The sequence below is a fragment of the Lissotriton vulgaris genome, chromosome 11 (genome assembly GCF_964263255.1).
Source record: "Lissotriton vulgaris chromosome 11, aLisVul1.2, whole genome shotgun sequence".
In the NCBI taxonomy this organism is placed as follows: domain Eukaryota; kingdom Metazoa; phylum Chordata; class Amphibia; order Caudata; family Salamandridae; genus Lissotriton; species Lissotriton vulgaris.
This window is the reverse complement of record NC_141699.1, coordinates 817,940,716-818,012,804: the sequence shown is the minus strand read 5'-3', so window position 1 is coordinate 818,012,804 and position 72,089 is coordinate 817,940,716.

Sequence of the window (72,089 nt, the reverse complement as noted above, 5' to 3'; positions counted from 1 at the left end):
CCATGTCTGAACTGGGGTGGCAGAGTGGGCTAAAGAGCGGTGATGGATCAAACCCAGATCTTTTGACTGGGTGTGAGTGTTTGATTGGTTCAGATGCTCTGTCCATCACCACCCCCTTTTGTACCACTTTTGGCCGCCATAAGTGTGGAAGGATATGCTCAGAGGTGAGTCTCTTGCTCACTTTGCCACAGGATTCAAGCAAGCTGGGCTGAAGACGGCTGGAATGCCAGAAACCGGTCCTCGGAAGCTTGTTTCCGGTCCATGGAAGGCATGGCTTGGCAGTTCGGGCTGGACTGTTCCCATGAGGCACAGGGTCAGACTGATTTGCATATAGCCATGTCTGAACTGGGGTGGCAGAGAGGGCTAAAGAACGGTAATGGATCAAACCCAGATCTTTTGACTGGGTGTAAGTGTTTGATTGGTTCAGATGCTCCGTCCATCACCACCCCCTTTTGTACCGCTTTTGGCCGCCATAAGTGTGGCAGGGTATGCTCAAACTTGAGTCCCTTGCTCACTTTGCCACTGGATTCAAGCAAGCTGGGATGAAGACGGCTGAAATACCAGAAACCGGTCCTCGGAAGCTTGTTTCCGGTCCAGGGAAGGCATGGCTTGGCAGTTCGGGCTGGACTGTTCCCATGAGGCACAGGGTCAGACTGATTTGCATATAGCCATGTCTGAACTGGGGTGGCAGAGTGGGCTAAAGAACGGTGATGGATCAAACCCAGATCTTTTGACTGGGTGTGAGTGTTTGATTGGTTCAGATGCTCCGTCCATCACCAACCCCTTTTGTACCGCTTTTGGCCGCCATAAGTGTGGCAGGGTGTGTTCAGACGTGAGTCCCTTGCTCACTTTGCCACTGGATTCAAGCAAGCCGGGCTGAAGACGGCTGGAATGCCAGAAAGCGGTCCTCGGAAGCTTGTTTCCGGTCCAGGGAAGGCATGGCTTGGCAGTTTGGGCTGGACTGTTCCCATGAGGCACAGGGTCAGACTGATTTGCATATAGCCATGTCTGAACTGGGGTGGCAGAGTGCGCTAAAGAACGGTGATGGATCAAATCCAGATCTTTAGACTGGGTGTGAGTGTTTGATTGGTTCAGATGCAGTAGTATGGCTCACCGGTTAGAGGCAGCAGACCCGAGAGCAGAGGACGGCCCGGGACCAGGGTTCGATTCCCGGCGCGGCAGGTTTCTGGACCAGGGTCAGCGGACTCGATAATTCTCTCGCCTCGGTGCCCACTCTGATCAGCGATCACACTCGGCAACTCTGGGCATTAGCTTGCCTCATCTTCACTAACGGCCCCACCAGACCGCCGGGGATGCCTGGTCTCACCCTGGAGATACCCATTAAGGGACCATCTCTCAGGGAAGCCAGGAAGGGTTTCGCAGCGGTCGAAGCGCCTTGGGACCCTACGGGTATGTAGTGCGCTATATAAATGCCTATACATTTACATTTACATTTACATGCTCCGTCCATCACCACCCCCTTTTGTACCACTATTGTCGGATGGAGACAGCCACGACCGCTGTTAGACAACTCGAGAGGGCTCTTGCGACATTGTCAAGCAGAGCAGAAAAATAAGCACAAGGCCTCTGATTACCTCCAAGGGCTTGTGTTAAGACATAAAGCGCAAAACCAGCTGTCCTGTGTACATACAATGCGAACGGCCTCTGGTAGCCCGGCGTACCAAGCACAGGCGCAGAGCAAAACGCAACCTTTAATTGCTCAAAATCTTGTTGACATTCAGGTGTCGAGGGCAAGAGTTCATGCACATCTTTAGTGGTTAGCTGCAGCAGTGGTTTTGTTAGTAAAGAAAAGTTATGAATCCAGTGGCGACAATACGAAGTAATACCTATGAAAGCTCGCACATCCTGCTGAGTCTTAGGGATGGGAATTTTAACAATAGCACTAATGCGTTCAGGTGTTAGTCTCCTTCTCTCCTTCGACAGTAGGTGACCTAAATAGGTGACCTCCTGTCGACAACATTGAAACTTTAAAAGGGACACTTTATGCCTGTGCAGTACCAAATGCAGCAATAATTTGAACGTTGCATCTTTGAGACTCTCTTCAGTGTCAGAAGCCATCAAGAGATCATCCACATACTACAGTAACACATTACCTGGGGGAACTGTGAGGGAATCCAATTGACCTTTTAAAGCTTGACTATATATGCTAGGATTTTCAGTATAGCCCTGAAGAGCGCAACAGAATCTCAAACTTCTGCCAGGTCAGGCAAATCCAAACAGGTGCCTACTATCAGGATGAATGGGAATGCTAAAGAAAAAAATCTTTAAATCAATCACAGAAAAGAATTTGGCAGTGGTAGAAATCATCGTCAGAAGGACAGTGATGTCAGGGACCACTGGGAACTGAGGGGCTACTATCTTGTTAACCTCACGCAGTTCAAACACAAAACAATAAACATCAGGATGATCATCAGAGGAACCCAAAGGGGCCCTCTTAAGAATAGGACTATTGCACACGTTTGCTGTCATCTCTTGGACAACCCTGGACTTGATCAAGTCCTGTATAATCTGTAAGAGAGCTCCCTCCAAGCTACTGGTTCCCTCATGCTCACTCGCAGCACAGAAACCACTCTGGCTAGCTGCTTCCCGCACATCTATGGTGCTGTCTACTTCCCTGCCCGGTCTGATGCAGTAAACAAGAAGTAAAATAAATCACATGAGTTTTTCATATGAACTTACCACATAGGTTTCAACACAACTCTTCCAAGCTAACACAACTACATTAATCAAATTTGTGGGTCAACTACTTGATAGTGGTCTGTAAATACCACATGTTTGAATGCAAGTAAACCTGTGCACCCTCACACATGATTGTCAGCAACATTGTGTGCTGCAACTTCTACTTCCTCATGCACAATATCTAGAGTATAGGTATGTACCAGCTGATTTATTGTCTCTCACTACTGATGACCTTGGGTCATAACATATTGGTCTCATCTAATCCAAGGCAGTTTAGACCTCATAATGAGAACAGGAATCACACACTAGATTGTTGATATGGTATCCAGTTTGCTATCCAGATTCATCAACTTGGGAAACAGCAGGTCTACTCTCTCAGGTCACATTTCTTGATTATCATACATCAAGGTGGTGTAGTCATTGAATCGGCCATATCACACAGATTACATTGAAGTTGCTCAAATGTCCAGTGGCAGATACTGTTGTTTGCACTGCCACATGGGTTTCTCTTCTCATGGACACACATTGGAAATAGGCATAGCTAGGATAAAAGGTATTTGACCCCAAGTCTTGTGGCATTTAGGAACAGTGTCACAAAGGTGAATCAAATTGTTTTCCTGATTGTTAACATTATACCAATTTGGGCTATAAACACAGCAAAGCACACTGCAAAATCCAATGGCCGCATCTTCCTAATACTTAATGTGGATCACTATTCCACCAGGCCAGCTTGATGCATTGTTTGTACAAAATAGTAGTCCTGGACATAATACTCGAAAACATGTATTCAACACTTCTTACCATTGTGTCAGCTCTGAAGATGTCCACATTTAAGAAGGCCAAGTCAGCATGTCTCTCCCCCTTATTTCTTGCATCATGCACATAATGTATAGCTTAGATGTTGTAGCTTTTCATCTCAAAATATCATGTGCCTCACAATTATGTTCATGTGGCTTTTCTAAATCTACCAGTAAGGCAACTAACCCATGCTTTTCAAAGTATAATGTATCACAAATGAAGACCATTTGGACATCAAATAACCTTTGGGAATGTTTTTGTTTAATCATCCTTCTACTTAAAACCCTGTTTCCAACAAATACCTACTTTGATAGCCACTCAAGGACATGTGTCATCACTTTCACAGAGTTAGAAGCATGGGCTCAGCATTGGAATATATATGATGATATCTGATACTACATCCTGGAAATGATCAGTGTGAAATGTGACATGAGTAGACAAGCGTATTATTTGGCCATTAGATACATTTAAGTACACTTTGCACCAGTGCTGGGAACTAACATTGCCACAATGGATGATCACCAAGAGCTCAACATGGATATTACCAGCTACCTGGATGTGTGGCATGGCATTTCACAGTTAAATGAGCCAGCATTATTTGACTTTACAACGTTATTGTGACCAAGCATCTGCTGATGTGCTGAGCCATGTTGAGCAATAACAAATACTGAAGGTCATCTCCCTGCACATGGTATTCCCATTCGTTCATATTACAATAGAGTGGCACTACTGACTATCTTTGCCTCCCATGTCCCAGATGAAAGGGACATAACTATGCATCTTCAAAATTTGTTGTATATACATCTTTTAACACAATCTAAAAACACAACCTAAAAAAAGGGCAACCAGGCTGAAATACTTGCAAATGCATGGATTGATATGTGCTGAAATAACGCACATACTCACCCTCTCCTTTCTGCTGTCCTGCTCTCAACTGCCATCTAGGTCTGGGTAGGCCACCCCCAGGACACGTAGCATTAGGGGGGGTCAGGGTGTGGAGCGCTCCCCTTCCGGCCTGGCAGTGACAGGCCCAGCTGGACTCTTGCAATCTTCTTGGTCCAGCCTCTCAAGTCCTGACACTGTTTCCTTCAGTGGGCATTGCACCACGGAGCGCACCTTCCGGGCAATGGTCCTCACAGGTTGACTTTCTGATGGAAGTTGACTTGTAAGGATGACATAGTGACAGGCCCTTAGTTCACATACAACATTTACATATACAAATACTTTAACACATAGGTCATGAGCAGCTTACCCAAACAATCTAAAAGTTAGCATAGTGGTATTCTTTACACTTCACCTGTGTCCAATGAGGACTCTTTACCATTAGAACAGTGACATAATGTTAACACTAATACATACACATCTGCAGCAGTGTACTTGCCCAGAACAGTTACATACACACTTTGCAAGTTTAAGAATTGGGTTTAAATTGTTGTCTCCATGATTATTAATGCCAGGAGTGCATGGTTATTACACATGTAAACTAACAATGCTGCCTGATCATCACTCACCTGCTCCACTGTGCCTGTACTGGGGCAGGACCATGTCCACCAGCACCTTGAGTTCCTCAGCTGTGAAGGCTGGGGCCCTGCGCTCTGTACAGCAAAACATTGTAGCTCCCATAGGATATGAACAGCAGCAGAGAGATGGGGAGATCCTAAGATAATGCAATTAGTGCAGGCAAGTCAACTCTCTCGGAAAGTGCCAGACTTATATCTTGACTGCATAGACGGCCTTCAATCCAGGCAGTCAAAGTGATAGGTTCGGGTCGGTCGCATTTTCCAATCTTGTCCAATGCATTCCATTGCTTGCTGACACAAGACCTACCAGGCTGTTTAAAAAATATCTGCAGTCCCGAGTAACTTTGATACATGACTAATTGGAGTTTACCATGTCGGCGTACACATGAGGCAGACCCAATCCAAGATCCGCAACTGTCAACATAACAACTAACATCCTACGGCTGTGTCCAAATCAGTTATGAACCACCTACTGTGACCTTAGGGAAGAGGTGTGGCGCCGCGGCCAGGGCGACTGACGTTGGAATCTGGGGCTCACGGTTCGATCGCCGGCGGCAGGTTAACTCAGCACCATGTGACTCAGGGCAATATCTTACTTAATCTTCCCGACGGCCCCCGGCGCTGGGATGCCTTTGGGTAACTGTTCGCACTTTACAAATACTGGATTTTACCTTTAAAAGATTGGTCAGCTGTGCAAACACTTTTGTAAATGTGGTGGTTTTGTGGTATTCCATTCCTCAATGCAGAATATTTCTGTTGAAAGGGACATCTAACTGAAACGCTCACAATCCCCTGATGATCTAACCTTGAGGGACACATGACACACTGATTGGGAGGCTAATCCCAACAGGAAAATAAAACTATGCCATTTTGCTACTTAGGGGGCATAACAGTCAATATGCATCTCTGGTGCATTTCAAGTACAGTTTACACCTAGTTACTCCATTACAGGATAGTGTCGCCGAGTGTGTGATCTGTGTGAGGTGCATCTGGAAAGGGTGTGTGTGTTTGAAAATCTGGATACTACAATCCCAGAGGAATGACTACACTCTAATATAAGCAAGAACAACAATTGATGGACAGAATGCAGAACAATATCATACATTCACCCCAGTACAGAGATCTGGGCCTAAATCCATCGTTTTTTTGCTCACCATGCCATTCCAGTTTGAACTCAGCCATATGCAAATCAGTCTTGACCCTGTGCTCAATGGGAACAGTCCAGCCCGAACTGCCAGGTCAGGTCCTCCCTGGACTGGAAACAAGCATCCTAGGACCGGTTCCGGGGTTTAACCCCTCTTCAGCCATGATGGCTTGACTCCAGTGACATGGAGAGCACGGGACCCACGTCTGGGCATACCAGTCCCACTCAGGGTGACAAATGCAAAAACAACAATTGATGGACAGAATGCAGAACAATGTCATACATTCATCCCAGTACAGAGATCTGGGCCTAAATCCATCGTTTTTTTTTGCTCACCATGCCATTCCAGTTTGAACCCAGCCATATGAAAATGATGGATTTAACCCAGAACTCTTGACTGGGGGTGAATGTTTTGATTTTTTCTGCATTCCGTCCATCAATTGTGTGTCTTTTACACTCTAATATTAAGCAGCCTACATACTGTAGGAGAGTAGGATCTGCTTCTTATAGTTACCCCCAGTTTTTCCTAATGTTTCACTGTTTTTCGACTTTAGTCTGGCTGGGGCCTTGCTATCCAAGACCCCAGCCTAACTGCTTCCTCTCTAAAATGATTGCATGTCCTTTAGGTACACTCCATATTGGATTCTTGGGTACCCTTATAAGTCCCTAGTATATGATATACTATATACCCAGGGCATAGGTACCCCAGGGGCCTCCCAGGGTCTGCAGCATGCATTGTGCCACCCCTGAGAGGCCACTCAAATTGGCACCACAGGTCTGCTACTGCATCCTGTGTAAGGTGGTGCATGCACCACTTACTTAGATATAGGTTTATCATATCTACCTTATCACTGCACATATACACCTATCAGTCACGCCTATGGCAGGCCTGAAGGCAGGGTGCTGGGTTTTATGTGAGAGGGTGCCCCTGCATGAGAAGGGCCCCTCTGCAGCCTTCGGAATCTATCCTCCGGGGTTGTTCTGTGGTGCAGTCATACCATATATTCTTAAGTGAATTATAACCTAGATGTAAATGCTAAGTTTGAAATGGCTGCAAGAAAATATGTTGTGTTTGGTGTCAAGCACCTTGGAATCATACCTTCCTGCCAGGCCTGGTGGGGGAGGTATGATTCCACCCGTCTAGAGGGAGAAATATGGCTACACCGGTACACTGGCACGAAACTGGACAAAGGACATGGGTGTAACCACCCCTCTGTCTTGACCCTCCCATAGGTGGGTCCCCAGAGTTTGTCCCACCCCTTCCTTGGGTATAAAGTAGGAACCCCTGGTTACAGGACTTTAGATTTACCTGGACAAAACTCTGCTACAGAATCCCAGAACTTCAACTATCTACACTTCTTTGGATGTCCGAAGAATCTCCTTTGGAGTAAAGGAGTTACTCCCCTGCAAGGCAGGCACCAAACACGCATCTGTCCGTTTTGCAACTACACAGCTCCTGAAGGACTCCAGAGACTTTGCAACACAGGTGGTGGGTTTCCAAGCTTCCCCAAGGCCGATCCGTGCTCTCAGTAAACCTGAGATCCAAAGCCCTTGTGGGGACCATGCAACCCGAACACCTGGACACCATGCACATTTGCAGCAGCATATGCTTCTTGGCAATCCCTGAGGCAGTGATTTGGGCTACTTGTAGTCCAGACCCCAAGCAGTAATTCCACTGAAGATTACTGGCCTACACTACATGAGTGACCCGTGGGCTGATACTTGGTGATTCCTCTCAAGGTCCCTTGGCGATCCCTTGTCCATCGACTTGTGGGTCACTGAGAAGGGTACTGTAACTTTTAATGGGCTTACCTAGTTTCTCCAGATGTGCCCTGATTCTCCATCACTCGGGGAGTCACCAGGACCTTGCTGGCATACACCAAAGTCTTTTTACTTTCACCACGTGGGTTGCTGTTGTCAAGGCTTGTTGGTCTCCGATCCAGACATCGACCCCCCAGCACTCGACATCCTTTGTAGGACAGCTCGCCTGTGGACTCTGGTTGTCGTCGACATCTCCTGGTCCCCGTGGCAGCGGAGTCAAGCTTCACCTCATCACACCTGAAACACCCGACATTGGTGGGCATTGGTTAACTGTGCCCCTGGTCACCCTGACGTGACCCAGACTCTGTCCCCTCTAATATCAGGTTCTTCAGATCTCTGACCCTGGCTTGGATCACAACGGACACTATTCCTTTCCATGGTAGCAGCACTTTGTAGCAACTCCCCATTGAAAACAGCGACGTTTCCCCAACACCATTTGACTCCTATGCACCTGGCTTCCCTGGGTGAGGTAACATGAGTACTCCGGTGCTCACATGGGTGCTGGCCTTAGAACCTTCTTAGTCTAAAAGGGTTTGCTCCAAGTCATCTCTGAAGTGTCCCTAATCTTTGAAATTCCAACTGCAACTTTCCCATAGGATTGTACGGAGCACTCAGCTGTGTTCTCACACTGCACATGTCCCATGTGGGTCCCCTGTGTCACTAACTTGGGTGGTTCCTTGGGGTCCCAGCGATTATGTGTGCTCTAGTCACTGTGTCTAGTCAAGTCGTGGTCATTATACTACTTTCTTAATATATGGTTTGGTCTACCCCGGGGGCCCATTGTATATTGTACTATTTACTAACATTCTAGTGTGTTGATATGGTGTATCTTGCTCTCTAATCTCATAAAGAGCTTAGTTGAGCGTGTTTAGTAATAAATACATATATTTTATATATACCTTGTGTGGTTCCCCTTTCATTTGGTCATTCAAGAGGTTATGATCTGGTATACCAAGCTGCTTTACACTCCTTCAAGACTTAGCCTGAAGGCTGCTCTCCATAGCTACCTCTAGGATAGCTTTCAATAAAGGTTGTCTTAAACCTAATCATCAATAAGGGTTGTATGGACTGGTGCAAGGTGCCCACTATAACTAGTGGACAGCACATGTCAGCACATGTCAGGCGGTTTCTAAGTGGATGATCTACAATTCACTGAAGTTAAATGGGGAGAAGACCGAGATTATGGTTTTCGGAGGAAACTCGAACATCTGGTCGGCCGAATGGTGGCCCCCCTCACTGGGAGTCTGTCTTAAACCTACAGACTCTGCCAGGAATCTGGGAGTTATGATCGATCCTGCTCTCTCAATGGCACAGCAGGTCAACAGGACAGTTGCTACCTGCTGGGGCATCATTAAAATTCTGCGCAAAATTAAACACTATCTGTCCCCTCAGGCTCGTAAACAGGTTGTCATTGCATTGGTCGTTTCGCGACTCGATTACTGCAACGCTTTGTATGCTGGCATCAATAAAGGCCTGTTGCAGCGCCTTCAAACTGCCCAGAATGCGGCGGCGAAGTTTGTTCTTGATGCCCCCAGACTTTCCTCTGCCACGGCCGCTAGGAAAAGCCTGCACTGGCTTCCTATTGAGTCCAGGATAGCCTTCATGACTCTGTGTTTGACCTACGGGGCACTTTCTGGTAAGGGGGCAGGCGGTGTGATGAAGTTGCTGCTCCCCTATGTACCGGGCAGAGATCTGCGCTCCTCTACTAAGAGCTTACTGGTGGTGCCCCGTGTTCGTAGAACTAAATAGGGCGGGAAGGCGTTTTCAACGGTTGCCCTCAAGCTGTGGAATACCCTTCCCATAGAAATTAAATCTCAGGTGTCTGTCCTGAAGTTTCGGAAAGCTCTTAAAATGTGGCTATTTTCAAAGGCGTACCCATAGTGCTGGTTATCTGGTCTTTTTGATGGTTTTTGGTAGGCGCCTTGATGCCTTTGGGCTTAGTAGCATGTTATAAGACTCATTTCATTTAATTTATTTCATTTCAACTTCTCACGCATACACTTTACTCTGATATGTGAGTTTCGAGGACATCTTTGTGTGCTACACTTAAGCGTACAACAGCATTTTCTTACACTTCTACATTGTAAATGTTTGTGCATGTAACTGCTTGTGGATTGCAGACATGACAACCTGACTGTGTCTACCCTGTGACATTAGTGTGCATATATTGCATTGTGATATGCTAGATGTATGTTGTGTCCCAGATGTTTTGCATTACATGACCCTTTTGTGTGTACAGATGAAACATATAATTTATATCACAAACCTAAGTCTTGGCTTGGGAGTTTTGGAGTATGTCCTGCATGATTTGGAATGAACAATAACTGACACTAGTGAAGATTACACTACTGCACTCTAATTGCTGTGCCACCAAACCATTCACAGACATTTAGCAATGTATGCTGTTACATGTATCTGAGGATAACCTTGATCATTGAAATGTTTTTTCCACTGATATTAAGTGTTATGTGTGTTTAATTGCTCTTTTCTGTTGGTGTAAGTGCATGTTGCTTGTTACATTTTGAATTGACACCAACTGTGTGTACACTCTACACAGAGGTATCCTGGAGGAGCCAGAAGACAGCCTCCTCTGTACAGGCCACACCTCCAAACATTGGACGAGTGAGACATAATAAATAAATACTGTCTTGCAAGGGTATCAATTGATGATTTGTGCCAGCATTTGGCACCTTATTTGGGGCCTCAAGGCACCTATCTACCAGGACTAACCCCCAAGGTGAAGGTGATGGCAGCACTGCATTTCTTTACCACAGGGACATTCCAATAAACATTGTGTCAAGTGGTTCCATCCCAGGACACGGAAGAGGGCTGTGACAACCTATTTCCACCGTATGTCTCCCCTGTGCTTTATTTGCAGTCTCCCTTGGAAGAGGACGATAACAGTCACTTTAATTCACCGTATTTCTTGGAGCCGGGCCCATATCATGTGATCACATCACGTGCGCCATTGGACTTTGACGGAACGGAGGAATTGGACTTCATAACCAGAAGCGAGACGGTTGAGGAGCAGAGCGGGGTTCCTTGAGTCAGAACAAGACCGGATTAAGAGCGCTGTGAGTAAAGGAGTTGCGAATCCATCGCGCTGATTGAGGAGGACAGGGAAGAAGACACAGAGAAGGTGATGGCAGGAGAAATCGATGATCGGAGCCTGAAGAAGAGAAGAGGGAGCTGTACACTCTCCGCAACCATCAGCAAGCCAGCTGCGCTCCTGGAGGAGCGTGGCTACCAGAGGTACATAGACAAATCCAGGGGTTATTCAGGAGGGGGAAGCCTAGAGATAAGGGACCCCCAGGCAAGGCAGGGAGGGCTAAAAGGGACCTCAGGAGAATAGCAGGTCAGGGCTCTGCTCTCGCTCTGACTATAACTCACATTACTTGGTGGCGGTGTGGGGTGCTGGTGCTCCCCCCTCACGACCCTCCCTTATATCAGATAAACAGTCAAGCCCTTTTGCTAAATCCCCTATATATTTTCTTTTTTTCATGTTCTCCTGTGACAATACCTGAACGAGGACGAAGCCTAGTCCCTACCTTTCCTCTGAGAACAAGACGGAAGACCGTAGGAGAACGTTTGTGTGAAGCTGTAAAGAAACAGTCAATAAAAGCCTTTACTTTGAAGTCACTGCCTCTCAGACTTTGCTTAGCCATTCACACAGTGGCAACATTGGGTGGAATGTCCCAGCTTTGATAATGTTCTTTGGGATGTGTTGCAGGCATTGACCCGATATATGGACCACTATATCACGTTTCCGAGATCTGGAGAATTGGCCGCCATAAAGGGTGATTTCTATGCATTTGGATGAATACCCCATGTAATTGGATCAATTGATGGCACTCATGTTACTTTGATACCACCACAGGCCAATGAACAGGTGTATCACAATAGGAGTAATCAAAAGGGGGAGGAGGAATACATGTCCATTTATTTCCCCAAATAATGTCAAGGTTAATCAAGTGGAAAAATGGACACTAGTTACAATTCTAGACCATTGGTTAGAAAAACTATGGTATCCTCAAAAAACCCAATGTGAACAGGTGTTGCGGTATATGTCGATTCATCCGCCCCTACATTGTGGTTAGTTGGCAGTTATCATTGGATACCATAGATAGTGTGGGTGCCTGCCTCATCCAGAGGCTCCTCTGGTCTAGGTTGCAGTGTCCAGAGATGAAAAAATTCGTGCAAAGATAAGGTCCAAAAAAGCTGTTAAAAATAAGGTCTACACCAATAATGATTTTAATGGAATGGTGGGGAACTTATAGTAAAAACAAGTGGGTACTTGTCCTAGATCAAGTTATGGGATCTAGAAGTACAAATTTGCAGGAGTGTCGACATGTTTCAGCCCCCCTTGGCTCAACGGAGTCTATGGGGCTTTCGTCAGGACATAAAGACAAACAAACATAGAATGTACTCACACTCGTTATGTGGAGTTCAATAGAAGTAGTGAGGGTCAACTTTAAGCCTCTCAAATCTTAATCACCCCTATTGAAGAGTCTTCAGGAGTCATCGGGTAGGCCCCAGAGCCGCGTATGCGTGATCCTGCACCGCTTGTGCTGACTCTGCCCTCCGTTGAGCCAAGGGGGGCTGAAACATGTCGACACTCCTGCAAATTTGTACTTCTAGATCCCATAACTTGATCTAGGACAAGTACCCACTTGTTTTTACTATAAGTTCCCCACCATTCCATTAAAATCATTATTGGTGTAGACCTTATTTTTAACAGCTTTTTTGGACCTTATCTTTGCACGAATTTTTTCATCTCTGGACACTGCAACCTAGACCAGAGGAGCCTCTGGATGAGGCAGGCACCCACACTATCTATGGTATCCAATGATAACTGCCAACTAACCACAATGTAGGGGCGGATGAATCGACATATACCGCAACACCTGTTCACATTGGGTTTTTTGAGGATACCATAGTTTTTCTAACCAATGGTCTAGAATTGTAACTAGTGTCCATTTTTCCACTTGATTAACCGTATCACAATAGGAAACACTTAAACTAAATCAATGTTCAGGTGGTGTGTTTGCCTGACGTGTGCATTTTTTTTCACATCTGTGCTAGATTTTTGGGGTCTGTACATGACACATTTATCCTGCGTAACAGCATAGCCAGCATTTGTGTCAACTGCAATCAGAAATGGCCTGGCTTGTTGGTAGGTGATGTTGTATTTGTTTGTTGGTTGTATGTCAGATAGTGATATGTTGTTTGTCAACTGAACTATTTTCTGTGTTCAATGTAGGAGACTCTGGATACCCCAACCAGCCATGGTTACTGGATGGAGTGGATTTGAGACAACAGCTTATCCATACCTTTTTCACATGACTGTAAGTATACAATGCAAGGAGGTGACTAACCATCATTGCTTGTTGTTGTGCAACTGGTGGACAATGTGTATGTATGCTTAAGAGTGTAGGATAACTGCCCTTAAGTTTTTTGGAGACTTGTTTTTTGCAATGTTAAAATTTACATATACAGTGTTTTAGTGACGTCTACCTAGTGTTAACAATGACACTGTTGTGGCTGAGGTATCATATTTCTCTGACTTGTGAGGCATTATTTATGATTGCTAAACTCTGTTCTTTATGCTTTTTCCCAGTGTACTTTGCCTAGTCATCTACAGAGTGGACTTACATAGTTGTGACTTCACCAGACATATGATGCTGTGACAGACACCAACATGGAAATATTGCTGCACTCCATAGCATGCACTACCTTCTGACATAATAGTCTAGTGTTTTTGTTATTAGTGCCTTTCAGTACTTTGTGATATAATTGTAGTTTGTGTTCAGGCACCAGGTTGTATCTGGACAATAAAGAATGTGTTTCACATTGAGGTGTGCATTGTCTGATATCACACATCCAAACAAGTTCTAATCCACGTTTGAACTTGATGAACTAATTGGCTACCAATGATTGTTGATTGGGCTAGCAAAGAGTGATAGTTGTGTACACAATTGACTTCCTGTCAATATGTTCTGTGGACTACAGTTTGTCTGATACTCTGATTGTGTATATCTATCTTGCTGTGCTAAATTTAATTTACTTATTGGTACTTAGTTACTACTTACAAGTACTTGATTACCTAGGTTGGTGACACTTTCATCATTGTGATAAAAAGGCAATGGCAAGATTTTGAATTTGAAGTCAGTCACAACAGGAGCTAGTATTGCTGTGTACGGTGGTTTATTTTGACATACATAGTGTATAGGTGAAGCCACGCAATAGCGGTGTGACCATGCAACAAAAATGTGCTGATTGGAGTTGACCGTGTTTGATGATGAAATCCAAAAGAGCAAGCCACAGTTACTCAAGCCCAACTTCGTACCTCCATCAGAAGTTGAACAGTTTGTATGGACAGTCAACAAAGTGAACGCTTGGCACACAATGGATGATATCATGTGCACCTTTCTTTTACTTGCTGGAGGTGGTGCATTGCTATTTCACTCTCCCATATTGTTCCTTGGGTGACCCACCTCATTTTGGGAGGGGGAACCACAGCTGCAGGCTACCGGGCCACTGGGAAATCTCCGCCTAGCTCAGCGTCCCTCCCTGTGGCTTGTACAGATGTTGGCACAGATGGAGTAGGCACACAGGGAAGGGTACTTTGCTGATGATGATGATGCTAGTTGGTAGAGGCTGGTACCGATATCCCTCAGCACCCCTATGACCATGTCCATTTGTTGCTTAAAACTGTCCATTCTTTGGGCTTAAGAGGCCTGCAGCTGTTAAATGTTACTGAGGTGTTGTACACCCTGGCTCCTTTCTCCCTGGTACCCCTCGTAGGCATTGAGTACCCGGGAGAGGTTTGGGTGGGCATATGTAGCACCAGCTGAATTGCATGGATCCACACGACCCATCCCACCATCCCTACCCCCACGGGCATGCACAGTTTGCAGTGGCACAGTCCACCCTGAGCCTCCTTCTTCATTGACTGTGTTGTTGTCTGTCAAATCCAGTGTGCTCAGTGTTGCTGTGCTGGTTTTGTTTACCTTTACTGCTGTGTTTGTCAGGGATGGGGTCTGCTGAGGGTTGCTAGCTGAGTTGGGAGTTGTCTTAGTGGATCCTGCTGTAGATGCTGGTGGTATCTGCGACTCAAACCTGATGGGCCGGGTTGCTCCTCCTTGTCCGAGGATGCAGGAGTGTCCTTAACATCGGTGAGCTTGTTCCTGCTTGGAGTCTGTCATCATCATTAGCTACAGAGGTGTTCCAAGCCCACCCTCTGGGTACAGAAATAATGCAGTCAATTAGGTGAATATCCACTGCACTCAAATGGTACCCATTATGCCAATGACTGAACCAGAAAACAGTTTAGGATGATTGATTGGCCTCCTTTATCCATGAAGGTCGCCTATGTTTGGGATGAGCAATGCAACTTTAACAAGATGTGGATTGGTAATCACCTACACCTATGTTCAGAAATGGCCATGTTCTGTTTAGTTCTTATGACATGTCCACTGACATTGACTTGTACCTGACACTCTGTAGATGACACTGGTGAATTAGTGTGCTCCATATATGTAGAATGTCAAGGACATACGTACTGTTTAAATCCTAAAATCCTAATGTTTGAGTTTGTCTGACCTGTGTACTGGGCATAGTCCATGTATAAGTAGTAACCCTGGGTGTATTTCGCATAGTAGCACTACGCGTAGCTACTCGAAGTGCACTTCGCACTGCGCAAGCTACGCGAACTGCGTAGTGCGGTAGGGAAAATTATGTTCGCACTGATCGCACAGTGTCGGATGCTGTCCGCACTGTGCAATCATTGCAAACCGCATCTTGCACAGTGCAAGCATTCACTTTCTGCCACTCAAGTAGATTTGTACTCGAGCTGCAGCTTTCTCAATGCGGACTGGTAGTTTCTCATCGCAAGCGGTCGCGAGCATACGCGACCAATCGCAAGGAGGAACCTGACCTCCTTGCACTGAGAATCTCGCCGGGAGGTTTATTTTCCACGCTCACAATCGTCAACTTGGTGTTTCTGATCGCGAACGAGGGAAAAGTCTCGCCAGGATGTTTTTTTGCTCACTAGCGGTCACCAACTTGACGTTGAGGACCTTGAGCAAGCAAAAATTTCCCGCTACGCTACACGTTTTTGCACTGTGCTACGTGCAATTCGCTTAGCGGGTAGTTACGCGAACCACGCACGCTCCACAAGCGTAAAGTAGTACTACACCCAGGGTTAATCAGCAGTCACATAGGTGTGGCTGTCTATACACTCACAGTCAGTTTTTTTCCCAGTCCTTTTGTAATCATGGTGTGAGTGATAAGCTAATTGTTTTCAACTCTAGATCCTCGATTGAATGCCCCTAAGGAGGCAGGAGTGTGACTGCTTAGATTTGTAGATACACAGCTCATGGATTTTGAATTTTGCCTCTATAGTTAGATGTGATCTCGAAGGTTTGTTTTCTACTTCATAGATAACAAATTTTGTGAGCTGAGGTTTGAAGGGCTGCTGGGCTATTTAGGAAACTTAGCAAACTCTTACTCCCACCCAGCACCCCTGGAACTCTGCTTTCCGGACAGTGAGTGGAGTTGTACTAGCAATATAGCGGACACTGGTTATTAAACCTGCATCGCTTTTCCCTTGATAACATGGGGTGGAGCTTTGGGATCATTTACTCACATCAAGCAGCAATTTACCAAAAACTCAGCGATCCCCTTATCAATGATCTCTTCATTAACAACTACGAGTCCCAGAAACCCCAGGAGGTTACGTACCCTCATGTGCTACGCAAAGGCCCCGGTAATCTAATAAAAGAATGTTACCGGCTGGGTCCTGCCACCCTCGGAGACAAGGAGAAACATTCTCTGGTGCCTCATACAATGCGGATCAATATCACAAGGTACATGCATGACTTTGCATTGCCACAGGTCTCGGTTTTATGAAGGCGGATGGCTAATAAACTGTACTGACTTCGTGACTCTGTGTCTTTCCCCCTTCTAGCCAAAACATTGTCTGATAGTTAAAAGGTTGCACTCACGCTCTGGCATTTTCAAACTCAGGTACGCCATGACTGAATCGTTGTTTAGTGTTTGATTTGGTCAAAACATCCTTTCATTTGTTTGAATATTTCACTTTCTTTTTATTCACAAATACAAATACAAAGTGGACTCCAAAGTCTGCATAAGGATGCGCACTCGTTCTTCCAAACAAAGTGAGTGGTTCTTTATTATGTCTGTCACAAGTTTAAAAACCTGTTGTCTTCACATTAAAACCAATTTGCGCTTTCTTAAATACAGTAACAGCCTGATTCATCATAGACCCGTTTTGCGAGTCTATAATAGCGATTCATAAGGAATCGCTATTACAGACTCGCAAAACGGGATTCATGTAGGAATCTCAAAAAGATTTGCGATTCCTACACAATCCTTATTTGCGATTAGCAAATTGCTAATCGCAAATAAGGAATAACTCCCCATTGATTCCTATGGGCCAAAAGGCCCATAGGAATGAATGGGGAGTATTCCTTATTTGCGATTAGCAATTAGCTAATCGCAAATAAGATAGCGATTTAAAGGGTGCCAGGGGTGTCCAAAGGACACCCTGTAGCACCCCTTAAAAGAAAATTGAAACAGGTGTTGCGCACACACATGTCCAAAGGACATGTGTGTGTGTAACATGCAACTTAGAAAAATGCTTTTAAAAGCATTTTTCTAAGTTTTCGCTATTTACCACGAGATATGACCTCGCGGTAAATAGCGGGACGTAATTGCGAATTCGCAATTTTTTAATGGATGATGAATTGCATTTAAGGAATCTCAAATAGAGATTCTTAAATGTAATTCTTCGCAAAATTGCGACATCGCTATTACCGATTTTTGCATTTGGGATGATGAATCCCAAATGCAAAAATCGCACTCGCAAAGGGCCAGATTCTCAGAATCTGGCCCTTTGCGAGCGCAAATCAGCTTGATGAATCAGGCTGTAAATCTTGTATCCAGCAGCCTCGCGTTTGGGCTATTTCAGTAGTCAGGCTCGAGACACAGTCTAAGACTTGGTTTGCTTCTTCTTTCTTTTTAGTATTGGAATATTATTATCATGGCTGAACTAGGAGAAATCTAACAGAAGGAGATCAGTAGATCTAAAAAATAGGTCGTTTTAATGCTTGGATGGTGCTGACTGAATTGGATAGTGAAAGTGTCTGGACTGGGGTGGTAATACAAGTGTTTTTCTTTTCTTTTTTCAGCTCTCTAGGAGTTCTGAGAAGAACCCTGTCAATTCACATCATTGGATTCGAAACACGTCCAACTATTATTTAACCGCACAAGCGTGCTTAAAAAAAAAACTATGTTGGCTCATTTGTTTACAACTTTGTCAAAAAACTATTTAAAGTTATGAAACTCTCTCGTGAGGCATAATAGTTCACTGTCTCGTTGTTGTCTTGAATAAGGTTGTTATTGAGTATGAAAAACAAGTACCAACTTTCAACCTTCAAGGCTGTATTGAGCTTTCTTTTGTTTTCACAAATAGAAAAACTTGTTTAAGAAACATAGAACTCAAAGTTGAAGTTGTTGTCTATGTCATGTCCAACAATGTAGATTGTGGTGTGGAGTATTTTTGTAATTTGATCCTAATCAATGTTGTGGTCTTCTGTGAATTGTTGCATGTTGCTTTGAAAAAACCGATGGGTACTTGAGAAAGAATCTTTTGAAAACAGAATTTCACAAACAAAAAGAAAAAAGGGAATGAAAAAATAAACAAAATTATGGTTTACGATCACATTATGGGGTCGATTCCGATCTCGGTGGGTCAGCCCTCCGAGATGTGTCAGTAGCCTTACCTTACGGCCGAACCGTACCAGGAGCGTGACCGTCCGGTCGAGGAAGTACGATGCGGACATGTGCCAAATTGACGACCGACACGTACGCTCCGACTCCATCCACAATTTCCGTCCGAGCCTGACCCAGAAACACTCAATTCGCGTCGCACGGCACCATAAACACTGCTACTTCCGGTGGGTCAAGTACGATGCTCTGTTCCTATTTTCTGGATGGGTCGCCACGTACAGCACGTCTCAGCACCCGGAAGAGCTGCATATTAAGTCTAATTCGCGCCATTAATCCATTCCATGGATTCGAAACGGAGCACCTAGCAACGGATCGAGACAGAGCATGAATCCAATCTTGCAGGTCATACCAGTCCTGTACATATATGACCGGATCAGGAACAGACGCGGACGGCGCAGACGGTAAGTCTTACACCCACCCTACAAACAAACCCAGGGGATCCACACCCTGTCCACCAGTAGCACGGCTCCTCAGGTAACCCATGGCCACCACTAATACCACCCCACCCATAGGGGCATGTCACCTATCACTGATGGCACCCCACCCATAGGGGCATGTCACTTATCACTGATGCCACCCCACCCATAGGGGCATGTCACCTATCACTGATGACACCCCACCCATATGTGTCATGTGTCCTACCACTGATGCCACCTCACCCATAGGGGCATGTCACCTATCACTGATGCCACCCCACCCATATGTGTCATGTGTCCTATCACTGATGCCACCCCACCCATATGTGTCATGTGTCCTATCACTGATGCCACCCCACCCATAGGGGCATGTCACCGATCACTGATGCCACCCCACCCATAGGGTCATGTTACCTATCACTGATGCTACCCCACCCATAGGGGCATGTTGCCCATCGCTACTGCCTCACACACCCATAGGGGTCAGTGTGTCTGACTAAATTGACACCCCCACCCATAGGGTGGATGATGCGCCACACATCTATGAAACATCAACCACAGGTATGTCAGCCAAATACATTTCCCCACAACATCATGCCAACAGTGTGTAGTGCCACCAAATACCCCCAACTGTGATTTTGATTTACGACACACAATGCAACTACCATCACATGTGTGAAAAACACCTGAGTGTGGGCTACACAAGTCAAGCTTTGAAACAGCACTGGGCCAATGTTGTCATACGCCCCATCAGTGTGTACATCCAATGTCAAATGTGTGGACCCAAACTGCAGCTAAAGTTGAGCATTGTGGCAAAGGGTGTAAATCACCTCTCATCGCAGTGACCTCAAGGTAAGTGTCATCATGGAAATAGCAACACATGCCAAACAGTATGTATGATTCCTGGACATGTCAGCACAACACTTGTTCTGTCAACCATCATTTACCACCTAATGTAGGCACTGGTGACATACGCCTGGGTACTGTACAGCCCCTCAAGTTACCTGCACATAGGCAATACATATGTCTACCAAGTTGCACAGAGGACTCAGTTAACTTTACACCACTGATGCCCACACCTGCATGTACAATGGAGATGGGACAACAGTCAGGGAAAGTGTCAAATTGTACATTGTGAAGCACATCATATGTGCATGGGAGCAAGTCAAAGATGTGGCCATGCCAATGAAATGTTACCATCCCTGTGCTAAATTAGTCAATCATGACACACCCAGTCAGCTGCAAAGGATGTCATGGATACCAACCTGAACAGGAAACGTATCTCATGATCCACATGGAGTACACCACATCAACACCACAGAAACAGACATTTGTAAATCTTGCATCACCAAAGCAAGGTCAGGGAAAACAGCATCAACAATATGTACAGCTAAATCGAATGCACAAGGATAACAAAAAATGCTTTAGTCAGTAAGTTGACATCTGAAAGGGAAAATCCAAAGTAACATTTAGTCCAATGTCCTTCCAAAAATACAAAGTCCTTTGAAGATGTGAGTGACACCTGTCACCCGTTGCTTGCCTGCACTGCTAAGGACTGGGGAAATCCACTCTGAGGGGCATACATGGGGCAGGCCAGGCACCTCAAGGACAGGATCAGGGCTCATCAGAGGAGGTTGGGAAGGGGTGGTGGGTGCAGGAGAATCAGTGGCAACTGCAGTGGAGGTGTCTGACATGGTTTGTGCCATCACAACTGTGGGGCACAACTCTGATGGGGTGGGTGCTGGAACCACTGCAGTGGGCAGGTCAGGTGTAGTGGACATGGTACCCACTGCAGTGCCCATGTTCAGACTTAGTGGTCATGGACTCCACTGCAGTGCCTAACCCCATGGGAGAGGAAAGGGGTGCAGGTGAGGTTGGCAGGACAGCTGGGGGGTCCACGGTCCCCACAGTAGTTGCAGTAACAGACAGACTGGTGGTGTCAGTGGAAGAGCAAGTGGGAGTTGGGGAGGGCCTGAGCATTTTGGGGATGATGTATCTGTGGGTGGGGGAACCGGGGACAGGGAGTGGCGTGGGAACCTGCGGTGTGCTGATTTGGGGGATGGAGGAAGGAGACTGTGCAGTCGAGCTGGGGGGTGGGGTCTTGCTCTTCTGGGTACGGGGTGACTTGCGGGTGGAGGCCTCAGTCTGCCTGCGCCAGGGGGAGGGTGTCCAGATTTGAGGGGCACTCTGTTCTGTGTGTGGGGACTTCCTCTTCCCCCTGTAGTCTGGATCTGCTGGATTGGAGGGGAAGAGGCCTAGGTCACACAGGAAGAGCTTCTTAGGAGATGAGGTTGCAGGTGAGGCAAGGGAAGGGATCTTGGAGGGTGAGGGATCTGAGGACTGCGGAGTGCTTGTGAATGTATGTGTGTGTGTTTACGACCCATTCCCTGTGTGTGTGGTCTCAGGCCCCTGACCGCGCTTGCGTGCACCTCTTGACTTTTGTTTGGGTGATTGTGTGCTGTCTGTGTCTGTATGTTTGGGTGACCGTGCCGGTGTGTGTGTGTGCTGGGGACAGGTAGGGTGATAGGAGTTGTTGTGAGGGAAGAGGCTGAAGGGGTCAGGGACTGCTGGAGGAGGGATACTGCTGCCATCAGGGAGGAGGCCATGGACTGGCTGGTCCTCTGTAGGGCAGACATGCCCGATGAGATGCCCTCCATGAACGACACCAGTTGTGTCAACAGACTGGTGTGTGCATGGAGTACACTCAGCATAGATGTCAGCCCTACATTGATCTGTTTAAGCACGTCCACAGACTCCACACTCAGGGCAGCAGGGGACACAGGGGCAGGGGGTGCGGTGCCTGGCAGGAAGGAGACATGCTCCTGAACAAGGGAGCTGCCACGGTCCTCTGGGATGGGAGCCGAGGGGAGGGTGGTGGTGGTGGCGGGAACAGACCACTATCTATGGTCTGCTGGCTGCTGACACTCGCCCCCACAAGGGAGTCATTCTCTGAGCTGCTGTGGTCCTCAGATGAGGTGGATGGTGCTGAGGACTCCTCGGTGTGGCTCCCCTCATCCTCCGTGGCACTGGGTCCCTCCGACTCTTCAGTAGCTGGCCCAGGCTGGCTCCTCGGCTCCTCCTGCTCTGTGGCGCTGTCTCCTGTGCCCATGGATGTATCTGCTTATAAGTAGGTAAAGAAGGCCCACATTAGTTGCCTGCACTGACTGCGCACAACACTGTCAATAAACCACATTACAGGTCATGCACTAGCATCCTTAGCTGAAATTTGCTCAAAATGCACACACAGGTGTACATAGGGCAATAGCCAGTCTGAACATCAACCATGGCACCCATATCCCACCTGGATCTGTACCCATATGTCTGTTGCAAGCTGGCTGATGAAACCTAAAAGTGCACACATGCACCACATACACAGTTGTTGGACATGCAAATGTCCATGTAGAAGTACATTACTATTGACATACATGACATCACATGCCAATCACTCAGTACAGGTGTCTGGATGAATGTATGCCCACACTCACATTTCACAATCTTAGGATGCCTAGCAGCACAACACACAATGATGTCCTCACGCCCTGAAAGTCAATGACACAATGGGGTGCATTGAGCACCTCTGATTCCAATGCAGGATCCCTCTTCTCAAGTCAACGCCCTGGCACAGACCTGCATGGTAAGTCAGTCTTCACTGTCGTATGTAATAGGGCAATGCATCCAGACAACATCAGTCTGCACTGCGTCACATTCATAGGTCATGCTCATACCAAAATCTGCAGCAGACAAGTGCACCAGTCTGTCCACTGCCACACACTGTTCTTGGACTATGATGAACCTACATCACTCAAATCTGACATATGAGTGACTGCAAACACAACTACATGAAAATGAGCACCTCACAGTCTGCTGCTAATGACACACAGCTGCATGAAAGTCACTGTTGCATACACCAATGTGCACATTCAACTGACCATACCCCTATATGTTGCACAGGTATCGTCCCCATTGTCACAACTCAGATGTCATGCTGACACTAAAGTCCTCAACACACCAGTTGCCACAAAAAGGAAACACAATCATACAATAATCATACTCTAAATAGCTAGTATGTCTTTTGTCCAGCCGGACAAGAAATTATTTTTCAAATAAGGGTGAAAATAAGGAGGTGTTTCAAACACTAGATGACAAGTGGGCACAGCCGTGACCCACAGAACATTGAGACACAACAACGAACACAGAATGGCCAAAGGGCAAGGTAAGATATGTCTGTACACTTGTGTTTTTAGAATTTTACAGACTTAAATCATTACTTTATACACCATTGCACATTACAATATTGCTTAGTCATATGGCGTGTGGGTGTCGACGACGTTTCGATGCCAGCACTAGATACTAGGCATCATCCTCAGGACATTTAGATCAATCATTGTTGTCTTAATCAATACAATTACACAGTGCCTTTAACGCATTACTGTAGTGATATTGCAAGCATGCATGAGAGCGGGCCCCAAGATTTGCGGGTAATGCAATTACGGGCGCGGTTGTTCGCATTTAGTAAAGGGGTCAGCAATGGGACCGTAGAGGTTTGGAAATCCCGCTCATGTGGAGAAATAATCGGGTCCAAACAAGTGCGAGATCGCACGATTTTTGAGGCAGGAGCACAATGGCCTGTCCTGCTGCACACGCTGTGTGCAGCAGTATCCTTCCTACAGCGTGTGCAGAATATGATACTGCCCAAGGTCCCTATACTATACCTTTTGGGTTCCCTTGTTTCTTTGTAACAGCCACAAAATGGAAGGCACACTACAATGATATTGTGTCAGACACCTGATGGCACATTTCAGGAAGCACAATCAGTAGGTACATACACGTGAGTGTGAGTACAGAGTCTCCCAATGCTGTGGATTGCGTATGCCTGACCAGGTAAACTAAAACAGTGAATTGGCCTGGACAGTAGGCAGGTGTCTGGGCTAGTGTGACATACTTCCTATACATAGTCCTAAGGACACAACATGGACTCTCCTGCTGCATGGGTATATTTTTAAGAAACACACACACGTGTTGTGACCCAGAGCAGCAATTTGAACACATATGAAAGGCACACACAGAATACATGTCAGAGACCAGGCATAGTGCAAACAATAGACCCACCCACGATGCACACATCAGAGTCCCAGTAACATATGCTGTGCAGGAGCCTCAGCATAGCTGATTGAAGGGACACAGTGCCCAAGTGAAAAAAGTCACAGACTGTAGGGGCCACAACTGTGGATCATATGAGGAGTGTGACTAACACAATTGAGGGACATGATTCCTGGACACCAAGACCTACGAAATGTGGGAGTTTGACCAGGCCAAAAGAATGCAAATAGCATGTCAGACATAGTTCACAGATTTAGCATGGACTTACCCCCTCGTTGCGGCTGTCTGGCCTTCAGTTGCCCATCCAGGTCTGGAAAGACCACCGCCAGTATCCTGAGCATGTAGGGGGTCAGGGTCCGGTGTCCGCCCCTACACCGAGGAGGCAACAGCTTCAGCTGGACCCTCGCGATCCTCTGGGTCCAGCCACATAGGTCCTGCCACCTTTTCTGGCAGTTGCGGATCCAGCGCTTGCAGATCCCCACTGATCTCATTGCCCGGGTGATGGTCAGCCAGATTTCTTGCTTCTGGTGGTCATCTACCTGTGAGTATGACAAAGTGAAGAGGAAATTACCACACATGCCGCATAATTGCACTGCATACAGTTGAAAAAACATGTAGTCATCACAAAGCTAAAAGAGGTACACAGGAAGTGCACTCATATAAATGTGCATTTGTGCTGCAGGTCTGACATGGTAACATAGGCTAGGAATTTAAGGCTAACACTACTGCAATACTGCAGCAGGACACCTGTTCATCACATGTACCCACATAAATAGGTAGCTGAGAGTACTCAGTGCATAGGCCTCAGACTGCTGTGCACACTTCTATTACTTTTACACAGACAACTTGCAGAAAATGATAGGCAGTGGACTGCACACTCACCTGCTCCCCTAGTTTCCCATACAGCTTGCTGTACTCTGGGAGGACCCCATTCATGACATTTGCAACAGGACTTCAGGATGCATGCCTCAACACTGCATTGTCTTCAGTTGTCACAGGCGGAGATTGATATTGTGGTAGCACATTGTCCTGCCAACATGAAGCCTTTCAATGTGCATGTAGATGTGTGCACACACCCAGCTCATGTATGGATTACGTGGTACATGGTCATTGGTACTCAAGGGCCATCAGGTGGCTGACACAGGAGTGTAATCCCTGTTGACATTTGACTCTGCTTTCCTGTGAGGGTGTGTGCCTGTGCTTACAAGTTGGCTGACAGTGAAGTCCTGGTGTTTTGTGGTGGCCATTTCCCAGCAGGGCCTTTTGCTCCCCACAACAGTGCCCAGTCACAGAGATATTGTCATCCCCCCCTGTGAAGTGAGCATGGTTCAGTGTGAACTTGCTGGGCCATGTGGGTGGGTGGGTATTGTGAGTGACTGCAACTCCCAGCATGCTCTGGGCTACACCCCCTTTCCCAGCATACCCTGACTGCCCTCCTTCTGACTCTGCTTCCCTGTGAGGGGGGTTGTCTGTGCTGACAAGATGGCTGAAAGTGGAGTCCTGGTGTTTGTTGGTGTCCAATTCCAAGCAGGGCCTTGTGCTCCCCACAACAGTGCCCAGTCACAGAGATATTGTCAGTCATCCCCCCTTGTGAAGTGAGCATGGTTCAGTGTGAACTTGCTGGGCCTTGTGAGTGGGTGGGTATTGCGAGTGACTGCAACTCCCAGCATGCTCTGGGCTACACCCCCATTCCCAGCATACCCTGACTGCCCTCCTTCTGACTCTGCTTCCCTGTGAGGGGGTGTGTCTGTGCTGACAAGATGGCTGACAGTGGAGTCCTGGTGTTTGGCGGTGGCCAATTCCCAGCAGGGCCTTGTGCTCCTCACAACAGTGCCCAGTCACAGAGATATATTGTCAGTCCTCCCCCCCTGTAAAGTGAGCATGGTTCAGTGTAAACTTGCTGGGCCATGTGGGTGGGTGGGTATTTTGAGTGACTGCAAGTCCCAGCATGCTCTGGGCTACACCCCCTTCCCAGCATGCCATGACTTTCCTCCTTCTGACTCTACTTCCCTGTGAGAAGGTGTGCCTGTGCTGACAAAATGGCTGACAGTGGAGTCCTGGTGTTTGGTAGTGGCCAATTCCCAGGTGAGCTTATTGCTCCCCACAACAGAGCCCAGTCCCAGAGTACTTGCCAGCCCATTTTAGACCCCTCTGAGGTGAGCATTCTTCAGAGAGGTGTTGATGGTGCAATTGTAAGAGGGGGCATTATCTGTGACAACAACCCCATTATGCTTTTAAATACGCTCAGTTCACCAGCACACCCACTTTTCTTTTCTATCAGTCAGCTTTCTTGTGAGATAGTGGTTATGGTGGCAGCGATGTCTGACAGTCTTTACTCAGATTAGTGCCACTGCCTTGCCCTATTTGTTGGTAGGTTTGTACCTGTCATGACACACTTAAAAATCACTATGAGGTGGGCAGTATTGTGTTTGTGTGACTGGCATACACTTCTTGGGATAATTGACTTTGGTTTACTATGCCTTTGCTATCAGTGCATGGTTTCACTGTCCCCTTAACGGTGATGTGTGTGCATTGCAACACAATTTTCAGTATATTTGTGGTGTACTCACCAGGCTCTGGTATGTCTGGTAGGCCATGGATGCCCTCTTGTGGTAGGATGTCCCGCACCTTTTCCTCCCAGGACATGAAGTAGACTGGTTTGGCAGGAGGGTCTTGCCAGTGACCTGGCTCAAGGCGTGTTCCTTCTGGAGGAGCTTCTTGGCCCTTCTGCGCATGCTATACCACCTGTTGTGGATGTACGTCTTTGTGCGATACGCTGGTGCTTGTGCGTTCACCTTGTCCATGATCCTGTCCCACATCTTGGTTTTCTGTGACATGGGGGTCCTTTGTACCAATGTGCCCAACAAATGTGGCTCCACTCTGAGGATCTCATCTACCAATATTTCTAACTAAGTGTCTGTGAACTGTGGATTCTTCTTAGGGGGCATGGTGGTTGGTGTTGGTGAGGAGTGATGTGGGTGGGTGGGTGGGTGGGTGGGTGCAAGTGGTGTCTGTTTTGGTAGGTGTATGTGTGAGAGCTTTTGGAGGAGTGCTGATGGTGTGTGGGTTGTGTGATGGGTGAGTTGTGTGTGTGTCTTGTGGTTGGTGTCTCAAGTTGTTCTGTGCTGGCTGCTCTGTTGTATTTGCGAAGGGTCATGATAGTGTTTTTTTTGCCTTTTTATAGGTGAAGTTGTGGGTGTATCTTTGTGTTTTTTTAATTTATTTTTATTTACTTATTGACTTTGTCATTGCTTGACTGGTCCTTTTTTTGTGTTTTTGGCATTGTTTCTGGTGGCCATGTAGGAGACGTTCTTCTGACCAAGTCGGCTTGTGCAGGCTGCTTCGTACCTTTCAAGCTGATTGTGATCTATGTTGCATGCAAGTCGATCGCGGTGGTCTCTCTCGATTTAGGTACGTTTTTGGGCCGTGTCGGTCGTGCGGCTTGGGCTCCCTGCTAATCGGTCGGGTTTCATGCGTTTAGCATCATACTGTGCGTGTCCAAAGTCGCAGGTACATATCGGTCGGGTTCATTACGGGTTTGTGTCGGTCGGTGCGGCTCATGTACATTTTCCGGCCGGATAGCTGAATTTTGTACAGCTCGTTCGTACGGCTTGTTTTCCGTACGGCTCAGTTGTAGGTCACGGGCTTTACATCGTACTGCACGGGTCGGACAGTGCCTGTAGGTGTCGGTCAGACTCCATTCCGGTGACAAGTCGGTCAGGCCGATTTCCGACCTGAATCGGAATTGGCCCCTAAGTGTCATGTGTGATCATCTCAAGTGAAGTACAACTAATATCAGTATTGGCATGTGTGTTGTTGTGTGTTTATATACATCATAATAAAGCAGTTGGAGACATTGAGGACCAGTCTGGTGGAATGTGTCTGCGACTGCGAAGGTCGGACAGTCTTTCCGACCGGCATCGTAATAAGGCCCTCAGTAAAAATATTCTTGAGTATGGCACCCTTTCTCTAGCACAGTATGCTAGGGAATTAGGGGTTTTGTGTGGGGGAGTGTATTAATACTCAGGCATTCATTCTAATACCAGGGTATTAATGGATATTACTTTTATTAAATATTTTTAGCAATTTAATAATAATTAAAATTAATACTTATGAGGTTGGGACACCCTTTATCTACACCGGTTGTAAAGGATTTATGGGTTTTGGGTGGGGGAGTGTATTTATACCCAGGTAATAATTATAATACCTGGATATTAATGAATATTACATTTAATATTTTTTGTAATTTAATAATCATGAAAGTAATGCTTATGAGGGTGTGACACCCCTTCTGTGGAATGGGATGCATGGGAAATGGGGGTTTTGGGTGGGGGAGTGTAATAATACCTGAGTTTTAATTTTATTAACTGGTTACTAATGATGATCACATTTATCAATACTTTTTAGCAATTTAATAATGATAAAAATGTTTATTAGAGTGTGAAACCCTTTGTCTTTCACAGGATGTAAGGGAATAAGCCTTTTTTGGTGGAGGAGTGTGTTAATACCTAGGCACTAATATTTTAAAATATTCATATCAATGAATATTAAATTAACTGTTAATTTTCAGTAATTGATCATTTTAAAAAACATACTTATGAGGGTTGACACCCTTTCTCTGGCAAGTGATGCAAGGGAATAAGGGGTTTTGGATGGGGGAGTGAATTAATACTCGGGTATTCAGTTTAATACCTGGGTATGAAAGAGTATTAAACTTAATATTAAATTTGAGTAATTTAATAATTATTAAAAGTAATACTTATGAGGGTATGACACCCTTTCTCTGGAACTGGATGCAAGGGAAATCGGGGTTTTGGGTATGGACGTGTATTAATACCTGAGTATTAATGTTAATACTTTTTTTATGTAGCGCAAACTTGACCCGAAGGTATCGGGTATCAGAGCGCTTTACATAGCATCAGTTGCATTACATTACATACTTGTTTAGCAATTTCATTTTATAATAATTAAAAAATATTTCTAATAATTAAAATAAATTATGAGGGTTTAACATTTTCAATCTGCCATGGGTTGATACAGAAATATATTTTATGTGTAGTGGTGTGTAGCATTTTTAAAACATTATTAAAAAAAAATAGGTGAAATATAAAAAATCAATAAACCATTTAAACAAAGGTTAAAATGGCTATATGTACACTCATATGATTTTATTTTAAAAAAAGTAAATACGATAATAAAAACACATTTAATTATAATTTTTAAATAAAATAAATAAATAGGATACATATAAGCATTTAATAAAAAGATTTACTTAGTTAAATATATAACAGTGAATTAGAAATGTATATTATGTTAATATAAAAATGTTCAATTATATCGTTTTTTTAAAATAACTTTTTCAAAGGAGTACATTAACATTTTTTATACATATTTTTTAGATTTTCCAACTTTTTTTCCATTGAATTGAATGAGTGGAATTGTCCCTTTTTATCTTTTTACTTTTACAGATCACGTATACAGTTGTGCATTTGTTTCTACAGTCGGTGGAGCGTTGCAGTCAGAATCGGAAGCAAGGAAGAACTACGGTCAGGTAAGACACATTTTATTCATTAAATGGAGGTTGTGGGTGACATAGTTTATTAGAAGGAGAAAGGTAGTAAGATGTTAGCATTTTGAACTACGTTTTGAAATTTGTTAACCCCATTTTCATTCCCATACATTAAAGATCACTATATGATAAGTAATCCTCAACTAAGGATTTTTAAAAAAAATTCTCCATCACTCCTGTCAAACGTGAAAAAAGCTTTCTTGTATTTGGGTTTCAGGATACATTTTGATTATGGTGTTAATCATTGATAATTCAAAGTCAGTGTAAGTTGAGATTGCTAATGAGGGAGTAAACTGTACATTAAGGGAACTGCTGTGGTATTAATATAGATGTGAATAGTGTATATTTGGGTGAATGGATGGGGTGTGAATTTAAACGTCCCATCCATCATCCAAATATCACTAGTCTCCAATTTTACAAGGTTATGGTGTGTGCTAAAGATCAGTATTATTTTCTGAGAGTTTTTGTTGTCATGCAAAAGAAAGGTTTCATTAGTAACAGTAAGGGGCCTATTCCAATCTCGCTAGGAAAGCCCTCCATGTGACTCGGATCCGGAGGGCTTGCCTAGCGAATCTTCTGTGTGAGTCTGACCGAACGAGTATGATGCAGCCGTATGCTGACGGACTCGGTTCGCTTGAACTTCCATTGAACTCTTTGGGAGCCTGTATACCGACGCGTACACAGGTTCCCATAGTAAAAAGGGGGTGGGTGGGGAAAAGCGTATACCCTGTGGTGGCACCCCATGTTGCCCACCACACTGTGCATGCTTGGATCGGTGGGACCTATGCGCACCCCTCTGCAACAGATTCAGAGGGCTCCAGGTGAAGGGGGGCCCCCCGAAGTCTGATTCCAACACCTGTTTCATCTCGCTGAGACAGAGTCAATACAGCTGTCTGAATCGCGCATCGTACTCGCTCTTTCGGAAGCCGGGTCCATTGGGTGGCACAATTCGGCTCCAGAGGAGTCAGATGGATTGATTTGGGTCAGTAATGATTCAGTCGGCACGGACGAGATCTTCACATCGTAATTGGTCATTCGTAATGGGGGACGATTCGGACAGAAACAGTGGCTCCAAATCAGATTTGGTTGTTAAGGATCCCATCAGGAGCCGTCCCGACCGAGATCAGAATCGAGCCCTAAGTTCAGGAGGAATGTTAATATCAGAGTATGTTTGGGGTGTTACACGTTGGAGGTTACTTGACTGTTTTTTTTCTCTGTATAATTCTGTGTAAGTTTGGGATTGTAGGCAAACAACTCGCTGGATATTTAGGAATGTGTTGGGATGCCTCCCTCAAAACTGTGCCACAGGGTTCATTGGAGGTGGATGCAAGTTCTTTCATTTGGTTAATACTTTCTCTAACCTCGATCTATATTACAGAGGCAGAGTGGTTGTGCTCTGTGGTCCTTTCAACAGTGTCACCAAGATTAACCTCTCTGTCTGTGTAATGGGATGAGTACTACTGCACACACCTCCAATCTTGGGCTCAGTTAATCTCTCTATACAATAAAGGAAGCCACCATGCTTTAGGAGTTGATATTCCTCTTTGGGTTTTCACAAAGGTGGCATGTCTTCCTGATGCCATTATGTATATGTCTGTAAAAGAGGGGAGAGAGTTTTTGTGGTATATTTTTTAAATTAATGTTTAATCTGCCAAGAGAATGTTGTTAGTTTGACATGTTTGACCATCTATATTTAAGAATACATGTTTTTCAGCTTTTATCTGTTATGTGGTTTTCTAATTTAATGTGTTTTATTGATTACAACCTGCAAAAAAATGGTTAATAATTAATTGGTTGTGTAATGAGTTTTCTAAGAACCTGTTTACTATATTTGTGATTTAGATTTTACCAGCTTTGTTTTAAAATATGGTTGTTTGTTGATTCCTGTTAAAAGATAAAGAGGCAGTTCATATAGATAATATGATTTGTTTGCTTGGCTTTTTACTTTCTGTAAAGAAATGTTTTTGTTACAACATATGGTTTTTCAACTATTTCACCTGTGAAAGGCCTTTTGCTTGTTGAACAAGTGCTTGAGAAGATGTTTGTAGTCTAGTTGATGGATTTGATTGTATTGATGTTATATGGAGTTTACTGAAGCTGTATTAAAAAAAGAATAGTGACTGTATGTATTCACTTTTTTTGTTTACATTTAATAATGCATGAAGTGACCAGCAACATTTATACGGCAAGCAACCCTCACAGTTAGAATAGTCAGCTTGCCCCCAGCGCTGACCAACACCTACCCTGAGGCAAGCACTCTGTAGTGTTAAATATTAATTATGCCCCCAGCCACTCTTTCCTGAGGCAAGCACACAGTGGAGTTAGAATAGTGATTTTTGTTTTCCCCAACACTGGCCAGCACCTTTAATAATTACATTTGATAATGCATTTAATAATTACATCTAATAATGCATGAAGTGACCAGCACCATTTATAAGGAAAGCAACCTGCACAGTTAGAATAGTAAGCTTGCCCCCATCGCTGACCAGCACCTACCCTGAGGCAAGCACTCTGTATCTGTATTGTTGCATTGTTAAATATTAATTATGTCCCCAGCCACTGATCATCATCTTTCCTGAGGTAAGCACACAGTGGAGTTAGAATAGTGATTTTTTTTCCCCAACACTGGCCAGCACCTTTCCTGAGGCAATCACCCTGTGGAGTTACAATAGTGATTTTTCTCCCCACCACTGACCAGCACCTTGCCAGGGGTAAGCACCCTGCTGAATGTTGCCTCAGACTACTTCCCAGCATCTTTCACAACATATAATATTTATTTAAAAAACAAACATAAAAAAATTAGGTTCTAATAATACTTTAGCATAAACTTACTGATGGATTTCTTCATAGATTTTAATTTATTTTGGTTCATGCATGTCTCTCTTCAAAATCTGTCTATGTATTAGAAAAATAAAATTGAAATTTTGGTTTGAGCTGTTTTTTAGCTTAAAACTAAATCTGATTTACGTTTAACATTCACTTACTTTTTTTCAGAACATGAGTACTGTTTTGCTTTATCTGTTTGTCCAATAACTGAAAATGTGATATATTTGAAAAAAATAATTTTAGGTTTATTAATTATTTTATGTTTATCTAAATGTGTTTTGTTTACAACTTTCCCTTACTTGAGTCAATAGATGGCTGTGTTTTAAGTTGAAGCTCTCACAATTTTCCTGCCACGTGCCAATGCATTTGGTCACCAGGGAAGTCAGTGATCCACTGAGCACAAAATGGTGGTCAGCTGAATGTATACGTTTGTTTGGGGTTAATGAAAATGTAAAAGAAAATATGTATTGAATTCTATTTTTCCCAGAAATTTAGAAACAGACAGAATGTTTATTTATTATGTTGTGTGTAAAATGTTCTTTGAAACGTTTCATTTTCCCCAACACTGGCCAGCACCTTTAATAATTACATTTGATAATGCATTTAATAATTTCATTTAATAATGCATGAATTGACCAGCACCATTTATAAGGCAAGCAACCTGCGCAGTTAGAATAGTAAGCTTGCCCCCATCGCTGACCAGCACCTACCCTGAGGCAAGCACTATGTATCTGTATTGTTGCATTGTTAAATATTAATTATGTCCCCAGCCACTGACCATCATCTTTCCTGAGGTAAGCACACAGTGGAGTTAGAATAGTGATTTTTTCCCCAACACTGGCCAGCACCTTTCCTGAGGCAATCACCCTGTGGAGTTACAATAGTGATTATGCTCCCCACCACTGCCAGCACCTTGCCAGGGGTAAGCACCCTGCTGAATTTTGCCTCAGACTACTTCCCAGTATCTTTCACAACATATAATATTTATTTAAAAACCAAACATAAAAAAAAATAGGTTCTAATAATACTTTAGCATAAACTTACTGATGGATTTCTTCATAGATTTTAATTAATTTTGGTTCATGCATGTCTCTCTTCAAAATCTGTCTATGTATTAGAAAAATAAAATTGACATTTTGGTTTGAGCTTTTTTTAGCTTAAAACTAAATCTGATTTACGTTTAACATTCACTTACTTTGTTTCAGAACATGAGTACTGTTTTGCTTTATCTGTTTGTCCAAGATCTGAAAATGTAATATATTTGAAAAAAATAATTTTAGGTTTATTAATTATTTTATGTTTATCTAAATGTGTTTTGTTTACAACTTTCCCTTACTTGAGTCAATAGATGGCTGTGTTTTAAGTTGGAGCTCTCACAATTCTCCTGCCACGTGCTAATGCATTTGGTCACCAGGGAAGTCAGTGTTCCACTGAGCACAAAATGGTGGTCAGCTGAATGTATACGTTTGTTTGGGGTTAATGAAAATGTAAAAGAAAATATGTATTGAATTCTATTTTTCCCAGAAATTTAGAACCAGACAGAATGTTTATTTATTATGTTGTGTGTAAAATGTTCTTTGAAACGTTTGATTTTCACAATGGCCATCATTTTCAGAATGGCCATCATTTTGAGTTGGTGATGGCTGGGCTGTTGTAGTGGAAATAGAGGAAGGACACATGTTTTTAATGTTTTTTTTGTATATGCATGTTTCACCAGTCAGTCACTTAGCTTTATTCGATTTTGATTTAAAATCATAAAAGCATACAGATAAAAAACAATATTAACATAGGAGCGTGGAAAAATACATATAATACAAGTTAAAAGAGACATATGCCCAACCTATAGGAGCCTTTTCCTTATTTAAAGACATAATACATAAAAACCGCATTACTGACTGGGTTAAAATGTAAACTTGACCCTTTATAAAAGCTTCTCAAACATTGCCGTATTTATAGAATGAGTCAAATCTATGGAGGGCAGGTGAGCTAATACCACCCCTTTCTAGCAAATAATTATGTACTGCTATAGATCTTGGTAGGGGGATGTGTGGGGTACACGGATAAAAATCATACAAATCCCAAATGGAGATGGGGCCGTCACCTTCGTGGGGCTGGGAGGATCGTAAATAGGGTACGATGTTCCTATTCCTAAATTTGACAAGAATTAGGTCCCCGGGAATGTCCTTAGGTAGTGACCCTAACCAGCCCACCCTTCTAACACTCAGGATACCACCTTCCTTATTTGGTGGCAGGGGTCTATTTTTAGCTAACCAGAAAATGACCTTGTGTAATAGGTCCTGATAACTCTCGGGTTTCCTGTGAGCGGGAACTGGTACTCCTGAAAGAACAAGCATAAAATGGGCGGCTTCCGGAGGTAAATCTATACATGCAGCTCTGTTTGGCTCTGCTCTAGCAGCAGAGTAATTAGGTAACACAGGATTTGGGGCAATTTTAGTGACCAGTGGGGGTTGACTCTTGGGAGGCTGTCTTTCAATCGGGACGTTTCTTCTTGTATTAAACAAAGGTTTGTGGGCGGTTTTGGTAGCAGTTAGAGGTAACATGCTGGGAGATTGTCTTTCAGTTGGAACAGTTTTTGTTGTGTCAGTTAACATAGGCACTTCAAGTGCAGTTAGTGGAATGGAACAATTAGGTATTGCCATCTTTATAACGGGTGAAGAGTTGGCTTTAATAGCTGCCTCTATACTTGTCAGCCTATCCCCTAAAGCGGTAATTCGTTCTAGCAAGGGTGCTATTACAGATCTTAACATCAGTTCAAGCTGAGGCAGTAATTGCAATTGAGGCGATGAGTCTTTATCATCCAAACTTTCAGCGACCCCCCTGGATGTGATGGAGTTTATGGCAGGCGATGGGGGATCAATACAGAGTTTTTGTATTTTGGGTTGGAGTTCGTAATCATTTACCCCGTCGTGCTTCCTTTTCGCACTTTGGCCCTGCGACAGTGCAATAGCCTGGATGTTGTCCTCATTGGGTGGTAGGGAAGGTTCACAAGGTCTGTCAGCGGGAGTGTTAATACCAAGGCCTTTTACGGGGGAGGGGGATGTTACTGGAATAAACTTAGTCCCGCACAGAGCATTTAGTTCCTCCCAGTAGGACAAGTTTTGCAAACTATCGGGGGTATGTGACGGGGATTGCGTTACATCGAGCGGTTGGCGACGGTCATCAATATCTATTTCGCAGATAGTGGTAGGTGATGTATAGCTCTGAATAAGCTTTTCCATTCTCTGGCTGTAGTATGGATATTTAATATGCCCCCTTGTGTGTCATCAATAATGAAATATGTTCAAAAATTGTGTCTGTGATGGGGAAGCCAAAAAGTCCATGGATAGACTGTGAATGGTATACAGTACTATACCTTCTTTTGCTGTGTGGCCAAGAGAGGTGGCCCGTCCCGTCCACCTCGTGCCTCTGAGGGCCACAGAGGGCCCGCCCTTTGCCCGGGCTTAGCCCGGACGCTCCCGCATGCGACTCGCGGTGCGAGAGGTTCTCCTCCGTTTTACCCGCACCTCCGGGCGCTCCGCTGACGGATGTATGATGTTACAACGCGTACTTTTAGCACGCATACCATTACCACGGATTTTTTAGATTTGATTTGATTTGATTTGATAAAAATTTATAACGCGCAAAACAATAACCCGCAGGTATCAAGGCGCCTAACAATACAATCAGAAAATTGAAACATATATCCTTACACATAGGCTTGCAAGAAGAGGCGAGTTTTGAGGGCACTACGGAATTTCTGTAGGGAAGGTGGGGACCTAAGATCCAGAGGAAGATCATTCCACCATTTGGGAGCTAGGGTGGAGAAGGCCCTGCCACCCCACTTGGCTCTTCGTATGCGGGGAACTGTCAGGAGCGATTTTCCGGAGGAACGCAAGTTCCTTCCAGGAGTGTAGTGGGAGATGATGGAACCAACTCCCGTGTCGCTGTTTTTTGCAATGGCTCTATAGGTCATGCATAAGACTTTGAACCGTACTCGGTGTTCTACCGGTAGCCAATGCAGCGTTTTCCTGGCCAACGTGGCCGAGGAGCGTCTGGGAATATCCAGAACAAATCTGGCTGTGGCATTTTGAACTACCTGTAAGCGCTGCAGGAGGCTCCTGTTTAGCCCCGCATACAGCGCATTACAGTAGTCCAAGCGTGAGCCAATGAGTGCGACAGCTATTTGCTTTCTGGACTGCAAAGAAAGGTATTTCCTAATCCTTCGCAGGGTGTGAATTAAGCCCCAGCAGGTGGAGATGGTTCTACTCACCTGTCTGCCCATGTCAAGGGCAGGGTCTATCATCACCCCAAGATTCTTAGCAGATGTTGTGGGGGAAGGGCACATTCCTAGCGAGTCAGGCCACCAACTGGCTGACCAGATGTTTTCTTTCCCTCCAAACACCATCACCTCAGTCTTCTCCCCATTCAGTTTGAGTGAGTTCTGAATCATCCAATGACCAACCGCCTCCATACAAGATCTAAACTTGGAGGCGGTCTGAACATCTGAATGGGAAAGAGAGACGAGTATTTGGGTGTCATCTGCATAAGAGACTACCTGCATCCCGAAGGTTCTTATTAGTCTGGCTAGTGGGGTCACGTAGATGTTGAATAGGGTCGGGCTAAGCGCCGACCCTTGAGGGACCCCACATAGCACTGGTCGGGATGGAGATAGGAACTCCCCCAGCTTGACTCTTTGTTCCCTCCCATCAAGGAAGGAAGTCAATAGATCTAGAGCTGTGCCCTTCACCCCCACATCCCTCAGGCGAGATGTAAGTACTGAGGGGGAGAGGGTATCGAAGGCCGCAGTTAGATCTAGCAGGACCAGGAGGGTGGTCTGGCCCCCGTCCACTGTCGTGCGGATCTTATCGAGCACGATGGTGAAGGCCGACTCGGTGCTGTGTTCCCTCCTGAATCCGTGCTGGGAGGAGTCCAAGCAGCCCGAGCTTTCCACAAAGGCAGCGAGATGTTTGTTGAGATGTGCCTCAAGCATCTTCGCTGGAGCAGGAAGCAGCGAGATTGGACGGAAGTTTTTTAGGACCTGCGGATCGAGGGAGGCCTTCTTTAGCAGGGGTTTCACTTCTGCGTTCTTCCACTCCAAAGGGAAGATACCATCTCTCATGGCAAGATTCATTAATTCTAGCAGCGGTGGTAGGAAGGTCTCCCTACACTGCTTGATGATTTTCAATGGGCAAGTATCCAGGGGGGAACCAGATTTGGTCTTATTAAGCAAGATCTCCAGATCTTGCAAAGCCAGCGGGGGAAAGGAGTCCAGAGTGCACAACGGGGAGATGTCAGTGGTGATCATATTCATCTCAACCCAAGCAGTGGGCACACTGATACAAGCTCTTTGTTCCTCAAGAGCCAAGTGGATATCCTGTATTTTGGTATGGAAAAAGGAGGCAATCCTATCACATAGATCTTGCGATGGTACAACAGGGTCAGGGGCTTGTAGGTTGACTAAAGAATCAACGATTTTAAAAAGCTCCTTCGGTGAGGAGAGCGAGGTTGTCAGGGCTACAAAGTAGTCTTGTTTGGCCTGCACAATCTCAGCTTTATATTTCCTGACAAGGAGTTTGTGAGCTTCCTTGTTCTTAAGGTCCCAACTAGAGTGCCAGAGCCTCTCCTTCCTCCTCACTTCTTGCCTGAGGAGTCTAAGGGAATCTGAGAACCATGCAGCAGATGGTCTCTTTCTGGCTCGGCGGCGGGTCTGTACTGGGGCCAGTTCATTCAGGGCCTCAGTGGTAACCTGTTCGAAATGGCCAACTGCGGTCTGTACGCTGTCCATGCCTGTAATAGAAAGGCAGGTCATATTACAACGGATACCTTTACAACGCAATACACTACAACGCAGATACTATTACAACGCATACCATTACAACGTAAGTATAATTAGAGGTAAGTATATAATATTAATATATAATGTAAATAATTATTTATGAATTATTAAATTTAATTATTTATTATTTAATTATTTTAAAAAAATTAAATCAAATAATTGTAATTTTTAAATTTGTAAATATATATTAAAAATACCCCTGTCCCTCAAAACCCAAACCCAGCCCTTAAACCTAAAAATACCCCTGTACCCCAAAACCCAAACCCAGCCCTAAAACCTAGAAATACCCCTGTACCCCAAAACCCAAACCCAGCCCTAAAACCTAAAAATACCCCTGTACCCCAAAACCGAAACCCAGCCCTAAAACCTAAAAATACCACTGTACCTCAAAACCCAAACCCAGCCCTAAAACCTAAAAATACCCCTGTACCCCAAAACCCAAACCCAGCCCTAAAACCTAAAAATACTTCTGTACCCCAAAACCCAAACCCAGCCCTAAAACCTAAAAATACCCCTGTACCCCAAAACCCAAACCCAGCCCTAAAACCTAAAAATACCCCTGTACCCCAAAACCCAAACCCAGCCCTAAAAACTAAAAATACCTCTGTACCCCAAAACCCAAACCCAGCCCTAAAACCTAAAAATACCCCTGTACCTCAAAACCCAAACCCAGCCCTAAAACCTAAAAATACCCCTGTACCCCAAAACCCAAACCCAGCCCTAAAACCTAAAAATACCCCTGTACCCCAAAACCCAAACCCAGCCCTAAAACCTAAAAATACCCCTGTACCCCAAAACCCAAACCCAGCCTTAAAACCTAAAAATACCCCTGTACCCCAAAACCCAAACCCAGCCCTAAAACCTAAAAATACCCCTGTACCCCAAAACCCAAACCCAGCCCTAAAACCTATAAATACCCCTGTACCCCAAAACCCAAACCCAGCCCTAAAACCTATAAATACCCCTGTACCCCAAAACCCAAACCCAGCCCTAAAACCTATAAATACCCCTGTACTCCAACACCCAAACCCAGCCCTAAAACCTAAAAATACCCTTGTACCCCATAACAAAATACCACTAATAAATGATTTAAAAAAAGATAAACTTACCTATAATTATACTTACGATGTAATGGTATGCGTTGTAATAGTATCTGCGTTGTAGTGTATTGCGTTGTAAAGGTATCCGTTGTAAAATTACCAGCGTTGTAAAAAATCTGTGGTAATGGAATCCGTTGTAAAAAATCTGTGGTAACAGTTACATACCTCCGCTGACGTCACCCTCCCGCCGGGGCACCTGGGGGGTGTAGTCCCTCGCCCTCGCGGCGGTCAGGATACTGGTGCTATGGGCACAACAGCCGTTCCCCTCACGGCAATGGGATGTAGCAACAGGTCCTCCCCAGTGCTTGCCCCTCCTCACTGGCAGTTTCACCAATAAATGCGATTAAAAAAAAATTTGTGATTTATATCCTGGAAAATAATCTATTGTTAAAGATATTTTTGAGAAGTGTTGATTTTTTTTTCCACACGTACTAACTGTCTATGTTTAAAAGAAATTAATTATTGTGTGTTGTGATGGTCTTCATTTTATTCCAATACTTTGTAATAGTATGCGTTGTAAAGGCATTTTCTATGTATTCTTATACACAAGCATTGTAATGGTAAGTACGTTGTAAAATCTGCATTGTAAAAGTATGCATTGTAATGGTATGCTTTGTAATGTCATATTTTTGTCTCCATCCTGCACAAGTAGAGGCTTGGGAAAGCAGTCAAGTGTGGGCATGTATTCAAGGGGAAATAAGAAGCAACATGCCCTAGATGATATACTGTAAGGACAGTCTAATGAATATGATGAAGGGTGAGGCAGAGGGCATGAGCAATGTTACAAAATGTGTGGATTTAAACCTGGAACAGGGTGGTGGACCAGGAAGCAATTAAACCCACTGTGGATGTATAATGTGTTATACACATTAGGAAATATTTTTGAAAACCAGCTCCTCACCAGTAGTATTTTTGGCTCTCAGCTGAGCTAGGGTCTGGAATTGAGGCAGAGAGGGCTTCTTTTCGATGGAACTGTTTTCACTGAATTCTGTGAAAGAGAATTTAAACAAACATATTTCTCTATGAGAAATTGCGTTATTAGTGGAGCGGGATTAGTACCCACCTCAAGTAATAATCACAATCCAGACAGGCATAACTTAAAGGCAACATGTACAGTATTTATGCAGTACCAAAACAGTGATAAATTGAAATGCAAAACAATAAACATCCCCCCAAAATTTGAAAAACAGAATAAAGTAGACAAAATCCCACCAAAATAACAAAAATACAATAAGGGAAAACAGACATGATTTTTTTTTCAATTTTAAGTAAATGTAGTGTCAAGAAGCACAGATTGCTACTGGTAGTCAGTGGGTGTGGTAGAAAGGGGCCCTGGCACCATAATTGGATGCTGGCCGCGATGATCTGTGGGTTTGCTACTCTCACCAAGTTCATCCTGGTCAAAAGTTTAACCTTCTGGCTTTGGTCCTCAAAGTCCTAATCCACCACAGGAGTACACTTCTAAAGTCACCCATGATCTTATGGGAGCATGTAGAGACTCACAGGGTGGCAAGCAGAGGCCAATAGGAAGGTTTAGTTGACACTGGTCAGCAGGGCAGTTCTAGGAAAAGGCCTCTTGTAGCTTGTTGTGTCTCTAGCTTTAGCAGGAGGCCAGTCTTATGACCCTCGAATTCCACTTCTTTGTCTTGCATACATGGATGAGAGCAGGTCAAGCTTTCTAGGCTCTTCTCAGGACTCAGAGAACAGATTTCGTTCTCTTCTGATCCTTCACAGGGATAGAGGTGTCCTGAAGTGCCTGAAGATGCCGCATTTATGCCTGGCGCAAGCTTGTGGGTGGGAATGACCCCTTGGGATACCCTAACCAATAAGGTAAGGTTCCTGGGACAAATCCTACCCACTTTGGGCATTTTCAAGATGGCTGAAGTCTTTGGACACACTAAACTTGGGCTTGAGGGCTAGGTGTGTGTGTGGAGAGTGTCCTCCCACAACTGAAATCCAGTTTTAAACAGTCCCTGTACTCCCAACAAACTGGTGGACATGTGTCTGGTAGAGCAAAGCTGAAGTTGCAGCAACGAGACAGTTGATACACACAAATTGTTTTTCCATTCTGTTTCCAGCCTTTGAAATGCACCCCAAATGTCATAAGTAAAGCAGGTCTTGACACTCCCGCAGGATCTGAAAATGTGATGTCAACAAGTTGCCCCCTGTGATGTAGGCTGTCTGGTTGGGGACATTAGAAGATTGCACTTCTGGGTTTTAGCTACATCTGCTTTTGACAAGGAAGGTCTCTTTGAAGTTAATCAAGCTCTTGGGTCGAGTCCACATTTTATCTTATGAACGGTATCACCACACCTCTTGAAACTCAAGGCATTTTGTCCCTATCCTGGGACCAAATTAGCACCTAATTCACACCCAACGAAATGCCAATTACTGGCTGGCAGAAGAGGGAGGGCAAAATGCAGATTTAGCTTCCATAGACTTCAAGCAGGGCAAATGAGACTTTCAAAAAACAATCTTTCCAAAATATTTACTACAAATCTGACTTCCCCAGTGAATTGCACCTGTAACAAATATTTTAAAAAAATCAAAAACTGATTTTGTAGCTGTTTCCTAAGCGGAGATATATTTATTAACTTTAATATTGTATCTCAGTGCTTTCCTATAAATAGTGAAAATAGCTTTGAGGGCCTTTCACTGAAAGGACATATTTAACACTAAAGTGAGATGTGCCCTACATGTAAATATGGTCTACACTGCCCTAAAGGCATAAGGCCTACGTCGGGGTGATATAAGGTTTAGGCCCATAAAAAAAGTTATTTTTACAGGTCGAAATTGCAGTTCAAAACTGCGCAGCCAGTCTACTATCACACATCAGGAGTCATGATTAACAATGTCATTGCAGTAGATGGCGCACTGATTGCTGCAGTCCTCTGGCAGCATTTAATGTACAGACCCTAGGTACATTTAGTACCATATACTAGGGACTTAAAGCAAATTAAATAAATAAATCAGATCCATACCAATGTCATCACTTTGAAAGGAGGAGCATTAGCAATTTACCTCTATTTAGTGGTGGTAAAGTGCACAGAGTTCTAAACCCGGAAAAAATAGAGTACTTCAAAAAGGCAAAAAAAATCCAGGGTGTGCTTGCAGAAATAGAACATTTCCAAAAGTATCCAATGACTATTTTTTTAATTTTATTTTATTTCTTTTATTTTACAGAGTTTTATATAGCGCAAACTTGACCTGAAGGTATCGGAGGGCTTTACATAGCACCAGTTGTGTTACATGAGGACATTCATTTTTGTTAGACACAGGGAGATTAAGTGATTTACCCGGAATCACAGGATGTTCAGAGTCATTGCTGAGAGTGAAACCTGATTTGATTTTTAGATTTTGAGAGCGCAACGATTGCCCAGAGGCGTCTTGGCGCTAAGGACTCAGACATCTGTGGAGCTAGCATGTGAATGCGCATTAGAGGTCAGATTGGAATAGCCAAGTTTTTACTGCCTTCCTGAATGTTTTCAGATCTGCGCTGTTTTTAATTGCTAATGGAAGAACGTTCCAGGATTTGGCAGATCTCAGCAAGAAACTCCTGCCTCCCCATCGTGCTTGTTTAAACCTAGGACTTTGCAACAGTTTTTGTTGTGTAGATCTAAGGATCCTAGACGGAGCGTATTATTTTATACGCGCTGTCAAGTGCGAGGGGCCTTTCCCCTGGAGTGCTTTGAAGGTGATACACAAAGCTTTAAATACTATTCTATTCTTGACTGGTAGCCAGTGCAATGCATCCAGCTGCCGGGAAACTGACTCATATTTAGGTATAACCAAAATCAGTGTAGCCGCTGCATTCTGCAGTTGTTCCTCAGATTCGGCAGTGACCGCCCTAGCCATTAAGCAAACTCCTCTCCCCATGGTTTCACAATTATATTGCACAAATGAAGGTTAAAGCACTAAAGTTAAAGCTTTTTTTTGAGACCACCAAAAGAATCTTATTTTTTACAATAAAAATGAATCAAGCCATGGGTGACCAAGGGGAAATTGGTAGCGCAAGGCCTGATGTGCAAAAACTGAGCAATTGATGAAGTGTGGATGAAGTCATGGCCTGAGCACTTTGCATTTATTTTACACTCAGGTTGTAATCTAATTGGAATGCTCAACTGAGTATTGCTCTAGGGGTGAACGTGGGTGTTGATCTAGAGGTGCAAATGGTTCAAATAAGCTATAAATGCTAGAAAATATTTGGCAAAAGGATCTTGAGTCTTCTCGGAGTTGGTGGTAATCAATACTGATTCCTTGTGGTCAAAATTATTTCTTAAAAAAGAACTCTATGCTGCATAATGTTTCTATATTTACAAATTTAAATAGTCAATTTTTTGAGAATTAATCCGTTACCTAATATAGTGTGCGTTTGTAGTCTCAGCGAACACCTTTATTATAGTTCATAGTTGAAGAGTGGACCCTTTTTTGTTTTTTAAGACCTGTACCAAAGCTTATGAGGGCTATGTGGCACAAACTGAATAGGCGAGGATATATCTATGTATTTGTGTTGAAAGAATTGAGACATGGATTGCAGGTTTGATGCATTCAAGGGCCTCACTGAAAAAGAATAGGGGTATACTTTTTTTCACTGCAACTGAGTAGAGAAATCTCTGTAGCAGTCTGTTCTGGAAACCCTTACAATGGAACCACATCACGATTGGACCTCAAACTCAGATCACACTCTAACAAAACAATATCAATACAGACATAAGTGGTGTTCTTTATTAAAGTTCTTTACTCCAAAGTTTAGTCTTTTGGGTATTATGTGTGACAGCTGGGCCTTTGAAACCTTGGATTGCAGTTTAGGAGTATACACCTGGATTGGTTAATACAATTGGGGTTCATGTAGATCACTGTGGTACCAGATGTTGCTAGGATTAGGTCTGAACCATTTTGTAAGATGTATGCTGTCTAAGTGGAAGTGATATGCAAGCGTCCCTTATGAACGTGCCAGGACCTACCACCAAAGAAAAGATGATACTTTTCTACTCCGGCCGTTTCCCGTTAGTAGATGTAATGGATGTGTGACCTGGGTTAAAAATGGAGAAAAACCTCTATAGGGATTAAATTGTTTGTGTGCATAGTATGTACCAGTAAGCATCGTGAAAATGTAACACATTGCTGTATGTTAATCCAGTACTAAAGACCTATATTGCTGCAAGGGTGGATGTGTTTTTATTGAATCCTAAATTACATAATTTAGCGGTTATTTAGAGTTCGGTGGATGCAGGTCATCTGCCAAAGTGTACATTTTCATTATGTGCTTTACAGTACCACAGGAAGACTGGTTTGACTTACATTACTGTGGTAAAACTGAAAAATGGGAATCCCAACCAGAAAGTCGTCATTAAATGAAAACTCCTGTAGGTCATTGTTCTTCCCAAAGGTGCTGAAAGAACCCCTTTGAACTAATTTAGTGATATTGAGTTTGTTGGAGAACCTCAATACCGCTGTAAAGTGTTAGGGCCTTGGAAAAGTAAGACATTTTATTTCGGGAAATGTGCATAATTTCAGATAAAAGTATGTGAAAATATGCATATTAGAACCAAATAAGGTTGACTGGTATCTTGCATGGAAACTTGCTTGTGAGAGATTTCCTTTAGTATATAACACATGCTAGATGGAGCCCTATTCGAGAAGAAATGGCTTTGTACTATGAGCTGTTGCCTCTTGGCGAGTGATTTTCTGTTTGAACCAGCCTACCGCAGACAAAAATTGCATCATTTGAAATGGTGAGTTTCAGACATTTCATAGTGCAATTTGGGAATCTGTACTTGGTGTACTCATATAGCAAAATGTCCGCACTAGCCTCGTTTTTATAGTAATTTGTCGATAAATCCCTTAGGGAAAATACCAACTTGCCTCCCATCCAACACTCCTAAAATAGTCTGTAAGTCCTATCAAGTATTGCCAATCTCCTCGGTCAAATGTACTTTTCTCTGGTCCTCTTGCTTATTCATCCACCACTAACTCTTATTAATAGTTAATTGTTTGGAAACCCCATATATGCTTATTTTACTTATGGATATAGCAACAGGCTTGGGATTGGGCGGTAAAGTTGCAAGTGTGGGAACTTCAAAATCCACTAACTGTGCTTTAAAGCGGCTGCACACCATTTTAATCTTTATTCAGGGCCTGCTATGGAAATTGTTTTATTTAGTTATCAGGGGTATTCTTTTGTGTGAAAAAGTCCCTAGTGTCATCTGGGCGCTTTATAGAGGTCAGTTGTGAACAGTTAAATATATTGGTAAAAGGGGTATACATATTGTATCTTATATTTTCAGGGTAATTTTTAAAGGTCCAGCTTAATTTTAGACAGGAATCTTTTGTAACATGGCAGAAGAGAAGCAGCAGTAGTGGAACCCAAGAGAGCCAAACAAAAATTTGTGGTCACAAAATTTTGAGATACATTTTAGAAAGTTATGAACAAGTGATGGCTCTTAAATGCCAGGTATTTCAGATGTTATATTGATCATATATTGGAAATATATACCCGAATCCGTATTAAGGAATTCCAAATTCTTGTCCAGAACCGTGGAACTGTATTTCTTAAATCCTGGCAACACCTGAAGTATTTTAGAGCTTTGAAATGATGGAAAAGTGTTTTGAAGATGTTTGATTTCTGAATGACCTAGAGAGGAGAGTCCATGAACAAGATCTTATGAACCGAGCATCGTTGTTTTGTAAATGTACCTGCTGTTAAAAAATGACAATTGAATGGCAATTACAATAGGATTATGTGGTCAATATGAAGATCAATAGAATGTGTTACTTCTTCTAAATATAATTTATTTTACAAAGCTGGTGGTGGAATTTTGAATGTGTACTATCTATGTGTCAGAGTTCCAGTACATGTAATTGATTTGGAACTGGGTCTTAATGTATATTAGCTTAAAGCTTATGGTCAAATTTAAAAATGACTTGATACAATCGGTAAGGCATTCCCTAATCTTTAGGAGCTGCTAATAAGAATGAATTGGGGATGGACAATTCAAGTGGGTTTGCAATGCTAAAAAATCATCTGACACATGCTACAGCTTATTGGGTTTAAGGGCAGGGTTCAACCTGGCTTGTATGCCTACAAATCCATATTTAGTCGCCGTTAGAAAATAGTTAATCATTTTTGTACAATATGGGCTCGTTTAAACAGTTTTATGAATTCATCAGGGATACTCCTCAGTTGAAATTGATGTAAATATATATATATATAATAATAATTATATATATATATATATATATATACACACACACACACGTATATATACTTTTTCGTTCATGTTTAATTGCAAAGAGCTATCTTCAACCTTAGAACACATGGTCTACCTATGCAAAGTAATTTACCAAAATGGTATAAGTATAAGAGTGCGGAACCCTCTACATATGTCAGGGATTTAAGATGTTATGTTATCTAAGAAAAAAAAAACGTTTCTGAACTGTAAAATATTATATTTCAAACAAGCTTAATTTCATACACAAAGGATGTTTACATTTTTGTAAACTGTTTTTAAACTTGTGACACGATGTTATAAGACCCATTGTTATTGTACGTTTATTGTGTGGATTTATCAAACAAGCAATCTTGAACTATCTTATTGGCCTCTGACATATTTGTTACTTTTATGGCCTTTGACCGAAATAAAGTGTTAAAAACGGAAACAGTTAATCACTTTGTTTCAGATATGAGCTCGTGTAACCAGACTCCAGGATATATATAGATGCTTTTTTGTTGGTGATTAATTGCGATGATGTATCTTTAACCTTAAAACAAATGGTCTACCTATGCTAATTAATTTACCAAAATGGTAGAAGTATACGGAGCAGGGAGCCCTCTATGTAAGTCAGGGATTCAAGATTTCACATTATCAAAAAAAGTTTTCTGACCTGTAAAATATGAAATTTTAAACAAGCTTCATTTCATGCACTTAGGATGTTTACATTTATTTAACTGTTTTTAAACTTGTGATACGACTTAATAAGACCCATTGTTACTGTAAGATAGTGTCTTGTTTGTTCTCTGCTTTAATCTGGATGTATCAAACTAGAAGTCTTGAACTACCTTGTTGGCATATGACATATTTGTTAGCATTTGGAAGGGGTAGAGTAGTTACACATTTGAAACAAATTTTTACTTTCTCTACGAGATAGGTATATGCCTAGCAATAAAAATATGTATGCATAGGTCAGAGAACTATATGATGTGTGCAACCTGAATCAGGAACCAGAGGAAGCGCTTGCAGACTCTAGTGATTTATGTCACGTTCTAGCACCAGCAGCCTCTCAGTTATCTTCCTTTTCTATCGAATGACATTCTTTAGTCAGAGTCCATTCGGTGGAGCCACAGAGTAGGCAGGGGCCACTAGGCCTCAACCATGGTGGTTAGGGTTGTTTGCTACTGGTGTTCTTGGATCTGTCCAGTTGTGGCTTTGCTAACTGGTCTCCATTTGACTCTTTCAGGATAGAAAGAGTCAGAAATTGTATGCCTCTGAGGGAGTTAATGTCGGCATCAGAAATCAACAATCAACTAACAGACACAATAACGTATTTTCCAGTCCAGTGCTAGACTTTTGAGTAAAATAAATTACTTAATTCACAAATTGGTACTTAATGCTACACAGCGTTGAGGAATAAAATATAGCGCTAGATGTAGGTGGCCCATTACTGGTCAGTAAGGGCCGAAATTAACGAATTTCGGCCGTTACCGACCGGTAATAGGCTTTTCTTATGTAGGGGGCCTAAATTAAGGATTCAGAATTTTCCCTAATCAGTAATTAAAGGAATCGGTAAATTATAGATTTCTTAAATACTTATTCGGTAAACTACCGAATACCTAATGTAGGGAGCACTTAAATGAGTGCTTATCCCATGTTAGGATTCGTTATTTACCACAAACTACAAGTTGGTGGTAAATAACGAAAAAAAACAGAAAGCAATTTAATGCAAATTGCTTCAGTGCCATTTTGCAGACATACATGCCCTTAGGGCATGTATGTCTGCAACATGTGCACACATAAACAATTGAGGGTGCAACAGGGTGTCAAAGTGACACCCTGCCACCCTTCAATGTTTTCCCCCTGTTACCGAATCGGTAATTTACCGATTTGGTAATTGAAATTCATTCCTATGGGCCACCAGGCCCATAGGAATGAATGGCAATTACCGAATCGGTAAATACTTATTCAGTAAATACCGAATCTTAACGATTTGGTAATTTTTACCGTCTTTTTTGCTACATAGTATTTACCGATTCGTAAATACCGATAAAATTTGGTATTTACGAATCGGTAAATGCTATTTACCTACATCTAGCCCATAGTGATATAATGAGTGCCTATCCCCTTTCCCTCATGTCTAGTAAGGTTCATTGCTCTGATTACGTTCAAGCAGGGCCGGACTGGGAACCAGAACCGGCCCTGGCAAAGTGCTCGTCCGGACCCCTCCCACCCCCCTCCGGGAGGAGGGGAGGTGCAACCGCGCTCTGTGCCAGGGCCGGTTTTCGGCCGTTTTTGTTACAGGGCCGTTTTTGCAGCATAACGGCCCTGTAACAAAAACGGACCCCAGGGGGCCAAAACCGGCCCCCAACCATGCGGCCCACCGGGGGATTGCCCGGTGCCCACAACGGCCAGTCCTGGCCTGCGTTTAAGTACAGTCATGCAATCACCTCTATGACAAGTATACGCCCAACAATTCAGTTTTGTTTTCCTTACATGCAATATGTATATGGAAAAAGTTTTAGCTTGTATGGCATGCTTCATGCCTCTTCTCAGTCTCTTGTTTGCATTCAGTTCTTATGCCTGTGGTTACCTGTTTTTAGTATTTGAAGTCTTATGACATGGATGGGCGTGGACATGTGCAGTAGTTCCACTTCTGCTGCAGCTTTATAGTTTTTTGATTCTCTGTGATAGCCTCTGAGGGAACACTAAGACTTTGGGGGTCTGGGCACTGTGGTGTCCTCTGTTAGATTGTGTCCTAGGCATTTGTAGCCTCCCTAGGCCAGATACAGAAGGGAAGTGGATTCAATGGATGTCCACCCAGCTGATCCAGGTACAGTCCTTGGGGTTGCTGGACACACGATTTCTGACGTTGGCAGGAGCTGCACCAGTCCTACTGCTGCAGCAGGCTTAATTGATGCTTGATTTTAGTAGAGGACTTAATGCTTTTCTTGAATGGAACCATTTAGCAAAACGTGGGAACTTCTTCCTCCAAGTCCCCCCCTGGCTTTACTCCCTGGCTGTCTCTCTTTGTCACTTTCTCTCTGGCTATGACCCATGCCGGCAACACACTCTGTTGCAAGGTTCCTACGAATTTAATTTGCCTCTGTATTAGGTCATCAAAACTTCACAATACAGAGAATGAGTCTACTCATTTCATCAGTAAACATTAGTTTGGATAGCTCTGAGTACCGTATCTAAACTTGTAAACCTCTAGATCTATACATGCTGTTGGTAACCTCAAACATAACCACTCTGATTCCCAAAGAATTTATGGAAATTAATCTAACCCTTTCATTTGTCACTTTTGCATGCCCAAAGTTTTACCCAGAGAAATGATAATACATTTTCAAATGTTTATTGAAAAGATTAATTCCTTGCAAATAAACAAAAACATATGCACAATAAAGTATAAGTTCACTGCATTTGGGTGCTGTCACCATCATGAAGCAGTAATCATATAAAGACAGAAGAGAGGCCCTGCCTAGATCCTTCTTACATTGAAGAACAGATACCACATCCTCTCCCCTCACTACCACCAAATGGCAGTGCTCAGCATGAACTAATCAGAAGCCGCTCCTAACAAGGCAGACAATCACGTACACTATCTAGGGAAGATACCCTCATCCTCCATCTTGTGGCGTGCTAAACAAAAATGTATCTCACTGAATAGAGTACTCAGACTGCACAATGGAATGGGTCAGATTTATAACATAGCCATGGGCTGGAGTACATTTCTTACAGGATAGGAAGTGGCATGGATAACCCAGAGATTTGGAAGTGGTGTAGGGGAAGGGTTTTTTCTGTGGAGAAAAATATGTTGCCCATGCGGTGAGGGAGGGAGTGTGCTTTTGCACAGGAGATTGAATTCCTGAAGTGCAGAGTCCTTCTACTTCGAGAACTCCACAGAGTGTGCCTAGAACTCCATTGAGAACATCACATGGGCTTTCCTGCTGCATGCATGAAAACCTGGTCTGCTACAGCTTTCCATGCGGATTCTTGAAAATGATTGTGAATGCCAGAGAGTTGTAATTCTGTTTTGACATGCAGGTGTAGATCTGCAATTGCAGATTTGTGACTTTCTTTGAGAATCAGATCATAAAGTTGCAGGGACAGAGAAATGGAGAGGGGTCAGGTGGAATACATGATCAAGAGAGTTGAAAAGAATATTTTTTAATGTAATTGCCACCAACTGTCTTAGAACCTAGGGTTTAGCTTCAGCATGCCGGCCATTTGCAGCTCCAAATTTGGAAATTCATCTGCTTTGTAAGCATACAATTATCAATTTACCCAGGGGGGTTGGAGGGGAGGGCCTGCAAGGCAGAGCCATGGGCAATTGCTCACATTTGATCCCACATTAAAAGGGCTCATTGTGGGTCACAGGCACACCTTGTGGTGCTATTTCTTTTATTGAGGTTTATGCTTTTCCTTATAGTGCCAGTTTCTTTTATCCCAGCAACTCATTACCATCAGTGCCTTGGGTCAAGTTCCTGAAAAGTCCTGGCAGCTCATAAGTTTGAATTTTGCTGGTCTTGGCAGTGCCAGTCCCCAGGATTATGCTACTGTCAGTCCTGACAGGGCACCACCTTTTAATTTCTCTTTCAGCCAGTCTTTGTTATGTCAGTTATTGCATTAAGCTCTTTGTCACTATCGGCATAGATCTCCTGTTAATGCAGCTTCCAGAGAATGAGGATCTGCCACTTCTGGGAGCATCAGTGTAGTGCCCTGTTGGACACACCGTGAAGCAGTCCTTCTCTAGGGGAAGTGCTTACACCCACACCACACCCATCCAGTGTAGGTGTCGCAAGGCAGGTGACCCTACTAATGAACTGGGCCAAGCGTACATGCTTGTGACCAATTATACCCATACAATAATGGTGTCTGTGTGGTTCTTCCTCTAGTATGTGGGATCAGGGCCCATGAAACTACAATCAGTTCTTGGATTCTGGTCTCCTACAGTCCCGGTAGTGCCAGTTTTGTTATTAGGAGTTCTTCCTTCTTCCTGCAGGGTCACTCAGCTGAATTAAGTTTCTGCCCATCCTGCTTGTCCACCCAACAGCATGATGGACACTATGGCAACCTCCTTGATTCTGTATGGCTGGGCAGCATCATAGAGCAGCCCTCTCGGAAATCTGCAGCAGTGGCTTTGGGGGTAGGCATCACTCCCTATCCATGCTTCTGCTCCAGCGACATCATAGTGTCCCAACAGTTCTGCCTATAGCTGGTTACCTTCTATGCGCTGCGCTGCTCATGAATGTAGTGATACGCTAACATCATAAAGATTTTGGGGGCCCTGGGCCAAACTTATTTTGGGGGCCCCTATTAGGAATAGCTTTGAATTTATAATCCAATATCAACTCTTTCATTCCCTTTCTGGCCAGGTCATTGACAGTGTACAGCCAAACTCATCCAAATTCTACATGTGCTTACATCTAATATTCAGGGATAGTGATGTGTGTTTTCAATAATTTAACAGAGCAGCAGCTCACTAGTATTACTCCAAGTAATCTCTGTGGCACCCTCCCATTTGATTTCCCATATCAGAGGCCCTGTTTTGATCTAAAAGAAACTTTTTTACGGATGTTGCATGAAACACAAACACTTTCGCTGCAAAATATCTGTAATAGACTGACACATCACCCGCACTAAAAATAAATTAAAGGACAACAGCATTTAAACCAATCTGTTTAGGAAATATAAATTGTCATCAGGGCAAGACTCTCTGCAGAACAGATCTGGCTCTATCGGGGCCCACTGAAAGGCTGGGGCCCTGGGGCAGAGCCCACTTTACCCATACCTTAAAACATCTCTGACGCTAAGGGGAGTATACCCTTCATAACAGTGTGCCCACGGTGGGCTGCACAATGAGAACCACTGAGAAAAGAGATTGAAAAACATTCAGCCGATAACAGCTGCAGGGCCGTATTAGCGTCATTTGATTTTGCCAGCCAGCCGCTCTCATTATGTTTTAAATTACTTTGCACAAGTCACTTTGTCGGCTCGCTTCTCCATCAGCAGCCAGTGTATTATTGTTCCCCCCCTCCAAAAAAAAAAATCAATGCTCTTTTTTTCTCCAGCAATAGAGAACATGGAAATACACATGTGGCAAGGCATTTATTCTCAGTAGCCTCTGTACAACAGGATCTGCTCTGTTAATATTTTATGTGCAATACATGTATAGACTACATAGTCTGTCAGCCCACGGTTCCCAAGTGTGTCCTTTTGCAGAAGGCAAAATGAAAATTGCAGAAAATGTCACGCCAAGAAAGAATAATTCCTAGGGCCTTATTTATGAAGGACTTGCGCCGCCGATGCGTCACTTTTTCCCATGTTAAAAGTGACGCACCGGCGGCGCAAGACCTTCATAAATAAGGCCCCTAGTATTTTCAGAAGCATTTCATAAACGGTTTTGGTTCTTTCTAAGCACTGCTAATTTTGGCAAATAAAGCAACTGATACACAGGGAGATAAAGGGCCTTATTTATTACCCCTTTACGCCATCGTTGTCTCTTTTTGTGACGCTGCGGCAGCGTAAAATATGCGCCACACTGCGTTATATTTATAAAGTGTTGCATCTAGGCAGGTGTGCCACTTTATAAACCCCTGTGCCACATTATACCTGCGTCAGGTATAATGTATGCAGGGTGGGCATTCCCCTCCCAAAAAAGGCTTGTAGTAGTGGCGCAGTGAAATCTAAGAGAATTCACTACACCACTCCTACGACGCCACTACTCCAAATCATTGGGACTGTTTCACACAGGCATAAGGAGTCACGCAGGCCTTTGTGTAAGGACACATTGCAGGAGTTGCGTCTGTTTTCAGACGCATCCCAGCAATGCGCTTACAGATGTATCAGGAATACTGACGTTTCTGTAAAGCCTTGCAACATGAAACGCCATAAAGTAAATAAGGTGCATCCATGGAGTCGCAAGGAGGGCGCATTGAAAGGTGTTGCATTGCTGTTTTCACGCAGCGATGCAACACTTTTCATAAATGAGGCTCTCGGTCTCTTGCCCAGGATTCCTCAATATTTTAAGTGGGCAGGATGCAGTTGGAACTCCGATCTTCTGGCTGAGGTTCTTCTAGGAACCCCATACATATCCTTTTGTGGAGCTGGGGACTGCACCACAGCTAAACAGAGGCAAAAGGTCTCACTGTGGTGAAAGAGGCAAAATCAGTATTATACCTATACACTGCTTTTAATACAACACTGCTAAGTAACATTTCCCATTGTAGCGAACAACACTCTGACAAGTGAACGTAGTGAAACTGTTAGCAGAATTGTTTGTACCCCCTATACTGTCAAGTGGCGATGGGGTTAGTTTTACCAAAGCACTTCTATTCTGCTGCAAAAGTTTAAACAAATAAATCGGAAAGACCCTTAAGCAAGCTTCACCGACTCCCATGAGAGCATACATTCTCTTGGAAGCATTAACCCTGGCTCACACATCAGTGAATGGTCGGTCGTTCTAGCCTGCCTTCAGGGGTTAATAACAAATATTGCACTTGTCCTCTAGCAACATTTGATGTACTCTGGTCATTTGTCGCCCTCTCTATGGCTTCTGTGAATGTCATGAGAAAGATCTCCCTCCGAGGCAGTGCTGCTATGAGACGGCTTAAGGCATGGGCCATGTGGGCTCTGGCCCAGGGCCCCAGCCTATCAGGGGACCACTGATTGAGCCAGCTCTGTTCAGCAGTGAGTATTGCCATCATGACCTTTAATAAATCTGAAACAAATTGTTTTAAATACAGTTTTCCTTTCACATATTTTTATGGTGGGTTATGTGAATTTTGCACAGAACTGTTGTGGTTATATTTCATGCAACATCCATAAAAAAGTTCTTTTAGATCAAAACAGGACCTCACATGAGAAATGGGAGGGTGTCACAGAGAATATTTACATAATACTAGTGAGCTGCTGCTATGTTCCAATATTGAAAACACAGGTCACTGTTCCTCAGTGTTAGATGTAAACACTTTAAGAATTTGGAAAGTGTCTCTGTGCACTATTACTGACCCGGCCAAAGAGGGCATGGAAGAGCTAAAATCGGATCCTAAATTAAGCTTTTCCAAACGGGTGCCACCCAAAATACGTTTGGCCCACACACCAAGGTTGTGACATCTGTTCCTGGAACGTGCACGGCCTCCACTCAAAATTAGAAGACCCGGACTTCATGGACGTCACCCAGGCCCTCGTCACCAGCCGACTGGACTACGGCAACGCCCTCTACGCCGGTACCACCGCCAAGCTCCAGAAGAGACTCCAGCGGATCCAGAACGCCTCAGCCAGACTCATCCTCGACATCCCACGAACCAGCCACATCTCCGGACATCTGAGAGACCTTCACTGGCTCCCCGTCAACAAAAGAATCACCTTCCGCCTCCTCACCCACGCACACAAAGCCCTACACGACCAAGGCCCGAGCTACCTCAACAGCCGAGTCAACTTCTACGCTCCCAAACGCCACCTCCGATCAGCCAACCACGCCCTCGCCGACGTCCCCCGCATCCGAAGAGCGACTACAGGAGGAAGGTCCTTCTCCTACCTGGCCGCCAAGACCTGGAACTCCCTCCTGACCGACCTGCGCCTGACCCAAGACCACCTCTCCTTCAGGAAGAAGCTGAAGACCTGGCTGTTCGAGCAGTAGCGGCACCCCCCCCCCCCCCAGCGCCTTGAGACCCTACGGGTATGTAGCGCGCTCTATAAATGTCTTTGATTGATTGATTGATTGATTTTATTACACATTACAACATTCTTCTATTTCAAGAATCCTGGCAGATAACCTTGTGAGAAGTTGGCCTGATATATGATGTTTCTAAATCTGGAACCACCTTGTATCAGTCCAAACAATCCCTTATGGTGTCTGGTTGTAAGTCAACCTTATAGACAAGCTATCTTAATGGTAGCATAGACTAAGCAGCCTTAAAGGCTAAACTCAAGAGGTTGTGTTAAGCGAGCTGTTTTACCAATCACAATCCTGTAATATCAAATGAAAGGACACCACACAAGTATATATTATAAAAATATATGTGTTTATTACTAAAAATAATCCCCAGTACTCTTTATGAGCAAAGGGGCACAAGCGTTAAATCAAAAGCACAGTATAACATACAAAGTTGCACAATTATGGATGAGAGCGGGTGGCCACTCAAACCATATATTAGGAAAGTGGTATAAGAGATACCAATTGGACAGTGGTTAGGCCTAGGGCCTAGGGAATTGCTGGGAGCAGTCGGGACAAGCAATGCTGAAGTCGGGAAAAGCCCGCGGGATTCGGGTGCAGCGCTTAAAGCACATTCATGCACCAATGTTAAGTCAATGGTGTTTAAAAGTTACACAAATAGAGTTTTAGGATACTTCCGTTGAACCTAGATGGACAAAACTTTAGACACAGACCCTAGAGGTGTGTACCAGTGTGGGAACACTGGCGTTGCAATGTTACCTCACCCACAGGAAGCGGGTGCATAGGGTCGAAGTGGCATCGGGTTTCGTCACGCAGGTTCTTGGTGCTTGAAGCTGAAGATGCTGCAGGCGATGTGAAGGAGAAGTGTCCGGTGTGATCCAAGGGTGGATCAGAGTAGAAAAGTACCTGAAAGCAGAGGGGACAGAGTCTGCGTCACTCAGCAGTGACCAGGGTGGAACCAGGACGGAACCAGGCAATGTCGGGCGCAATCAGGTGGTTGTTGAGAAGCTTCTCTCCACTGCCACGTGGGCTCTGGGGCATCTGTGACGTCCAGGAGCAGGTCACGAGCTGTCCCATGCAGGTTCTCACCGTCGGCGCTGTTGGCTTCAAGATCGGAGCAAACAACACTTGGCAGGAGCAATCCATGCAGGACTGGAAGATTGCTTCTCACTCGGACCAGGAGGGTCAGAGCGGGTGCTCCTTTTCAGAGGAGCTGGTGCAAGTCTAGAGCAACCAGAATCGCAAGTCGGTTTTAGGTTTTCATTGGCACAGGGGCCACAAGCCAGCTGGCAAGGGACCGGGCCAACGCGTCAAACCAAAGCAAGCAGAAGGGCCCCACGCAGCACTCGTCGAGTGTAGAGGGGTGAGCTTTGGTGCAAGAGTGGCTCAGGGTTGGGGCTCCTCAAACCCCGGTGTACAGCTTCGAGGGTCACTCGTGGGCTGCACGGTCAGCGTCTCGTGGTCTTTTCAAGATGGCGTGCCCCACGCTTCCGGTCGCCTCCACGGGTCTCAGCTCTGCAGGGACTGTGGATCGGGCTGTACGAAGGCAGGCAAGCTTGATCTCGTTGATCTCTGTTGCTCAACTTCTGGTGGGAACTGCAACAAAGCAGACGTCGAGGTGCTGGATGGTGCCTGTTTGCACAGGCTGGTCACTCCTTGACCACAAGGGAGATTCTTCAGTCTTCTACGTCGAGTAGGATGTGGAAGGGTCCAGAGTTTCATTTCTTATGTTTCATCAGGATAATCTGAGTGCGTTGGCACTGCTCCCATTCTTATACCAATCTAGGGGGCTGGATTACCTGCTAGGACCCCTACTATGGGTGGGACCCAGGAAGGGGGTGGATACACCCCTTTCCTTTGATCCAGGCCGCGCTGGGACAGGGGCTGGTGTGCCCCAGAACCGGTTTGGCCGGATTATGCAAGGGGAAGCCTTGTGCTCCCCAAGCAGTGTCTGGTTTCTTTCAAACCTCCCTGCTACAATCCACTATCTCCTGTCTGGGGTGGTGTAACACCTCCCTGAGACAGGAAAGCCTTTGTCCAGGCCTCCTCGGCGGAGTTTCGGTCAGCAGCAGGAGGTCAGACTCGTGTCTGTGGCAGAAGCATCCATTTTGTGGATCTGAGGCTCTTTTAAAAATCAACCGCGTTTCAGTAAAGTAACATGTCTTCTCCCTCTAGAGGGGTGGAATGCTATCCCCGTCAACAGAACTGTCGAGGGGATAGTATTCCAAATCGTATGACACCTTACACGACATGTTTTGATAAAGCCAAACCAAAGTTGCTATATAACCGCAAGGATTATAATGCACTTAATAGTATATGGTTTGGCGTTATCCCGGAACAGCTTAGGGAGTTGTTCCCGACAGCTGCAAACAGGCTCAGCTCATGCCAGAGCTCCATCTCACATTAAACCACGCACTCTGCCTCCAGGATTGATGAGGTCTTCCATAGGAGTGGCTCACAGGTTTATATGTGTCCAGATATAGGTTTAGATATAGGTATACTATATCTAAGCAAGGGGTGATTAAACCAACTTGCCCCAGCTGAGTGATCAGCCAGTTGTGTCAATTTAAGAACCAGCCAGGGGTGGCAAAAGCTATGCTTCAGCCCCTGGTAGGCCTTGGAGGCACCTATGCCCTGAGCACCTATAGTGCATGGTACAGGGGCTGACAAGGAGTCCATTTTCCAATTAGGTTATGTACCTATAGTACATGTATGTGAATTTAGAGTGAGAACAGCAGTCTGGGGGTCTGATTAGCAGGCCCACAGCCTCAGTAAGTCGAAAACCAGTGAAGCAAAAAGCAAAAATTGGGGTGACCATAGGATAGCAGACCCTACTCTCCTACAAACCTCATCCCCAATAATCGGTTTTAAAGAATTCCTGAACCCAGCCAAGAGAGCTACAAAAACACGGAAGAGCAAAAAGGGGTCTCTCTACCTTTATTTCAATAGAAATCCCATGGCACAACTCTATTATAGATCTAGACTGTTCTTGGATGCTGTGCATCAAAATAGAAGTCTCAGAGTCCCAGAACCTTCTCATACTCAACATCTATATTCACCCCGCATCCAAACAAAAGAAGTTAAGAATCGAACAATTAATTACCTCACTAACAACATTAAAACTCGCCTATCCAGATGCCAAAACCATCTTGTCGGGCGACTTCAATATGAATCTACAATACGCCAGGAGTAAGGGTAAACGGAGGCTACACCAGCCCCAATACGACAGGACACATCTGGCAAAAATTGTGCGACCTGCTTGAAAGACCTTTCAAAGTGTGTATCAATGGCCAATGTCTGACTGATTGGCCATTGTTACCAGGGTTACACAAAAAACACGCTCTACTATTGATTACACCTTTACGGATTATGACCTCCTCCCGTACATCGTGAATTTGCAGATAAAAGACAGGGCGGAAAGTGACCACCAGCCGCAGTCCTTTACTTTATTAAAATCATTCACAACCCCTGAGAAATCAAAAGCGTTATCAACATTAACACAATGTTACAACCTAAAAAGTCTCCGCTGGAATAAGGACAACATTGAAGATATTACAAGCACCTACACCAGTCTTTTGGAAAAACTCAAATCTGAAACATTAACCATTGAAGCCTGGGAGTCTTTCATCAATGAAATTAATAAGAAATTATCTAAAAAAGCCCACGTTTATAAAGCAGGATACAAAAAAGGGGCAGCCTGGTTCAATAAATGCCTGAGAAATCAAAAACAACAACTAAATAAATACACCAGACAACTACGATCTCAGGGACCAGAACGCCACCAGGAGCTCCTGCTTTTAATTGCAAAAACAAGAAAAAAGTTAAAAAAGGATATACAATTTACCAACAAAGAACATCAAGAACAAATTTGGGCAAAACTCCTTTATGCTTGTAAATTAGTGGACTCCAAGCTCTTTTGGAAACAAATCAACCAACTAATCAGTGGCCGGAACCGACCTCTTAATTCGGACATATTGGAGGACACAGGGAGAGCTCATATCGAACGCCTATACAATGAAACTATACCCCAATCGGCCCCAAATTGCGAATTACCAACAGGGAAGGAGGCTGGAGGTCGAGGCAAAGTCAACTATACAACGAATTATGAATGCTCTGATGATTTTATGCTGTTACCAGAAATCCAAGTTCTAAAAATAATAAAAAATCTAAAAAACGAGGGAGCTCCAGGTCCTAACGGAATACCAAACGCTCTTTTTCGGCATGACCCTTCATTCTGGTCTCAAGTCCTGACTCCTCTTTTCTCCAAAGTTACAGCTAATAGTCTGATCCCTGAGTCCTGGAGAGGAAGCATCCTTAATCCAATCTATAAATCAGGTTCCCGTTCAGACCCCTCCAACTACTGGCTGATTGCGCTGATAGATGTGGAGGCAAAAATGTACGCATCTTATCTCCTTGTAGAGCTAGACGCTTGGGCCAGTCAAACAAACCTAATACCTTCCACGCAAACTGGATTTCGGGCTGGCATGGGCACTCTTATGAACATCTCTGCGGTTACTCTTTTAGCCAATCAAGCCTTTGCAAAATCAAGGCCTTTGTATGCCTGCTTTGTAGACCTGAAAGCAGCTTTCGATAAAGTTCCAAGAGCTTCTCTATGGGCAAAAATTCAAACCTGGGGGGTCCCTTCCAGGCTCCTGGATACCATTATCAATCTGTATTCCCATACGTGGGTTCATATCAAGAAAGGAGACAGGTCCAGCGTAACCGGTAAAATGCCAACATCCAACGGGTTAAAACAAGGTTGCGTTTTAGCACTGTGCCTGTTTAACATTTACATGTCAGATCTCGACAAGTGCCTCCAGTTTATCCCAGCTGACATCCCAAAATTGGGCAAAATACCGACACCGTGCCTATAATACGCAGATGACATTGTATTGATATCACAAACACCAGTTGGACTGCAGAAATTGATTACAGGACTAGAAGCCTATATCACCTTAAACCATCTTACAATCAATCATCAGAAGACAAAAGTCATGTGTTTTTCCAAACATAATAAAAGATTGAAAAAGCACTCCTTTTCCTAGAAACTGGGCGAACAACCATTGACCGTGTTACTTCCTACAAATATCTAGGCTTCTTGCTCGATGGCAAGGTCAATTTTAAGCTACATGTGGAACAAGGACGCACAAAAGCAAAACAACTATTATTTGCCTTTTTAATCCTAAAATCCTGAAGAAAAAGCTTATAGGTTGTTCTACCAGTCATCTGCTAAAAGTGATCTCCGCAAAATTCCTACCTTCCATCTCGTATGGATCAGAAATTTTGAACACTAAAGATGTTACTATATTAAATACAGCACAATCAACATTCTTTAAAAAAACTGTTTTTTATACCGCTACATACCTCGCAGGAACAAATCCGTTTAGAATTCGGACAAAAAAATCAGATCATGGCCAGACAAGGTGCCCTAGTAGAGTATTATTGGATGATGAGGGAGTGAGAAGACAACACCCTAGCCCACCGCTGTTGGGTTGAGATTGAAAATCAAGCAAGACTAGCTAATTCGACCACGACAATCCTAAAGGAATCCTTGTCAGCATTACAGCTAGAGGAGGCTTGGTTAACACCAGTAACGTATTCTGGTCTCAAAAGCGTTGTGAACACCGCAATCAAGCGGACCTCTTTGTCAACTGATAAAATGAACTTCGCAAAAAAACATCACACTTGGGCGGTGATACAGGCCTACGCAGCAGTATCTGACCAAACACCTCTCCTATCATAAAATACATTACCTGATGTTGCTACGTATGGGATCATTCCCCTCAAAGGATTTGACCCCAAAATGGAAATTTACATGGCCATCTAAGGAATGCCGCCTCTGTCGTCAAGGGGAGGAGTCACTATTACACTTACTATGCATATGCCCTCTCCTACAAAAAATCCGTAAATCCATTCTTCGGGAGTTTTTTCGGATTGAACAAATAAGAACTTGCAGAGCTGCAATCGCCAGGTGTCTTGGAGGGCTTTCGATTCCCCTCTCCTGCAGTGTCATAAAACTCTGGAAAATAGCTGCTAAGGAATTGGAAAAACGTATTTAAGCAAACCAGTTAACAAATAACTTACTGGCCGGCATTTTTTTTAAAAAAATGTATTGAATTACTTGTCAGCTTTTTAACTGTGGTCACTGCTCACGCTTCTCATGTTTTAAAAAATGCTCATTTAATGTATTGTGTTTTATGATGGTTTGCCATCCTTTTACGATTTTTTAACGAATCAATAAAAGTATACTTGACTTGAGTACGTTTGACCCAGGGTCCTCAAAATCCTTAAGATGTCTCTGGTTATAAGAGTGGATTGTAATCGTTCAGGTGGGCGCTGTTTGCCGCCTCTGAACGTGCAGCTCTGATGCTGAGGTAGGGAGCTACCCCAATGACATCCATCTATCATCGGGAGTCTGCTCGGCTCTCGGGAGCAACCAGAGAGAGGCACCGAGTACATCCGTGAGCTTTCCAAGGGGCTAACTGCACCAAACATGTCAAGGCCAGTGAAGAGGACCCAGCTCCGGGCCTTCTGTGTCAGCTTCTCTCTCTCTCAGCTCTCCACCTCCTCCATGGACTCGCCTTCTCTTCCAAGGAAGCACCAGCCCAAACATTCAAACGATGAGATCACAGGGGGCTTCAGCTCTGGCTGCCTTCGGATCACTCACCATGCCCAAGACATGCACATATGCAAATGCACACGTACAAAATACTGGTAGATACATAATAAGTACATAAATACAGTGCTGAAAACTGCATCCTGGTTCAGACTAAGTAAAACCAGAGACAAGCTAAGCTCAAACATTTAAACGATTACCATGCAGGGATGGGAGGCCCATCAACCTTATGAGGGTTACAACCAGGGACACTGTTGCTTGACGATCCTCTTGTTTAGTTCGGTATTGCTCTATGTTTTTGCAAACAATGAAGATGTGAACAGTAAAGGTTACTGACTCAATGCAAATCAGCCCTGCAAATCGTTGTATTATTTGCTTAACCTTTCAGGGTGCTGTAGACTGCACTGCTGTGGTATTGTTGTGCTTGTCTTTACAACATTGTGCCTCTGTTTGCTCCTATTGTTATGATGAGCGTAGTAGACTGTGTACATAGAAAGGTCTTACTATTTTGCTTTTCATTATTTGTATATTTATTTCGTGCATCGTATCGTTTGATTACCCATGTATACTGTAAATGCAGTTCTGTGTTCTGTTCTTGGGCTATTCAAGTGCTGTGCTCTCACAACTATGGCTGGGAAGTGACATCTTTATTGCAAATGGGCTAGTTGTGTTGACCAGGGCCTAGCCTTTCCCTATGCCAGGACTTGAGTGATCATTGCAAATGCAAGAGAGTTGAGCAGGATTAACTTTACAACCTAGACCCAGTACCGTAAGGCCTGGTTACTAAAGAGCAAGCATAGCATTACCAGTTTTTAAGCGCCTAGATACCCCTGTATTTCAGGCCCAGAGAAGCAGCGCAACATTCCCTTTCGCCTTCACCTTGATTTTAGAAATAAACAAAAGGGTTTGAAATTCCAACTGTTCCACTACGTATATTGACCACTTCTTTCTCCTTTGGCAAAATATTGTTTGCTCTACCCAACCCCACTCCGCCGTGCACTTGCCTATTCATTTTATCTCACTGTACTAGTTCCCCAATGCTCCCAAATCGTTGCCTAAGGACGATATAAAACAAACAAGGCACATCTTTTGGCTTCCTGAGCTTGAGACAGATTCATTCTTGTGATTGGTCATCATGACAGCCCCCTCGGCTGAGCTTAGGCAAATCATTGTATTCATCATCTGCATACGCTCACTCCAGACTCAATCCCAGTCAGTTGCAATCAACCACCTTTCTCATTTGCTCGATCAATTGATTGGTGAGTGGGCTAAGATAAGTGCTGGGGACTGCAATACAACAGTCCTAATAGGGACAGCAGTACCAGCCAAGGCAAGGGCCGTTGATGACCCTTGGGTGTGAACACGTTACCATGCCCTGACACCATAGACAATCAAAGGTTGCGGTACAGATTTAGGTTAAGGCCAATGTACGACAATACGCCAGCTGATCCTCCCCCTACCTGTTTGACCTTCAAAAGAGGTATGGGCAGAAGCCATAGAGATTACATTTTTTTTAGACAGCAGATTATGGCCCTACATGATTGACATGGAGGTCATACCCAGAATGGATAGCGATCATGATGGCCTATACAGCCAATTGCAAGCCAGTCCACTTTCAAATGAACATTTGAAAATGTTTCCCCCCACCATTGTTACAACTAACAATAGAAGAAACGTCAAATGGGCTTCAATCGAAGGGAACACTACAACCCTATCACAAATTTACCATAGATTTGTGGAGATATTTGGCCCAACAAGCGGGTCAACATAGGGCTGATAGATTTTTTTAGCCTTCAATGTGATCTCATGGACCAGCTGAAAACCCACTTCATGTGGGAAGAGGAGAACCAGCTTGGGAGACTACCCAAAATGGTTCACAGACGTGTGCAGAGCCGCTAAGGCAGCTGTACTCGATGCTGTTAAAAAAGGTGACCCTGGGACATTGTCACAACAAGGAGACAAAACATACCAACCTTTGCTAAATGCAAGCTTAGCTTGGAGATAGCCCAATGGGATGACCTCACCGAATCCCTTGCCAAAGGAAACTCTAAGGCATTTTGGAAACTTGTAGCTAACGGAAATTGTACCATTTTGACACACTCTGAGAATCAGTGGTCCAACCCGATGCATTGGTTGTTCACTTCTCTGGTCTATATAGCAAGTGGTCTAGTGACGTCCTGCCCCTAGTCAATTCTCTGCAGCATCCAGTACTCCACCCTACAATGAAGCAGAGACCAGCATCCTTGTGTAATTCGAGATGACTGAAACAGCACTGGCCCTCCATCAAATGAGCAGGGAAAAAGTCCCCAGCCCTGATGGCATTCCGGGAGATTTTTTCCTATCCCAATCAGACATCTGGGTCCTGTATCTAAACCTGCTGGGTAATGCCATTATGAGAGGGGAGGATATACCACCAGCCTGGCACTGCGCCACCATCATTCCCATCTATAAGAAAGGTAGGCGCGAAGACCCCTCCAAATCTAGGCCGATCAGCCTCATTGCCAATAGTCAAAAGATCTTTTGCAGATAGGTATTGTCTTGACTCCACTCATGGATTACTGACAACCACACCCTCTCAGATAGCCAGGCGGGGTTCAGGCACTGGGTCAGTACAAATGGACCAGGTCTTTCGCTTCACGACGCTGTGGTGGAAATACATGGTCTTGAAGCGAGACCATCTCTATGTGCCCTTTATGGACCTAAGTGCATCGTTCGACCTGGTCCCTAGCGATAGCCTGTGGTGAGTTCTGGAGGAAAATGAAATCCCTGCAGATCTTCTGAGAATTCTGAGTGTCTTGCACCAGGACACATATGCACAAGTCAGGTGAAACATAGGAGGCGACCTCACCAAAAATATACCGGTAAACTGCGGAGGTAAGGCAAGGATGTGTCCTAGCTCCTACTTCAGACTGTAAATCAATGACGTGTCGAATGGTTGAGCAATTGTAGGAACAATGCACCCAAATCTGCAAATAAAAATACTCCAATTGTGCTGTTCGCACATTTCTCCTCTCCAGAACCCTGATGGGCCTCCTGTCAGTTTAGACATCTTTCTTTCCTTTTACACAATGCAGGGGCTAGAAATGAATCCCCCACATCCAAGTTTATGGCACTGACCCTTCATCACTTGTTCGGAGGAAGGATGGCGGTTGAGGGGAACCGATTGGAGAGAGTGAACCAATTCAATTATTTGGGCATCAGGTTAGCTGACCATTTATCATGGGCCATCCACATGGCAACAAGCAGAGTCATACTACACCAAAGGGTATTGGCAGTGGTAAGGAAACACCCAGGCCTACCCCTACGCATTGACCTGGCAATAAACTAGGTGGATCTGTCAGCTCTTCTGAAACCAGTCCTATTTTGGAAAAATTCCTCCAGCTCAAATGCTCACCTATGTGTGAGCCATACCTGGATAGGTTCAAACCCTCTCAAGCTAAGACTATCCATTAAATTTAAGATAGGCAGCCTCCTCCTAAGGACATTAATGGGCAGATGGGGCAAACATACACTGCCAATCCATAATTGGCCCTTCTGCTCGATGATCCCCAAGTCGGCAGGGCACTTTATTTTCTTTTGCCCAGGCTATGTCCTCCACGTAGAAGGTGGATTAAGCTAGTGTGCAAGAACTTGGATACAACACACTACGGGGGGCCTACAGGCTCTTAAGAAGTGACACAAATGAGCAGATTGTGTTTGCTACCTATAGGTTTCTCCTCTGGGCCTGGAGACATGGAGCAAACATTATAGCTAGTGAGGGTTAATTGCCAGATGGAAGTTGATTGCCTCCCCCAGACTGAAGCACTCCCTGTTATCCCTCCCGAAAAGCCTCACATAGTCCTTGTTGTTTTTATCTCCTCTATCCTAAAGTGTAAGTCATCTAATGCCTCTCTTGATGTTTCATACTGACAGGTTTTAAATGTTGAGTATCTAATCAGACTATTCCAAATTTGTTATGGGTGAGAGCAATAGCGAATTAGCTGAGCAAAGGACAGAGATTATAAGCATAGGGCATTTGTATCCGCCCCATTTGGATAGCCCTCATATTACTATAATTTGCTTGTTAATGCAGACCAAAACTGGTAACTTGCATTTTATATGACTGTGTTTTAACCTCACTTTGAAGCAATTGATTCCCTGTTGTAAGATTTTAGTACCAGAAAGCACTGGAATCACATGTATATGTTTTAACCCTTTCGATGCTGATGACGAGCTCAGCTCGTCATCACCCACGGGTGTCGTGTGCTGATGACGAGCTGAGCTCGTCATGGTGCCACTAAAATGGCATTTTCCAGCACAGGGGGGGGAAAACGCCCAGCAGCCATGTGGTTAAATAGCGATTGGCGCTGTCATATTGTGAACCTTCAGAACAGGAATTGGCTTTACTTTCCTCTCTCTAGCATGGTAAATTATGGTCTGATGAAATTGTTTAGACTCTATCATTGGCCTTGGCGGACGGAGATAGGTTTTTGACTATTGTTTTCTCTTGCTCTTTATTCAGTATTATATGATGTCAGAGAAACGTTGTCTGGAATGCTCTGAAAATGTTCACTTGTTTTAAACACAATGTATGATAATTATATTTTTCATTTATTTTTTCACCTGTATCTTTTATGGCCTCACATCCAAAATAAAGTATATATTTAGAATAATCCTTGCTCTAACTCTGGCCTGGGGAAAATATGCTGAGATTAACTTTATCAGAGAACATCAGACATGCTTAACAGTTGTGCAGATTAAATAAAATTTTGAAAACTGAACTGTTCAGAATTCTGGAACTTTGCCTAGAACTTGAGTGGCTTTGTGACCCTGGTTAGGATTTCAGCATGATTCTTTATTTGATCCGTCATCCACGGATACTTTTTGCTACCCTTTGAACACATAGGACGGTGAACCTAGGCTAATCCTCCTTCTCCCCCTGTTTTTGATTGAAAATGGAGTTGAACCAGTTTCTTAAGAAATGTTGCCTAATCCTTAGTATGCAAATTGGTGTGGTCTTCTATTAGTAAAAATAAGTTTTTAGATATTAATTCAACATTTAAGGAAAATGTGGCTCAACCATATGTACAATGGAGCTTCGATCATGGGGTACGGATAATAATGGTATCCAAGATGAGATTACAGCATTATCAAACTTACAGAAATATTATTTGCACTCCCTTTTTTATGATATTGAAACAGTTTTGCCTGATGTTGTATGCCCTTTTCCCGTTTTGCCTCAAAAGGAAAAATGGAAATGACTTTATAGACTTTAAATGTTTTAGATCTGTTTTAAGATGTACATTATGATTGTTACCAAGTCAGTTGTTTTTGACTGATTTGTGTTTACTTTGTATTCTTTTGTGGTGGGAAACACGACGCCCTTTTCAATGAATTTCTAATGAATCTCTGATGACTTTGACAAGCCTCAGAAATGAAATGCTATATGGTTCTTTTAAGCTCCGCAGAGGTATTATTGGGAATACTATTAAATATATTTAAGGTGATTAATATCTTGATGAATACTTTCTAATTAGTCCGTTAGATCGAAATTTCAATAGAAGGATATTTTAGAATTTTCAATTAGAAGTGGATTTTTTTCTAAGTGGTTAGTGTGTACTGTGAAATTTTCATTGTACAGATCACTGTTTAGATATGTTTTTTTCTTGATATATTCTGTTTGAATCTTATACAATGAACATGTGAGCCAAGCTAGGCTCTAATCTTGCATAATATTAAATAAATATTTTCAATCTATACTCAATGTTGTGCCTTTAGGTGAACCAGGAGAGTAGCTACACTGGATCTCTCAATATTATGAGCCAGACATGCTGATTGCCATTTTGAAAAAATAGGAAAGCCTCAGATGTGATGTGGTAGTGTGTGTCTGTGGATTACTTAAACCTGCAGGCTTCTTTTTATACATAGGTAAATTCTTATATTTGTTTAAAATATGTTCCAAGAGTAGCGCCACATTTTCGGAGTTACTTGCTACATATTTATTTTAAATGCTTCAAAATGTAGGCACCAGCATAAAAATAAATCAAAGGGGCTATGCTGGTACAAGGTGCCATATTTACTTCATTACATCATGTTGATCTCTAACCGAGTTTAAACATAGTTCTAGGTAGAAGTTTTAATTCTGTTTTAAATATCCTTTCTTTTACAGTTAACGCTGTGTATATACAGTAACGTCAATAGTTTTTTAATTCAATATTATATTACATTCACATAAATGTTGCTTTCGACACCATGTCTAAGATCCGCCACAAGTCCAATTTCCGTTTTGTCCAGTTAACAATTAGTGGACTTTTTTCATTATGCTAAGTTGATACACAACTCTCAGATTTCAATATGGCCACTTAGAATCTTGTGGTCACTTTCTATTACACCATATCATGTTATAGGATTTTATTAAGCGCACATATAACCCGAGGGTCTCAAAGTGATACCTTAAATCCAAGAACATAGACATAGAGGAAAAAGAATGAAGGTAGCAAAAAGAGATAGGAGAGATCAGAACTGCTAGGTTTTAAGAGTCTTACAGAATTTTCTGTGGTTGGTTTCCATGCCAACATCCCTTGGGCAGTTTCGATTGCAGCCTTTTAGCACATAATGGGCTGTTTCTACTATGCATATTTAACAGATCACTGTTAGTTTCCACTAGCCCAGTTAGTGCTTTACGAGTAGCTTCTGTATTCTCAGTTGGTACATCACAAGTACTGCCCTTGATGTCTAGTTAGCACATTTTATCAGTAAGAAATTCGTTATTTTGGGCGAACTACTGCCCACCTCAATGAATATATAGGATTTCATGTCAGGATTAACTCTCAAAATCACTAAATTAACCTGGCTCAACTTTGTGTTAGCTATGGTACAGAGCAGACAGGCCACGTCAGAGCCATTTATGAAGTACCAAAACTTCAATAAAGTCAAAACTCTGAGCAATAAAAGTACCAACTCAAACCAGGAACATAGAATAAAGTATAAAAAATAAAATTACAGAACTAGGAATAAATTTAAAGCAGAATTACCACTAAAATTCACAAAGCGCAAATGATAGTAAATGGGAATAGTACACCAGAATCTAGTCACAATTTAAGGCTGAACAGGTCAGATACAACAAGTTCAAAAATGTTTCTAATTCCCACTTAAGAAAGGTTCTTTTTTTTTTTGGCCTTTCTGCTGAAGCTCTGGAGGAAAGTTTTTCAGAAGTTTACAAACTTTCTTTTGGTGCCCAAGTGACTAAAGGAGGACACTTCTAAGGCCCCCCTGGACTTAAGGGGAGACACTTAGAAACTCTCAGAACATCAATCACAAATTCCTGTCCAGATGCCGCTGTTCAGTTCATACCTCAGGCAAAAAGACATCTTGCAGCTTGTTCTATCCCTGTAATAACACAGGAAGTCAGCCAACTGATCTTGGAATCCACTTCTTTCTTCTAGATACAAAGGAGGAGTGGGTCCTGTCCTCAGGGCTCCTCTTGGGTCGCAGACAGCAGGTATGGTCCTATTCTGATCTTCTGTATGTCTAGAAAGTCTTCAAACGATGATGCCTGGGGATGCCATATTTATGCCTGGCACAAATTAGCTGGTACAGGTGACTCCTGCGCAATCCCTAACCAATTGTGTAAAAGTTCCTGGAAGCATCCCTGGTCACTTTTTCAGCAGGTCCTGTTTGCCCTACTGCAAACAATCCCACAGGGCACCTCACTCTCAAAATCCTAGATGAGGAAACCCTTCTCCATTTTTACATAACCTGTGTCTCATTCAGAGATGGGGACAAAGTAATGAGTAGTCCCTAATCTGTGGTCAATGAACCCCATTCAGGGGTAATTTGACCCCACTGGGTTTGGTGCAACCTTAATTATGGAGTCAAAGGCTGGGGTATTTCCAGGTGTCACCTAACATTTACTTGTGAAGTAAATTAAGTTCCAAGGCACACCCATCCAGTCTTCCTGCCAGGGGAATAAAACATCTCCCTCACCCAGGCCTTCGTCTCTGATCTGGGGGTGTTTTTCACATCTTTCAAACCTCTTTTGGGTCAAGCACAGGCTAGGGCCTCCATCAGCTTCAGGCAGTGTAAAGGTAACTTTCCAGAAGTTAACGTCCCATTTATCCAGAGCAACTGAAAGAATATGATTGTGCGCCTTTAATACGTTTAACTAAATTATAGATTTGCTGCTTTTGCCACTTAATTCACCATCTGGTGCATAATCTGCATATTTTAACATAAAACATTTGTTTCTAACTGAAACGGTTCAGAAGTTACTAAATATTCAGAGGCACATGTTGCTACACAATGGAAGGACCTTTGCAAAGCTAGCCTGGTCTCCTTTCTGTTGCATATTGCTATATTTGGGTGTTAAACTGGTTATAATGAGACGCATCCTATACTCATACAGAGTTACCAAGATTTAAAATGACAAAATAATGGAGTAATACTTTTACAAATTGTGTTGCATTATGCAGCACAGTTTGCATTTTCTTGCTGCATAGTTTAATAAACTATACTGCATAATTTGGCCCTCTCATGCCCCATAATTCCAGTGGCCCTACATATATCTAATACAAATCCAACTTTTCCATTTGATCGGATTCTTCTTAAATATGAAAATATGTTTTTGAATGGAGTGTGTAGCTTGCCTAGGTCAAAAGTTATAGTTTAAATAGGTATAATATATACTTTGACACTTATCCTATGAGATAGCTACAGACTGACCAGTGGCAATGTTGTGTTTGGCCTTGTCACTGGGGGAACATGTCATTTCTAATGTCACGAAAGTTCCACTCGGAAATATTATGCACTGTATCTTGTGGGTGGCAACGTTTGCTTAGGAGTAATGTTTTAATACTTAAAACCAGGTTCTCCTACATCTTAGAAGGGCAATTTTGATATATCTGTTCAGTAGGGATCAAGCTGTTGCCATCAGGCTACTTGGGATTGGCCTGAAGTCTTTCACAGCCACTGTAGTGGGTGGTGCAATAGGTACTCTAGTCCACAGGTGGCAATTAACTTCTTGACCCTGGGTACATTCTGACATTCTCTATACCATGTACGAAAGACTTATATGCAAGTTAATTAAGGTGATTCCGTATAAGCCAATTTACCCATGTTTAAAGGAAGTACAGGCCCATTACTACTTTTTAGCAGAGGTAAATTGCACAGAGTTCAAAAAATGATAATTTGCTACAACATCCTTTTTCCATTATGACCGAATAACACATTAAGGAACAATTCCATTATGCACATCATTGTAAGAATGTATAGATTGTATTATCTCCTGTGAGCATGGTCATCTCAGTTTCCAAACTATCCAGATGGCATGTGATGGGCACACGTTTTACTTATGACCAGTGTCACTTCATAGTCTTGGTGCCTTATTGGCACATCATGAACAGATTCAGTGTGTCCAGTTTGAATACTTTCGCCCATTTTCAATTATGAGTGGCATACACATCAAGACCAGTTGCCACTATGCCCATTATAAGCTATTTAGCAAATTGTTATCGGGCATGCTCCTACCATAGTCAGTGTTTTGGATGCCGATTTAGCAATTGGTTTCAATAAACATTTAGGATGACATAACTAGCTGCCATTGTAGCCAATTAGCGTATCATGAACAGTGGCCATCACGTCCAGTAAGCACATCCTACCAAGCCTTTTTACTGCCTGCTACGCATAGCATTGGTGTTTTCATTACATTTAGCATAGGTTTCAAAATTCCCAGTTATCATACCGTGATTCATTTTAACACCTTCACGGTGGGGTTAATTCCCCCGCGGTGCAGGGGGAGGGCGCCCTCCCCCTGCACCGCGGGGGAATTAGCCCCACCTGAGCTCGTCATGAGAACCAAAAGAGTTAAAACGATACCAAGGGAGATGATGGACAGAGCGTTTGAGCAAATCAAACACTCACCCCTGTCAACTGATCTGGGTTTAATCTATCATCATTCTTT